The sequence below is a fragment of the Sabethes cyaneus genome, chromosome 1, assembly GCF_943734655.1.
Source record: "Sabethes cyaneus chromosome 1, idSabCyanKW18_F2, whole genome shotgun sequence".
NCBI lineage: Eukaryota > Metazoa > Arthropoda > Insecta > Diptera > Culicidae > Sabethes > Sabethes cyaneus.
The window spans coordinates 138791194-138852311 of NC_071353.1; the positions used below are offsets into that span (position 1 = coordinate 138791194).

General features: G+C 41.5%; 2 protein-coding genes across 3 annotated transcripts; one reads left to right on the forward strand and one right to left on the reverse strand.

The window, feature by feature from the left end:
• The first annotated feature begins 1088 nt into the window (after nt 1-1088).
• LOC128745300 (zinc finger protein 39-like) lies at nt 1089-3287 on the forward strand. Its single transcript, XM_053842335.1, has 4 exons — nt 1089-1276; nt 1329-1504; nt 1575-2450; nt 2506-3287. Exons 1-4 carry the CDS (start codon nt 1157-1159, stop codon nt 3035-3037), a joined length of 1704 nt encoding a protein of 567 aa, XP_053698310.1. The 5' UTR covers nt 1089-1156; the 3' UTR covers nt 3038-3287.
• Nucleotides 3288-5815: 2528 nt separating this feature from the next.
• LOC128741227 (septin-4) lies at nt 5816-42529 on the reverse strand. Of its 2 annotated transcripts, none has more exons than XM_053836884.1 (7): nt 42269-42529; nt 18379-18727; nt 10008-10446; nt 9634-9950; nt 9318-9565; nt 7815-9099; nt 5816-7713 (listed from the first exon to the last, which is right to left on the reverse strand). In XM_053836884.1, the coding sequence occupies exons 2-6, from the start codon at nt 18383-18385 to the stop codon at nt 9016-9018; spliced, it is 1095 nt and encodes a 364-aa protein (XP_053692859.1). In that variant the 5' UTR covers nt 18386-18727; nt 42269-42529; the 3' UTR covers nt 5816-7713; nt 7815-9015. The 2 variants fall into 2 exon arrangements, with proteins under 2 accessions (XP_053692859.1, XP_053692851.1); XM_053836876.1 differs by having other exon boundaries at nt 7808-9099.
• Nucleotides 42530-61118: the final 18589 nt, after the last annotated feature.

Genomic DNA, 61118 nt, shown 5'->3' on the forward strand with positions numbered 1-61118 from the left:
AAGAAAAATTTATGCGCTGCTGTCCGAATACTTTTTTGGTTGACTGTATATAAATACTATAGACTTGCAGATTTTTTTGTCTGCAAATTCCAGATTTTTGGAATCGTCTTGCAGATCATTATAAATTTGCAGATATTTGCAGTTTTATGACTTTTATTGCATTGGTGCAGCTTTTTGTTCGAAGCTCTTTAAACTTTCACAGGCTTAAAAAAGTGTGCAGATTTCTAGGGCTGTGAACCATTTCGCGAAATTTTTAACTTTTTGGTTAAAATTTGACAGTTCGATGGTTTTTCGAAAATAACCCTGCTCGGGAGCATGGTTAGTTTTGACCAAGGTTTTGACAGTTCGATGGTTCGCTTCAGAGCCAATGAGATATGCACAGGTGAGGAAGAAAGCTTCGACGTGTTTCACTGATTTTTCGTTGGAATTTTTTTGCATTGGTATGAATGCTTATCGCATAATAAATTTTTTCAAACAACCCGGGTTGAAATGAGATGAATTTTATCTATAAAATAAAAGCAAATCAACATCAAAAATTCATCCAATTTTAACTCGGTCAGAATAAACAATATTTTCATCCTCACCTTATAGGCTCTCATTGAACAAAAAAAAACTATCCATCCGTCAAATATGAAATGGTTCGCATTCTGAACTGATTTTAACCACTCGAGGAGAAATAACCATCAAACTGTCAAATTTTAACTAAAAAGTTAAAAATTTCGTGAAATGGTTCACAGCCTAGATAGAATTAACAAAAGGGCGAATGTCGCAAATGTAAACAAAACGGGTGAGAGTTATTTTTTGCTGGACCAGCATAGGAAAATCAACCCTCACTCGGTTTGTTTACTCCTGCGACATTCGCCCTTTTGTTAATTCTATCTTCAATTTTTAAACCAGAAAATTCGAGTAGCCGGAAAACTGCTCGATTTTTTTGGTTTTCGAGCAGCTGAAGACATTTTTTTAGAAAATATGGCATCTCTGGTCAGATGTCAGATCTCAGATTTGATTTTGTCTTTTGTCAAAATAAAGCAATTCTGATGATTTGATACAGTCTTCGTTTTATGATTTCTGAGAGTTAATTATATTAGAATTAAATAGAAATAATTCGTGTTACATAGAGTCAATCATTGGTTTCTTCGGAAATCATCTAACAGTGATGGACTTCCAAAAAATATGCCGCTTGTGCTGTGAGGAAAGGTCAGAAATGCAGTCGCTTTTTGCTGAGCCTGATCGGCATCTTTGGATAGACGTTTTTTCCCGGATTCTTTGCATACAGGTATTAATTTTTTAGTCGACTGCACTTCTCCAAATTAACGGTATTTTTTCAGCTTGAACAAAATGATGGTTTACCGCAAAACATTTGCGCAAACTGTATGATGGTAATGGAAAACATTCAGGACACCATCGAACAGTTTCGGTCGAATGACAAACTTCTGCGGGAAAAATTACGTTTGGCCTTTGTACCCGCTGTAAAAGTTGAAGCAATTGATACAGTTGATGATGCGTAAGTTTGTCACCCAGACATCTTGTCATGAAAAACAAATTTACGTACTTATTTTTTGCATTACCGACAGGTCCGGTGATATTTTCCAAATAGAATTAGATACTGAGACAATTAAAGATGAGCCCGATTCATCGCAGAACGAAGACAAATCTGATGCAGAAGCATCGAGCAGCGCCACCGCCAGTGCCTCGGAGGCAGAATGTAAGCTAACAGATTCCTGTGAGTCACAGGAGAGTCAACCCGTAAAGAAGAAGGGAAAACACCGGTTGAAGAAAGAGAAGAGACAAGAGAATCAACCTGTAAAACAGCCAAGAATGTACTGGGCGGAAGAACCCATCTGGGTGTACGGCAGTGACGGCCGCAGGCGGCCCAGACGTGATCCAAATCTTCCCCGAGTTAACGACTACAAGTGCTACATTTGTAAGAGCGAATCGCTTGGCTCCAATGCGGCACTACACAATCATTTATTTATCCACACTGATCAACTGCCGTACACATGCCAGATTTGCGAGAAGGAGGTCGTCGTTATCGAAAATATTTCTACCCTTAACATTCATAAGCGCATGCACGAGTTACCGGTCAAATGTGACCAGTGTGACCGGCGCTATTCCACGAAATACACCTACGCCCAGCATGTGCAGCGGGATCATTCGGGTGGAAACGTTCCTTCCCAGTGCGGGATCTGTAACAAAGTGTGCCCTTCAAAGGGGTCGCTGCAATATCACATGTTGACGCACACCAAAGCCGTCAGCTGCGAGTACTGCGGCAAGATGATGAGCCAGAAGCACAAACTTGAACTGCACATAAGGCGAAAGCACCAAACCGAGTCGACGAAAGTTGAATGTGACATTTGTCACAAGTTCCTCAAGAGCGTGGATTCTCTGAGGACGCACACCAAAATCTATCACTTGAATCAAGAGTTCAAATGTAAAATATGCGATAAAAGGTTTGAAAGTTGGTTTTTAATGTACTTTTTATGAAACTAATTTTTTATCCCACAGTTACGCTGCGGAGACCTCGCTCCGGTATCACGAAAAGAAGCATAAGGAAAATCCGAACTACAAGTCGAGTAAAGACTGGAAAAAGTACTACACTTTTGTCGAAGCTGATTCTGGTCAGAATAGCAGTGGGCGACTGAAACAATGCAACATATGCCACGAGGTGGTTAAATCCATTGGCGTGCATCTGAAAAACATGCACTTCAGCGATCCGTTTTGCTGCAAACTTTGCGATGCCGCCTTCAAGCGGAAGGAATTCTACGACATGCACATGCTAGAGCATAAACACGGCAAAATGTTCCAGTGTCCGATCTGTAATAGGGAATTTTACATGAAGCGACTGCTGCTCGCTCATCTCAAAACTCAGAAACACCGAAACCATCCACTGGCGCAAAACTTGGACTGGTTGTACGAGAAGGAATTGGACGTTAGGCAGCTGTTGATATCCGATCCCATCACCAGCAACAGCAGTGCGGCAGCTGAGGCGACGGAAATCGCAACCGCAACGTCTAGTGTTGCAGATGCGGGCGTTTGAAACGCTATTCTCCTTTTTATTGAACACATGTTTGACTCAGTAATCCAGTTGAGGAGCGCGGAATTTTAGGTAAGCATATAATCTCTACCATTATTATTTTAGGAATACACAGTTATAGAGACTTTAGGGAAAATAATTCCTCTCAAGGAAGCGGATCCTTTTTAATGGACACAAACAGAAATGTTATTTTGCGTTAGCAATGGTTACCGCATATAGAAATAAACTTCATAAAAAGCAATTTAGCGAATAATTTGGCTCGAGACGTTCTAGTTAAGATTTACTAAATCCGAATGTTGAAAATTCCGATACTTCACAAACGACGCACTTGAAGCATATCGTCGTCGTCAGCAGCATAAGAGTCAGGGTGGCTCGTGCTGTTTCAAGCTGTCGTCTCCATTCAACTCTATTTTAGACCACTCGTCAATTTTCCAGGCCTTCCACAAGTCGCAAATCATTTTTGACTTGGTCGAGCCATCTTGCACGTTGGGCCCTTCTGTTCCTGGCGCCAATGGGGTTGTTGGCGTGTTCGTCCAACAGTCGACTTGTCCGGCCGACCGTACATTATCAGCTTCGTACGGCGGCATATGTTTCTTCATCGTAGCGTTTTGCGAAGAGCAAAGTAGACCCAAATTCCAGCTTGAATGCCCCGCTAGATCTACTTACTAGTGCTATTGTTCGTGGTCACCAGCGATCCCAAATAGACGAGCTCATCTACCACTTCTAACCGCCGTCGCCGTCAACGGTTACCACCCGTGGGAAGCGTACGTTTGTCTCCTTTGATCCTCTTCTTTTCATGTATTTGGTTTTCGACGCATCCAATCCTCCTAGACTCCGCTTTCAATCAGGCGTAGATTATTACCGTTGTCGCAAAGTTCTTGGTTATGGTCTTAAAGTCACCTCTGAAGCCTTGCAATCTCAAGAGCGATTTTGAATAGCAAGCAGGAGAAGCCGTCACCTTTTCTCAACTCTCGCTGCTTCTCCAAAGGACTCCAGAGTGTTCCGGAGATGGGCACGAAACACATCACTTGATCCAATGTAGTTTTGACCGTGTTCATGCATTATCTGCCATAACTGGTCTCGATCGGCTGTATCGTATGCTGCTTTGAAGTCAATAAAGATGTGATGCGTGGGAACGTTGTACAATCAACATTTCTGCAAGATCTGTCGATTGGTAAAAATTTGGTCCCTAGTTACGTCGTAGAACCTGCCTTATAAATTCCTGCAAAACCTTAAGGTACTATCAATGACAGCCGGCGCAACAGGATCTGGGAAAGTACCTTGTAGGCTGCGTTTATCGGCGTTAGACCGCGATAGTTGCAGCAGTTGAGCCGATCACCCTTTTTGTAGATGGGACAAACCACTCCTACCATCCATTCCTCCGGTAGCTTTTTTTACTCCCAAGTCTTTGAAATAACCCGTTTTAGAGCTGTTACCAGTGTTTGGGCCTTGTTCATAAAGCTTTGCTGGTAGGCAGTTCTTACCAGCGAGCGGCTTTTGTTGGTCTTCAGCAACCCGATTTCTCGTTTGACTTCTTAAAGATCAGATGCTGGAACGTTACTATCTTCCATAGACGGGAGGGATGAACTCGTGTGTAGCCCTTACGAGTTTGGTTCCCATTCTCGTAAAGCTTTCGCGTGTCATTAGCTCGGAATAATTGTGCTAATTCTTCACGATCTCTGTCCGCCTTTTGGCGCTTGTTATTTTTTAAAATTTCCAGCTGTTCCCGCGTACAGATAAGTACGGTCTTTGAAACGCCGCCGTATCGATGGCCAACCACACTGAACTGTTGTAGCCCCGGCTAACTGTGGCACAAAAGTTACCGATATAAACGATCTTTCTGTTGCCACTGGCACATTTGCCATTACCGAAAAATTTTGGCTTTATTTGTTGTAGTTAAACCCACTGATGTACAGTCGATCGTTTCCCGTTGCCTGAACATCGCCGAACCAACTGATGTTGTTCGCTTAGTGGCCAGAGAAAAAGATGTGTCTTTCAAAATTGGTCTCGATCTTGAAATGCGGACATTGCTTTAGACCCTTCATCGTGCCTTGCCGGTTTGCTGTTCCGCAAGTTTATCGATCAGACAAAAAACTCGAGCTCGTGCATGTTTGCTTCCAATGCTTTTCCTTTGGAGGATGTTGCTGCCATGAATTAAATACAATGCGATCTTCTGTGGTCGGTGGAAACTCTAGGGTTTCGTTACAGCACTGCGTGACACATTACGATTCTGCATCTACTACCATAATGCTTCCAGGGAATTGAGGACAAAACTGGATGAAATTTATTTGGCGTGCCGCGACTGTAGTCATGATGCAATCATTCTAACGAAAACTGGACTCAACGGTACTAGAAATTCAGTACAGCTGTTCAACGTTTTTCGCTGCGATTGTTCCTCTCGCAACAGTGACAAATGCAGCTTTGGAGGCGTACTGCTTGCTGTCGCCCGACAACATCTCTGCGTTGTTCTTACTTCAGTGTATGCTAGTAGCTTAGAGCAGGTTTGTGTTACTGCGAACATCCGAGGTTTGAAAACTTTACTAGGTGGTGTACATCCCTCCCAACAAAAGCCCAGATCCCGCTCTGATTGAGACGCATGTTTCGTCTATTCGCGAACTGTGCGAAAAAACCCATTTGCGGCGACTATAATCAACAGCACGACTTGAAACCGGAAAGGCGACTTGGTGCGGTGAGTGCAACTTTAGTAGACGGAATGGATTTTCTCAACCTCCTTCTCAACAAGCCAATTTGGAGCGTAAACAACTTGGTAGAGTGCTTGATTAGGATTTTTATTCTGCTGAGCACGCGGTCTCTGTTGACACGTGTGTTGCCCCACTGCTTCCCGTTGTTCCCCCACTAGGGGTCCTGCACAGTAATCGGATTCGAATAGCCGAAAACCTTACCCATCGTAACTCTACTGCATCTGCGTTGTTTCGGATCATTCCAGTAATGCTGTACGGAAAGCGCGAATCGACCAATACCTTCGCATTCCTGGATGAGGGATCGGTTTTGACGTTGGCGTTGGTAGAGAACAATGTGGCTGCGTCGCTTGGTGTAGGCAGAACTCCACGTCCCTTGTGGCTGCGATAGACTGGTGATACGTCACGAATAAGAAAAAGTTCGCAGCAGATTACCATGGAAATTGCTGAACCTGGACAGAACCAGTGACATAAATTAGTCAACACAAAGACTGTTGATAATCTTGAGCTCCCTTGCTATCTAACGGGCATCCTTACCAGCAGGTTAGGGGGACCACGCATGGGCGGGACTTGGGAATGCTTGGTATACTCAGTCAAAACGGCTATGGGTGACACATATGCCGAAGAGAAACTAAATGATGAGGGACTGCAAACACTGGTCATGGAGGTTGAATATATGCTAATTTAAGGGCTCTGACGAGTCTGACGAGTCGAGTCGGAAGAGGCAGAAGGGATCACACCAAACCACGTCTTGATGCTGAGCACAAACGGGATGAATCAACTTGACATGGAAAGATGTTAGCTCTAGAACAATCCAGTGAACTGATCCGTCGGAAGATACTCGGAACAACTTGGGATCTCATTCAACGCCAATTAGGGGTATTTTGGCAACGCAGGTTAACCGAATATCTCACTGTAATTTGTTGACAGAGGTCTCCAATCCTACATCCAGAAGGTCGTAGCCGGCGAGCCATTGTGAAGATCCGAACAAAAACCCTGGTTCGACCGGTGTCACGGCTGGCCTTGCTCGACATAAGAGAGGAAAGTGAAGTTTCGGAGGACTCCGGTCTACACCCAGGAAAGACTGTCGCAACAGAAATCTACGAACTGGCCACCCGGCGTTGACACCGTTACTGAAGAGCCGTCTACCGGCATCTTAGTATTCATCATGGGTGGTAATACTTAGAAAGTGAGAAATATCGAATAATAAACGGAACAATGAACGGATATCATCATTGACGGCAGCAGTTTTTCCTTCTTTAACTAGGGAGGTATTCAATACACTCTTGTCCTGTCTACAAGTTTGTTCAACAGCCCTCTCCAGTTCAGCTTATCGTTGACGGGTAGCTGTCTTAGCTGGTCTGGTTCGCACTCGCTCAACGCCGGCTTTCGTCTCTCTCCGCTCATCGATCATCCTCCTCCTAGTTTCATCCGAAATCAACTCGCTCCACCCGCTGCGCGATGTGCCGAGGGTTTCGTCACTTGTGACGAAGGTGCTTTTGATGCTAGTCCATTGTTTTTCGACAGTTCCACAGGTTCCGAGAGAACTCTGCAGTATTAAGTAGTTAAGCACTTCCTTAAAAGAGCACGTCGCTCACTGGAAAGTGCCACACCACTGTATTCAATTTGAAAAGATTGACGTTTTTATGCCTGTCGGAGAAGAGCCTTAAAAGGAGTTTCACTCCAACGGGGTTTCCTTCCGCTGGCGCTGATAACCGCCGAATGTTCAGTCAAATCTTATTCGTTGGTCTCGATTTTAACTCGTTCGACAAGTGGACGCGGATCTTGCTTGCTATGAGATAGTGGTCCTGTTCGACGTTTGGTCCCTGGAAGGAATGACTGTCCCCGATATCCGAAAAGTGCCGGCCTGGCTGATGAAGGTGGTCGAACTGAGAGCCGGCCTCTCCATTAAGAAGCTCATAGAACTTCTCCTTTACGTCATCGGGTTTGTCGTTCGTTGATGCGTACACATTGATCAGGCTGCAGTGAAAGAATTGGCATTAGTATCCAGGAGGAAGGGGTAGGAGTGGCTGGATAAGAGGCTGAGGACCACTATGGAGTATATTTTACGCACTATTTACCAGCTACCGTCCCCAATCTATCGTCCTCAACATCCGACCGTGAAGTTTAATCTAAATGGTTTTCCTGAGGACGAGACGAAAAAACCGCTGTGATATTGCACATCGGACGTCTCTAACAATCATTTTGTTTTCTATCTTTTATTGAAATATCTAATTTCTATCAATACTTGCTTTAATGGTTGCCCTACGATTGGTTGGTTGTGTTCTGCAGTTACCTTCTTGACGACGCCACTCGACTTTTAACTTATATGTACGCAAAGTACGGTAAACGTGGAAACGAAACCCCACCTGAATGTACAATGATCAATTAGTTTATATTATTAAGTTGGTAGTTACTACAGCGTACATGTATGTATAAATAAATAGTTCAATCAGACGACGATCGCAGATGCATCGTTTGAATAAATAAATCCTTGTACAAATCCCACTGCTTGCATGCACGCATGCATACATGCAGATGGGATGCAGAAATAAACACTTTCAAAGCAAACAATTATAAATATATTAGCTTCTGATCTCTCTCTCGTTTTTTCACTCATATTTTTCTTTTTCATGTAACAAATATAGTGTGATGTTCAAAAAATAACAATTAAAGTGATTTTTTAAAACAACTTCTTACGGTAGAATTGTTTCGGTAAAATAGTAGTTTCAACGAAAGCCTCTCTAACTCATATTTTTTTTCATTCATTGGTGGCGGTTAGCGGTTCGGTTCACTGTATTGCACAATTGTCTGATTAATTTGGTGGTTCTTTTCTATTGTGTTTAATTGGTTTATGTGTGCTCTTTGGTCTTTTCGGCAATGTGTTGCGTTACTTTTACCTACCGTGTGTGTGTATAAATAGCAGTTTTGTTGGCTATTCCGATTTACTCGCTTTATAACCTCCTAGACATCAAATTACACAAGTTACGTTATTTATAGGGATTAGCTGAAATGGGTTTAAACCATTGTTTTTTTTGCGGAGATTGCCTTAACAATGAGATTTTGTTCGGTACTTGTACTAAAATGTTGATTGTTCCTAGGAAAATTTTAATGCTGAACGCGTTTTAGCAAGAAAAAAAAAAGATTCTTTAAGGTGTTTATACTAGTTATGGGTGATTATGAGGTGTCTTAATGTATAACGTAAATTCCCATCTAAACATTGCGCGTGATTTACTAATGTATTTTATGGGGACTGCCTGCTGCATTCCTGGTTCCTTTCGTTCAAACATCAATAACGGTATCGTTCATCTGGGTCGACTTAAGCTTCTCCTGCATCTGTACCAGCATGTCCTGCATTCTTCGAATCTGCAAAAACATATTTGGTTAATTTTGAGTCATAATTTATCAATCTGTAGAGTGTAGATTGATTCTAGAGAATCATGGGAAGCCCGCAAGCCCAGTCCTTGTGGTTAAAAACTTTGCCTTCCGGCAACCTCATTTCAAACGACAACGTTAGATGATACTTTAATCAGGTAAAACAACTTTCGCAAGGAAAGCAGATATCGCCCGGAGTGGGGACTCACCTCTTCTTCCTTCTGCTGCAGTAACCGATCCGTTTCGTTAAAAGTGGTAGGAGCCTCATTGCTGGAAGCGATCGATTCCCGCTTCAGCTTGTTGCGTTCGCGCAGTGCGTGTTGCGAGATTTGCGATATGCACTGCGCTCGGAAGTTCTCATAATGCACGTCGCGGGTCGTGTCCTTCAAGTCCTGCATGTGCGTCGAAATCAACATCGTGCGAAGCTTAATGAGATCACTGTGCTGTGGATTTTCGGCTGTAAAACATAAAATGCAAATTAAACTACAAAGCCTTAATCAGTCGCGATCACAGGCTAACACGTACCATCCACCACACCCCAGGGGTACTGACGACCACGGATCTTCTTGCCGGCTACCTCCAGCACCACGTTACTTCCGACCACCGCAAACGGTATACTAGCTTTCAGCTCCCGATCCTGCTGCTTGAACTCCTCATCCTCGTCGGAATCACAGTCGGGGAATTGGTAGATTTGGATGCCGTTGGTTTCGATGTCCTCGAGAATGCGGGTTTTCAATCGCTGCACTTCGGTCGTTGTGAGCGTGTCCGCTTTGCCGATCACCACAACAATGTTCACTTTCTTGTGCAATCGTCGCATCAAATCGATGTCCATCTGCCGGAGGCTGCAAATTCCATTCACGTTTAGTAACCAATAAATCAATTCCAATCAAATGACTCACCCATGACCCCACGGTGGTAGAAAGTACAGCATACAATGAACACGATTGTCCTGAATGTTCCGCCGGTTGAGGCCACTTTCGTCAGTGAAGTACTGCCGGAACTGTTCGTCGATGTACTGCGTGCAGACGCGCCAGCTGTCCTCGCAGTTGATCGAATCGCCGAAGCCGGGCGTATCGACGATCGTCAGTCTTAGCTTGACGCCTTTCTCCTCGATGTCGAGCGTTTTCTTGTCGATCTTGGTGGTCTTCTCTATCCGCTCCTCGGCCGGAGGCACCGTCCGGTGCTGGTACAGATCGGTCAGGAAGAGACTGTTGATGAGCGTTGACTTTCCAAGGCCACTTTCGCCGCACACCATTAGGGTGAATTCGAAGCCCCGCTTGACCGACTTCCGGTGCACTTGCTCGGCAAGGGTAGCAAAACCGATGTAGTCACGTTCGGCTGGAAGCAGAGGTGGGACAAAGTTTGGTAAATGAACGAGTGTATTAATGGGGAATTATGTGTTATAAAATACCGTGGTATCATTTAGCACATAAATGCCGATAATTTATTAATTAAGATTACGTCTAAATCAAGTTTCAAAGAACATTTGAACAAGTTACGTTGCGAGAACTGTGAAACTATTAGGGAAACCGCAAAGATTAGGCAAACACCGCGATACACTGAAACGTCTGATATGATGTAGACGGAATGCAAATAATCCATAATTGACCAGAAAAAATACCACATATTGAATTGTTCATTTTACGCAGGGGAGGATATGGCATCCTGGTAATTATACTATATTAGAGGATTTGTATGGAAAGAGTAATACATATTATTTGCACGTTGTTTGGGTAGTTGCCGGTAGCGTGTTACTGGAACAGAGAAAGCGACAGGAGTTTTGCTGACAGGTTCTCGCGAAAATGGGTTGGAGCCAGTCGCGCTGGATGGATGGAACATAACACGGAACATCACACCTTGGACCGTTTACAGCGAGATTTACAGTAAAGTACAGAAGGACGCAGAATGGCGAAAGCGCATGAATCTTGAACTGCATACAGTGCACAATGGGGATTTTCATGCAAAATTATCTCAATATCTCCAAATGCTGGATTTACCCTACTTTTCTAGGAGTACAGAGATGTATTGATCTGTCACTCTGGAACCCGCTGGGATAAAAAGCTCTTTTTTCGCCACAAGAAAGCTAACTTTATTTGGATTCCGATGACAGGGCATTTGATTGCGACAAAATAAGCCATTTTACCTCATATTTCTCATTTAACATCATAAAATTACGATGGTATGGTAAAATTTCGAAAGCCCTAGATACTCTTTTATATTTGCTACGCGTTGCACTAAGTCGTACAATTTGAGGCAGAAAAGGAGCTCTTCTTAGGCTTCAACGTGCTAAATGTTTTCAGGATGGAGATCTCAATGGACACCTACGAATGCTCCGAGATTCTCAGCTGAACACTCTGGTCATCATGAATGAAGACTGGATACAAACTTTAAACTTCGATATGTATACCCTTCAAATTAATCGAAAGCGCTGGAAAAAAGACAGTCGCAAATCTCGTCCGAGATTCAAGAGTCAAGGAGAATCGAGCTACAATTGCAGAAACTCGAGAAGGAGACAAAATGCAGTATTTGGAGCAGAAGTATATTTTGCTACAGATATTAGAGAGCGAGACTTCATCCCACACTCTTAAATGAATTTACCCGTAAATCGGTTGGATTTAGCTAAAACTTGGTTGAAACTACTCAAAATGCCCAAAATGAGAATAATTCAATTATCGGTAGCAAGTAACTGAAATTGGTTGAATTTTTAACCAAAATTTTAGTTTGTACACTGTAAGGGTATTTTGAGTAGTTTCAACCAAGTTTTAGCTATATCCGACCTATTTACAGGTAGAATCATTTAAGAGTGCAGGTCAGCCATTATAACAAGGAGAAGTGTAGTGACGATTCCGGCCTCGCCGATGCAAACCCGGAAGACGAACGAGTACCGAACATCTCACAGGAACTCTAGACAACCAGATTTCCACCCCAAGCGCCACATGTAAGAGCTGCAACGATGTTGAGATGGTCCAACAAATCAGCGGTCGGTCGATTGTCGATCGGCGACATCCGCCCGTGGTCGACAATCGTCTGTAGGTAACCTTCGCTGAGGGAGACTTCATCCCTGGAAAAGGATCTAATCCAGTCCCTCAACTACGGCATAGGAAAACACCCCACCGGCGGCGGTTGGGATCGAAGCAGAAAACACTGTCTTCCTATTGAACCGAAGCCGGTTGACCGTCACACCGGCCGTTTCAAAGCATATACTGGACTTTGGAGGAAGCCCAGAAGACTGGCCGCTCGTTTTTTTTTGATTTTAAGCTCGTCCACACAGCTGTGTGCATTCTCGAACGAAGAGAACATGCTCAGTTTGTGGAAATGCCTCGAAGGCAAGGCGCTTGCTCCATCCATCGAACGTGCACGGAGAGTAATGGCCACTCCCTGATGATTATACAAGCAATTGCTAGGAAGATCCGTTCTCTGCCCTCTGATAGCAGCGAAACGCTGGACACTGTGAATTTGCCCTCAACGTGGAAAGTCTAGTTGCGGCAGTCGAAGCCTGTGAGGGCGCAAATTTCATGTACGACGCATCCCTGAGGTACGCGTTGGTGGAAAGGTAGCAGGCGGCGTTGAAGCTGGACTGGGCTAAAAGCTCCCGCAGCAATTGTAATCCAAACCACCTGGACCTCGAGTTCGTGGCTACGCTTCGTTGCTGTGGACAGTGTTGCGAAGCCCGCACTCATGTGGTCTAATGGCCTTATTGATTTATTCTCACATACGCGTACTCACTCTAACGACTACTCCGAAACATCCTTTTAAAACTCGCGCTCTCATTTCTTCATGCAGTGCAACGAATTGTTGCGAGTGTGTGTTTAGCTAACAGTTACAGTCGTCGCTTGTCGTTGCAGCCCGATCTGCTGATACCGATTACTCACGACGGCTTGGACTCCCACCCGTAAGTAGAATCGAGGGCGAAGATCAAGAAGAAGAAAAAGTAATGCAGAATTTGTATCCCAGTGCGCCACCAGCCTCACGGACAACTGATTCAGCACGAGTTTTTTGACTCGGGAATAAGCTAAGCAAGAAAACGATTTGACGATATGCGTTCGCGAGCGTGTGGGTAGCAGAATGTCTGCACACAGCACCGACGGCTGTTTCTTTTACGTCTGCGTGCGCGGCGTAAGCGTTGAGTGCTATGTTTTGCATACTCTTTCGCGTGTGAGTAGGCGTGGTTGACTTCTCGCTTGATTCGCAAGATTGACTGAGGATGCCAGAGCCGGCAGTGATCACCACCCCAAGGTTTTGAACAAAGATGGTTACTTGAATCTTTACTCCGTAGCGGACTACCAGTCGCCGAGAAAACCGTCGGTAGCTGCAGAGTGTAGTAAGCCTACTTTTAAGAAGCCTGCCAGGAGATGCGTGGGCTGCAAAGGAAATTGTTCCACCTTAGCGCAGCATAAGCGGTTTAAAGAGCTCAGATATGACTCGTTTAAGATGTGTCGAAAGTTTTTAGTACTGGTCCGGGAGCAGCGCCTCCACCAAATCGCGGGGATCAAGCTACCAATAGCAGCTGTAAGGTACACCAATGGTAATCTGAAATCCTGTTCGGGATCGTGCCAGTTGTTCTGCATAGGCGGTGCAAATATACGCCTTTGCTGACGACGGATCAGAACTCACATTGATGGAACAGAGTAGGTGGATGAAGCAGGGGTAGGACCTATGAAGTCCGCCAATCCAAAAAGGTAAATTTCTACATCTCCAGCGTCATGAACGCCATCAAGAAGTTTGCTGTTTTTTTTACGTACTGAGCGGTGCTTGGAGAGCAGCTCGCTCCGAACGACATCACTTGCGTGCTGAGAGCTGAGTCACCTTCTTTCTACCTCCATATGAAGCGTTGGTAGCTCCGTTCTCATCCTCACTTGATGGAACATTTTCCGGATGTCCCCTAAAACAGCCCCATGAAATTCCCGAAATCGTACTAAGGTCGACAGGGGAGAGATCAACTAATCTGGTTCTTTAAGAAGCACAAAAAAAGACACCCCGTACGAAGTCGCTGCCGCATCCCAAACAAGCCTTATTTTACCGGGTTTGTTGGGATTTACTACAACGAAACATCGGAAGGTACCAAACTCGGTCACGTCTCATCCCTAGTTCCTTTACCGAGAGGTTTCCTGATATTATCCTTGGTCAAATAATAGTTTACTTGCGTGTCCGGCGCCGTCGTAGCGCCATTGATCTGCTGTCCGGAGGCCGGACGTTGTCGTACCGCCGGAAAAGGTCAGACTCGTAGCGTCCATTCGTGCGTCATGTTAGCATTTGCAGCAGCTCAGTCGCTCTTTGGTCATCGTTGGATAGCAGCAGTTTGTTCGGCTTGCTGACGCCAAGGCTTTCCAGTGAAAAGTACTGTTCCATAGGCTCGTCCAGCTTCGCGTCCGATTTGGATTCGCACTGACAAATTTCCGCTTTTCGTTGTCCTGGAGGAACACCCGTATATCTCCAGTCCGGGCGCGGTTTTGACGGCTATTGGTTCGTTTGGCTTCCAATTCAATGGTGGTAGGCGGAGAGGAAACCAAGAAGAAGAACTTGCGCATTGGAGAAGCAGACACCACTGAAAAAGTGCTCCGAATGTGGAAGGATGCCACAGCGGAATACTTTACAAGCTATCTTCAAGTCATGAAGCTGACCTGCTGTCTGGGCGTAAACAGCCTACAAAGCGTGAAGTGGTCCTCAGCATGGTCGTCTACCCGCTCATGCCTATCAGTTACTTCCTGATGTTTCGCCTACTGCAGGAGATCTAGAGAGCATCTTTCGATTGAGATGAACAGATTCATGTCTCCTACTTCGAAAAGTGGATCACATGATTGCGGGTCCTTCCATGAGTCTCAGATATCAGGATTTCCCACTACTTCCGGACCACCACATCTGCAGAAGGCACCGTGCAAATGCACACCCTCGTGGACGCGAGCGAGAATGCTTTTGCCGCCGTCATTTACTTACGCTTTCAGGAAGGAAATGCAGTGGAAGTTGTGCTAGTTGAGCAAAAACCAAAGTTGCTCCGCTGAAATTTCTTTCCATACCGCGCTCTGTACTACAGGCGACCGTTCTAGGAGTCAGACTAGCGGACTCTATCCTTGGATCCCTGTTCATCAAGGCGCTTTTGAATTTTTGGAAAGATTTCAGGGATGTCTGTTGGCGCTACAGCCAGTATGCGGACGCAGGGATCAGCGAGCAACTTGAAACGACGGATCTACGGGAATAGCGACGGGTTTCTACCAAGTTGAACGTGGTGGAAGACGGGACCAAATGGAAGAGTGCTTCCGACTTGAGCAACCCTAGGGACTTCCTTCCAAAGATAGAAAAGGAATGGCCAACACTATCGCAGTCCATCAGAATCTCTGATACGAAACTTCAACCGCACCTTCACATTTACTTCAATGTTTTCGAATCGACCATTAATATTAATATTAATCGATTGTCTTACTGAAGACTACAGCGTCCGTGTTCTCAGCTATCAGCAATATGCAGCAAATAATGCGAAAGACTTCCAAAGCCTGCGGACCATTCACGCATAACGAGCTGGTTAAGGCCGAGCGTTTGACAAAGGACCGCGTACGGAGAAGAGCTGGCAATCCTATCTACTCTTTGAGGATAAGGATCCGTGGACGAAGCAACTAACGCTTGCCAGTTCATCCCGTTATCCTTCCTCGGGAACACAGCTAATTGGCTAATTGGCACAGGCTAATTGTGCTGGACTTCCATCAACGATTTCTGCACCAGAATCCAGAACCACGAGACCGTTCTAAATGAGCTGAAACGACGCTACTACATTTTCAGAATGAATGCCGTCAACAAGTCAATCCGGAATAGCTGCCAGACCTAACCAGCGAACTCGTCCACAAGCGCCGCTGATTCAATCACATGGTGGAGGATTACTTCGGCCCAATGACAGTATCTGTTGGGCATCGAGTGGAAAACGCTCGGGTGTCTTAGCCACTTGTTCGACTGTAGCCACCATCCATTTGGAAGCTGCGCACTCGCTCACAACTGACTCGAGTATCATGGCATTACGTAACGAGAACGGCAAGAGTAGGGTGCCAGCTGCTATGTACAGCGACCTTGGTTCGAATTTCATGGACGCCAACAAGGAACTGTAGGAACAAACCGCACTCAAAGATTTAAACCGTGATGAAATTGTGGCAGAATTCACCTCGCCGCAGAAAACTTGCAGCTTAATCCCTTCCACATCTCCTCATATGGGCGGATGGTGGGAGAGGTTGATTCGCACCGCTAAACAGAACCTGCAGAAACTGCGACCGAACCGACTGCCTTCCGATGAAACGCTGCGGAGTATACGCATTGAAGTGGAATACATCGTGAACTGGACGCCTTTGACTAATTTTCCTCTCGATGATGATCAGACACCCGTGCTGACGTCTAACCATTTCCTCATCGGATCATCGAGTGGAGTACTTCCATTGAAAGAGCACTGGTGCCTTTGCAGAGCATCGCGAACCGGTTTTGGAAGCAATGGTTACACGCTTACCTTCCTTCGCTGACACGCAAAACGAAATGGTACCAGAAAGTGAGGCCATCATGGTTATCATCGATAACAGCTTTCCTCGAAACTGCTGACCCAAAGGACGAGTGATCGCTACCGAGGTAGTAACGGCAGACAAGTGAAGTGAGCCACAGCACAAACCGTTTATGGCATATACGAGCGACCGGTCGTAAAACTCGCGGTGCTCGACGTTGGCCGAGGAGGTAATGCAACTCAGAAGGATCTTCGGTGCATTGAAGCGGGGAAGGGTTAGTTGCGCAACGGCGCCCAGCGTCCGACCTGGTTCGCCGCTGACTGATTCGGCTGCGAACTGCGGCCGCACCTAGCGATTGGCGGAAGGATCGTGAAACGAAATGTCACTTTTACTGTCATTAAAACCATGATAACGGACAAGAAAAAAAGAAATCACTAGCACGTGAAAGCTCGTTAAAATTTGTTAAGGTGGCTGCTACTGTAAGTGACATTATTTATGAAAGGAATCTGTAACCTAATGCTTATATATCTACCTTGTAGGAATTAGTAATTCTTCTCAAATACTTTTATTCTTCACTTCACAAACGTAGAAGCCTCACTATCTATTGCTAACAGTGATCTTTTTGCCCTATCTCTTGTTATGCCATGCTGATTTCAAGCGATCATGATACTGTTTACCAACAATAGCTAGGACTAAATTTGGACAGACATTCCGTACTCGTTTGTACGATTGTACCATGATAAGCCAGATTTTCCAAGCAAGCAGCAAACTCCGACAATTATTGATTATTTTGAGCAAGCAGACTGAAAGAAAAGCTTATCTATTGCTGTGATCAATTTGGTGGTGGAAGATACTAGTGAAAGAGTGAACGATGAACAAATATTATCATAACTGAAGTTATTTGTATTAAATTTTTTCAATTGTCTTTCAACTGTCGATCATCAACCTTTCAATTTTCGAGCCTAGCTCGTTCATTCGATAAGCAATAGCAATAGCAACCAATAACCATCGAAGTGGCAAGTATCATTTCCCTAAACCTGGGCAAACCTTTCATCGACGGATGACATTTCCTGACAGGGGTAAACACTGTTCACTAGTTCTACACCAGCCAGCTGGACGCTCTGCTCAATCAAGCAGTAAGCAATTTTGGTGCTTGCTGACCATATTGTATGACACATCATAACCCTATCGGCCTGCCGGGTGCCTGCCTATCCGTGTGGATCGGATCGGTATTAGACACAGGAGGAACAACGAAATTATGACTTAACTCCTAGCCTAGCCATCATCATCATCATCGTCGGTTTCCGTGTGCACGTCGATATTCGAGCCGCTCTTTTATAATAGCAACAAATACGGCATCCATATCGCGTCGGTTCAGTGCCTGCCTATCAGGTGAAATAACCACCGCGCGCTCCGTCCCGTCCCGGCCGCTGGCTCTTGGTTGGGACTGACTGGTGGCGAACGAGACCGACGGTTTCGCCTACGACTAACTGGAATGCAAATATCACACAACACAACACTTTGTGTACCTTACTTATGAACCTATACGAACGTCGCGACGCGACGGTGGGCAAAGCGGAACGGATTGGTTTTCCTTGCTAGATATAGCATTTCTTTCTGCTTTCTTTGCCATTCTTTAAAGAAAACGTACACTTCCGTCTTATATAATTGTGTCACAGCCGCGTTCAATTCGATTATGGTCGGAAGGTATGTGGGCCAACCAGCCAACCAACCAATTGGCAGGAAATCAAATTAAAATGAAGAAAAACACACAATAGAGAAACTTCAGTGTCATACTCACCAGCCATATTTTGTTTTCGCTAGAGCGTTTTCCTGCTGTTCCAACCAGCGATGTTGTGTGTGCCTATCCCAATGCAGGCGGCCAGTTGGCAGTGGAAAAGTATAGTCCTCCCCTCGACGCTGTCGATTTACTGGATGGATAGACAGGACGTCGCCCTGGTTTTCCCCGCGCGCGCACCGTCCTCTGCGCACCTTCGTCGTCGTCAGCCGTCCGTCAGTAAAACACTTTTTGTTTCACCTCTTTTTATTTGCATCTGGATGCAGCTCGGTCACTTTCAAGACATTTTCACCACTTGCTGCTGCCGCCAGCGAGCACCTGGTTAATGTTCACAACAACTTTTGCGCCGCACCTACAAGATGATTTTGAGTTGTAAAACTTGAGAGGAGAAACTTTTCTTTTGTTTTATCACTGAACCGTAACCATCACCACTTGGCTACACTCTGACGGGGTTGGATTGGATATGGTGTCTGTTTTGATATCAGTCACAGTCACACTACCCTGCCACACTGGCCTGAGCTTTTGATGGATTTTCTTCACTTCCTCAGCACGCGGCTGCGCGCGCTTGAATGGGATATTCGCGACCGTCGCGTCGTCGTTCCCTCCTGCCTCACTGTACGAGCGGTTATCCGCGGGGTGCGATGCGTCTCTGTGTTGCGTAGGCACCGGGCATTCGGTCGTGTTGTATTCACAACCGTGGCACGCGTGGTCGAGGGTTGCGCCTGCCGGTGGGATTGTGTGTGTGCACGCCCGTGAGAGCAAGAGGGGGAAACGAAATTTTCGGCAAAAATGCCTAGTGCCACGGTTGGTAGGAAGAAACGACAGACGAGGGTGAATAAATTCATTCATCGAACAATGTAAGGATTTATCCCCGGGGGCAGAGACATCTGGTTTATTCTGTTTGTCCTAGGCCGAGCTCCATCTGGTGAGATCACCAAAGTTGGCAGACTCACCAAACAAACGAACGCGCTTGAATCGCAAATGATTCAACAAAGTGCGGTCACAACATGAGGTGAATTAAGATTCAGGCACTCGTACGAAATAAGCGGTACCTGTCCAGCAGCTGGTTGTTTATTTTAAATGTAAATAAATGGAATTTTAATAGCTGATTAGGTGAATCAACTACTGTCATGTTGCACAATAAGTATTTCTAATTATTTGAACTTATTTTCAATGCGCTGTACATGATGAAAAAATAGAAAAACTTGTGAATCAGTTTATTCTCTGCACCACCAAAGCTCAAAGTGAACTGGGAACTAGTTAACTGATAAACAAATGAATGTGATGATATTAGCGAGCACTTGTGTGCCCAGTGTGTGACACATTGGGCCGTCTGCATCACACTCTATGTTTAATAAAGGTCCGGAAGAAAGCTTGAATTTTATCGCCTGACAACACATAAGCGCTTGTTAGCTTTTTGGCCTATAACTCTGAAATAATACAAAAAGTACAGAGGTCTGTGCCTAGGCGAACAACACTGATTTGCAACACTGATTTGCATTCGTCAATTTCCACGAAATTGTTGATAGCACGATTCATTGTGATAGATTGATTTGCAGTGTAATTGTCTTACATTTAACATACGGGCAACCAGTTAAAATATCAATTAGCTAACGTCTTCTACATATTACCAGTTCCTTTCGAAACTCTACTTTACAGCTATTTGCATACTTGACAGAAATACAATTAAAACTATGTAAAGAATTGCAAGCAAGTAACTGACGCAAAGCAGCAAATGCAACGCTCTAAAACTATTCTCGGTTAAGACAGTCGTGGATTTTCCTCGCTTTGAGAATTGCTGCGTCTCGTCTCATGCACAAATATCCCCTCAGCCCTGTTTCCGTGCAAGACAACTGTTCCGAACAACCTCTTGCAGGATATGGAATACAGTTCTATGGCGTTTCACTTTCACATCTAATTGGACTGTATTCAATGTTTAACCCATTTTCTTCCAACGTTGCGAAAACGTAACGCATTTTCACTTGATTCTAGAGAAGGTACGGTTTAAGATATCAAGTTGGACCCTGATAAACAAAAAAAAATTGGAAAAAAATCTAATCGACCTGTTTTTGCTCAAAGGTCAGATGTTACATGTAACATAATTACAGCTGTGACAAAACAGGTTTTGCTATTTTTCAATTTTTCAGACAGTTAAGGAAAAATACTCATAAAACTCGATTTTACCTCTATTAACGCCTGACCTATTAATCAGTGTTAGTAAGAATTGGTTGCTTGCCAAAAACACTTTGTTTCATCATTTTGATTATTTTTGTAATTTTAACATAGGTTTTAAGCTTTGCGTTGCGAAAACGCAACGCTAGGAAGAAACGGTATTCAAAATTTGCAACGGGAACGTTTGTTTTCGTTCGTTCGCTGCGGTGTTTCATTTGATGTCGTTGCTTTTTAGTAAACCAATGAATGTAAATCTTATCTTTCGCTTGTGCAAAATATCCCGGAAACATTCTAAAAGTTTACATAACATAGAATTCGCAGATGGCAGATGGAGCAGCCTTTGAAATAAGAGCGTAATAAAATTGTTAAAGTACCTTTGCTTCCGGAATATCTGGAGGAATTGAGTGACAGCAACGACAGTTTCATGGACCAAAATATAATGTTACAACCCTTCCAGAACGTGTTGGTAGGCATTTAATCATCTGCAATGACATGCATTTAGCATTCAAACTGCATACTATGCGTCTAGTGCAAAGATGGTCTCCAACCCAAATGTTCCGATATCTATCATAAAACATAACATGTAATACTCTTACTCGTTCGTTTAATCTTTATTAATACTCAAAATCCCAAGTTTGATTTAACGGTAAAAAAGTATAAAGTACACTGAAGTCGCTTTTTACACGGTTTTTTACACGACTATTTTTACGCGAATTTCGGAATTTACGCGGTTTTTTACGCGAATTTCGGAATTTACGCGGTTTTTCTAACGCGATTTTCGGAATTTACGCGGATGTGCTCAAAACGTCTCTTTTTTCGCGTAGTGTTGAAATCCACAGTTTTTATACGCGAATTTTGGAATTTACGCGGTTTTTTTTTACGCGGCTTTGATTTACGCGGGACGTATCCTTCGTGTAAAAAGTGACTTGTGTGTATTTATATGCGCAGTAAGGCCATTGCCAAATCATTTTAAAAGTTTTTTTCAACCCCCCCCCCCCAGGAGATTGGCTTGAAAAATCGATGAGAAAAAAATAATTTGTAGGATATGAGTTAATTTGTTTTTAAATTTATAAAGTATTTAAATTTATATATATTTAAAATTTATATTTATAAAATTAATTGTCTGTGGGCCCTACAGCCTGAAAAACTTGAAAAATGAGTTAACGCTTGTAGCATGAAATAGAAATGGAAATTCAAACAGCGGAATTTCCGAAAATCAGCCAAAAAAATTTTACTCCGTTTTTGTCTTTTTTTCGTAGATTTTTGCATGGAAATTAACAACGTATATATTAAAAGCAAGAATAGATTTGGTTTTCACGTTTAAACCTAAAATAAAAATGCCTAAAATCCATATGTTTTTTGCTCGATTAAAAAATTCTCTTTGTTTTTCTTTCGCCCCCCCCTCCCCCCGTGGCACAACACCGGAGGGACAAAATTTTTTTTTAAATGTTTGTAATGGCCTAATGAAGGTATGCAAAAACGATATACCATTAATGCCCAACGTTGCGTGTTCGCAACGTAGCGTTGTGGGACACAGGGTCAAAATTAAAAATACATGTCAGCGGCTTTTTCTTAGTTGACCTAAAAGTGAATTTTCCTGAAAGTTTCAACTTTCTATCCCTGCTGGGAAAAGTGTGGGGCTTAATGGGTTAAAAAAGTATAAATTTTGGAAGGAATTTTCAAGCACATGTTGTAACTATATTAGACAGAGACTTAAAGATTCAGTTTGCATGAAAATTGCGATCAATACAGTTATATTTGAGTGGATTGTTTGGTGATTGAAAATGAAAATTATATATAAAACCGCATAATTGCTACATCTGCTATGAATCATTGAAATTTAGACCATCAAGATCAGGGATGGAAAATCAGTGATTTTGATCAAATCTGTGAGTTATCGCCACATGTACAGATAACGATCCGTACAGTACATGACAAACAGTGAATCTTTAGCATTGATGACAAGATTTTGTTCTCTAAGCAGTCTCAGCAGTCAATCGCAGTATTACATCTTACCTAGCTACGAAAAAAAGGTTACTCATGCTTGTATTGAGATTCATACGCTGCACACAGCCAATCGTCTGTATCCTTTATATTTCCCAACGCAATCATGCAATGAACATGATCTGACATGAGGTTTATTATAATCTGTACAGATCGCGATAAAGTATTTGTCGCTTAAAATAGTGATGTCAATGAATCTGAATATGATCGCCCCTATAATCTTGATCGCCAGAAGCGACTTTTTTCCATCCCTAATCAAGATACATTCATGATTGGTAGAGATATTTGCGTTCAAAATCTTTTATTTTTTCGTTACGCTCGCATTTTTTGATTTTTTTGGAATTACTCCCTGTGCGAGTTACCTTCCCGACAGACGTACTCCTACGCCATAAACCAGATAGAAAAGGAGCGCAAAATGACGAAAACTGGGACATAAAATGACAAAAAGGAAAAGAGGCCTGAAAACAAGCAAAAAGTGGAACACAAAAGGCGAAAAACAGAACAAAAAAAATTCAGGATTCGGGAAAGAGCGATAAACGAGAAAACAAAAATATAGCAAGAGGTAGGAGAGGTGGAGAAAAAAAGAAATAACAAGAAACAAAGAGAGGAAAAAAAGACGAAAAGGAATTTGTAATAGAAACAAGAGAAACCAGAAGGGAAACCCAAGTAGCACATTTTAGGTCCATTTAGTTGAAGCAACTGGATTACGACTGAAATTAGTCATGTATAGGTTAACATAACAATTTTATAACAACAGTGCTAGTAGGGAAACAATAGCGAGAGAGAAAAAAGAAAACCCATAGAGGAACCATGGCAAACGGGGAAATTGACCGGGCGCGACATAAAAAGAGACGAGTAATGGGAAAATGGGGTAGAAAAAGAGGAAAATAACAAGAACCACGGGCTAAAAGAAAAGGAAACACAAAGAGAAAATTAAGAAAAACGGGGATAAAAAAGTAAAATCGGAGAGTGATAGGAAAAAGGAGCCAAAAATAGAATAAACATGATAGAGAAAACGGAAAATGGGACTTCAAAAAGAGGAGAAACGTAACAGATGAAAAAAAAAGGAGAAGGCAAAGACACAAACAGAATTAAAAAACAAGACGCAAACTGGAAACGAAAAAAGAGAAACAGAGAAAAGTAAAGACGAAAAACGGGAAAGAAAATAACAAAAAGGAAGAAAATTGAGAGCAAAAACCAAAAAAAAACTGAACAGAAAAGAAGAAATATCGAAACAAGAAGTGGAAAAACGGGACTAGAAAAGAGAAAAATCCTGAACGAAACAGAGGTAGAACATGTTAGTTAACAAGACGAAAAATGTATATTTTATTTTGAAGTAAAACTTCGTGACGGTTTTAAGTAGAACTTCAAGTTCAAATATTCTAAATTCAAGTTCAATTGCATGTCGTATTTTAAGCTCAATTTCAAGTCTAATTTGATTCCAATTTTAGGTTCAATTAAATTAAATTAAAATTCTGATTTCAAACCCAATTTCAAACACAATTTGAGTCCCAATTTCAAGTCTAATTGAAATCCAATTCAATATCAAATCCAATTTCAATTCAAATTTCAAGTTCAATTTCGAGCTTAGGTTCAAATCCAATTTCAACTCAGAAAAATTGAAAGAAAAAATGAAAATGGAAGACAAGCCGGATTAAATGAAGAACAATTCGACAGAAAGGGGGGAACAGCAGGTATGAGGGGGAGAACAGAGTAGACAAAAACAAAACAAAATAGCAAAGGAGTTAACGGGATGGAAAACACAAACAGAGATTGGAAAAGAGAAAAAAGGGTCTAAAAATGAAAGAAAAAAGACAAAAACGGACCAAAAAAGTGAAAAAAAGAGGAAAGGACTCAGGACTGAAAAGCATGAAAAACGGAAAAGAAGAGAATGAGGAAACAGTGGGCAGAAAAACAAAAAACAACGTGACAGAAAAGGTTGGAAAACGGAAAAGTAAAAGCAAAACCGAGACAAGAAAGGAAAAACGGAAGAGAAAACTAGTGAAATCAAAAGAGAAAAGAAGAATAGCGAGTTAAAAGAGGAAACCAATAGAGGGAACAAGGAGACTGGGAAAAAATTGTCAAACGGAACATAAAAGTGGAAATGGGAAAAGAATGGGAATGGGATGAAAAAATGGAACAGAAAAAGAAGAAACGAAAAACAGACCAAAGAAAAAGATAAGACTGCTGGAGAGAAAGACGAGAGATAAACCGGAGAGCAAAGGGAAACAAGAGAAACAGAATAACCAGGGAGTCTAAAGAGGAAAAACGGAATAGACAAAGATGAAAAATGAGAAAGAGTGTTAGAAAAAAATGAAAACTGGAAACGAAAAATGGGAAAAAAGAAAAGACGAAAAACGGGAAAGATATTTACAAAAAATAAGAGCAAAGCAAAAGGAAAACACGACTACAAATAAGCAAAAATGGAACAAAAAATGAAACAACGGAACTATTAAATTATATCCAACTTCTATTTCGATTTTAAGTGCAATTTCGAGCATAATTTCAAATTCAATCTCATGTCCAATTTCGAGTCCAATACCAAGTCTGATTGAATTCTATTTTCAAGTGAAATTTCAAGTCCAAGTCTTTATGCTTTATTGGGGATATTTTTCAACTGTTGATGAATAATTTTTCTGAAGCAATGCATGATAAAACAATCCAACATTTTTACAATAGTTCACACCTTTTTCAGAGTCAAAGGCAAAGCCAAAAACACAACAATCCCACGGTGAAACTAGATATGATAGAAAGAAAGTGCCGAAACGCCATCTGCCGTTGCTTGATTGGCAATATTGGTGCGCCGGGAGAGAGAGAGAGATATAGAGGCAGTGCTGGCTGACTCTGATGGAGGAGAGAGTAAATTTTTAATGATGTTTCAAAACTTTGATTTCCTCGCTAATAATGATGATGATGATGATGTATTGTAATGGCACTTATTGCCGAACTCAGCATGGAAGCAGCCAGCACGGCTGTATTACGTGGTGAAGCACTCGGTATCATCACGGTACACGGTCGGTACACACCAAGAGGTCGATGAGTGCAAGAGAAAGAGACTCCTACATATTCGGGTCGAGTAACATTTAATCCGTACCGCCCCCCGCTCCCGCCCACGCCACACGCACGGGTGAGACAGGTGCGTTGTTTTCCTTCGGTTGATTATGGTCTTACATTTCTCCTCGTGATGGATGGTGAAGGCCGTATTTTGGCGAATTAAAATCAATAGCAGGTATCGGGTTGCACATGTTTCCGCGTACCGAACGGAGCTCTGTTTTTGCTATCATTTTGTTTTGGATTGGATTGGATTGGATTTGGGTGCGGTTATAAATTACAGATTCATTCCAAGTATACAATTTTCTAAATTCTAAAACCGTAACGGGTTGAACTTGTTAGAAGTGTAATAGCAGCGAAATTAGAACCGATGGATGGTGCGGTGCGTGTAAATTGAATCAAAGGCCAGTGCGTGTTTTTTCTCGAATATATAACTCAGTTCGTATGCACTTAAATTTTTCATACGATTTGAAGGCGCATGAATAAGAGCCACCAATACATTGCAAAAAATAATAAAACTCAAATTTGGATAGTATTTTTAACATGCAAATTCTGGCTAAGCATTAGCAAGTCATAAGAGTAATGCTATATTCTGTTATAAAAATGACCATCTGCCGGTTTAGACGAATTAATCCAAATTAATTTATTATTCACTAATAATGGTGAATTTGCTCATCACAAAACAGCCGCTATTTCGAAATGGAACTAGTATTATTTCGCTCCAAATCCGTGTTATTATTTGAAAATAATTAGATAGACCGAGTGCGGTGCGTTGCACCCGATCATCGCATCGGAACAGGAAAGCATCTGAACGACGATATGCTCAATGTGCATAATTGCTCCGACTAGCTCCAACAAGTGGTCTATGCGTGCCGCTGCGCTGGCTGTAGAGACGAAATTTCGTTGGTCTTTTTTCCGGTACTCTCGAGGAGAAATGCAGTAGCGAAATCCCATTCGATTCGAACAGCCAAAAAAAAGCGAGGAGTTGGTGAAATGAATTGAATGTATTCATCCTATATTTTGATAGTTTCATCTCTTCTCCATCCCGTTTTTTCGCTGTTGATCTCGCTCGGGTCCACACAGATTCCGCGCAAAGACCGACCGAAACTATTTCGATTTGTTGGGAAAAAGCGCAGTTAATCGACCTCATGCGTTTTTTTGGTTTGGTTTGGTTTGGTGTGGCTTAATGAAATAGTAGGTTTTCACCAGCAAGCACTCAATGGTGGTTAGTCAATAAAAACTGCTCGGTAAAACCGTTTCGGAAGCAGCGAACTCATAACTCCGCTAGATGAAAGCAAAAGTTTATTGAGTCGATAATGGTGATCAAGTTTAGGAGATGTTGTTTTTCACCCGCCGGTGATAGTTGTGTGGAGAGCGCACAAATTTTGGAAAGTTTATAGTACGTTCGACTTTGTGGCAAGTGGTTACGGTGATGAGGTGATGATCGAACCGTAGTTAGACTACGATTTAAATGGACGGTAATTTTATAGAAATCGAAAAGCATCTTCGGTTATGTCGGAAGTTTTTTTTTCGAATCACGATAAACAAGTCGTTAACTATGCACTCAGTTCGTTCACTAGACACGAGCTCGTTGAAAACAATACTTCTGATTATATTGACGTACACGAAGCGACATATAAATAGTACCGCCATGAACCGTTAAAGCCAAGTCAGCAAGATAACCCGCAATATGTCCAGAACTACGCGCGAATACTGGATGAGCCACCGCCTTCTTCCGACGAGTTAGGTGCTTTGAGGTTTGACAAAGACGGTTAGGGCAGAATACGCTCGGTTATCGGAGAGGCAACTAGCGAGGCACTAGGTGTTAAGCCTCAGAGAACACAATACATTATTGGTTTGATGGGAAACGCCAACAAGCAGTGGAGAGAAAGAAAATTGCTTGGAAAAATTATCTGAGCATTGCCACTAGGGAGAACCTTGCCAAATATCGACGAACTAGGAACCATTTGACCATGGGCCTGAGGAGTAAAAATGCCAAAGAGATCGCAAAGAATTACCTAACGACACGCGCAAGTTTTACGAAAAGTTGAACCAATCTCGTAGAGGCTACACACCGAAACTTGACATGTGTAGGGAATCTAATCACAAACGAACGCGAGGTGGTCGATATGTGGAGACAGTTCTTCGATGATCGTCTCAATGGTGAAGTTGTGCAAGGAGGCGAAACGGTAGTTAACCTAGGATTTCCTATGGAAGATAGTAATGTCTCAGCACCTGATCTCCAAAAAGTCAAACGAGAAATTAGGTTACTGAAGACCAACAAAGCCGCTAGTAAGGGCCGCCTACCAGCAGAGCTTTCTAAATATGGCCGTGAAACGCTCGCAACAGCTCTATAGGGTAATGTCCAAGATTTGGTAGGAAAAGGAGCTAGCGGAGGAATGGATGGAAGAAGTGATCGGCTCAATTGCTGCAACTACCGCAGTATAACGCTGGTAAACGAAGCCTACTCTCCCAGATCCTGTTACGCCGGCTGTCAACGATAACACAAGGTTTCGTAGTGAGTCACCAGGCGATTCAACATCCGATAGATCTTGCAGAAATGTCGGGAGTACAACTGGCCCACGCATCATATCCGAATTGACTTCAAAGCAGCATACGATATAGTCGTTCGATACCAGCTATGACAGATAATGCAGGAACACGGGTTTCCAGGTAAACTGATGCGACTGATTAGAGCTACATTGGATCGAGTGATGTGTTTCGTGCGCATCTCGGGGACACTCTCGAGTCCCTTTGACACGCGGGTTGAACCAAGATGACGACATCGCTCCTGATGGGATGATCCGACGAGCGGCCATCGAAACGAGAGGCACGGTTTTCACCAAAAGAGTAGCCAACTTCCAGGCTTTGCAGTTGACTTGCCAGTTATCATTGCCAGAAGAAACCTTGCGACGGCGGAGGCAATCTACGCCAGACCGAAAGTGGAGTCTAGGAGAATTGGACTAAAAATAATTGCGACGAAGAACAAATACATGAAAGGAAGAGGGTCAAAAGAAACAAACGCGCGCCTTCCACGAACGGCAACCGCTGACGGTAACGAACTAGAAGTGGTAGATGAATTCGTGTATTTGGGATTGCTGGTGACCGCGGGCAACAACATTAGTAAGAAGATTCAGCGGCGCATTCAAGCGGGAAATAGGGCCTACTTTGCCCTTCGCTACGATCAAGAAGCATACGCCGCAGTACGAAGCTGACATTGTACAAAATCCTTTACAGACTGGTAGTTCTTTATGGACCTGAAGCTGTGCCGCTACTCACGAAGGACGTGCGCGCCCTTGCCGTGTTCGAGCGAAAGGTGCTGCGGACGATATTTGGCGGAGTACAAACTGAAAGCGGAGAGTGACTGGAGGCATATGAATAACGAACTGTAGGCACTGCTTAGAGAGATTACCATCGTTCATCTGGCGAAAGGCGGCGAACGCGAAGCTGCTAAAAAATGTGAGAAAATCCTCTAGTTGAATACGTGGGAATCGATGTACGATCGGCACCGCAGATCGGCTTTTGATGAATGAGAATGAAGCACTCATCTCATCGCCTCTCTTCCAACAGACGAAATTGAATTTGTAGCAGACAACAAATCACAAAACGTATACAGTCGATAGATGATCCGTAGATGGGCTGGATCAAGCTCAAAACCGGTTAGCGTAAAAGGTGCTATTAATGTTTTGTAAGAACCGTAAGCGTCGTGTCTTGTTTGTCCGTGTTAAGTTGTTCTTACGTTAAGCAACTAGGTCAATTTATAAGTTGATATTAATCATTACCTTACCTCTCATTTTGTTATAATACTTGCTGACCCGGCAAACTTCGTACTGCCATAAATTATACTAAATGGAAGAAGCATAGCCTTGGTGCTACAGTTCGCATTTGGAACTTGACCTACTGCTTTCTGTTTGAACGATTTCGTGGCCGGTTGTTTTAGCGCAGGTAGCTTGCGGGGTTGCTGCTGCGATTATATTGCCTTTTTCAGCCTCTTTTAGTCCAGATTCGAACACGCAACGACTGGTTTGTGAAGCTAGTGTCGTACGCACCTCGATGTCAACTGTGAGGCTTTTTTTAACTAAATGTCATTAATTGCAAATTGTAAATTGTAAATGTAAATTGTAAATAAATTATAAACATTATGTATAAATCAGATTTTCTGCTCATCGGCGGGAAAGACGGACATGGGTATGAAATGGGGAAGGCAAATGAGGAGCGTCCAATATAGCTCTAGCTATCCCAAGCCCCTACCTAGCGCCTCCACGTGACCATACCCGGTAATGCTCTATTGAGTAGCCAAGTTAGGAGGTGCGATACTGGGTGGTTCCCGGCTGCCTGATCTGAAAATCGAGGTTTTGGGCAGACGGCGAAGCCACACGACCTTGTTAATAGGTAAGCATAAAATAAGTTATTTTAATTATTTTTATCGTTTTAGCTTATGAAGCAGCTCCTGCTATATAGTGAAAACTTTGGCCAATAAGAATGTTAACACTACACATGGATATTGGATACCAGAAGAAAAAATTAAATTAATTATTAGATGCACTTTATGGAAACCAAAAAGAAGCAACTCTATTCCATTCGAAGGACTGCTGGTGAGATTGTTCTATTTTTACTCATATATACCACATTTCATAAACAAACTAGAATCGGGAAGAGAGAGGGACCATCAGAGCACTTGTTTGAAGCGGTGGGCCTAGGGAGAGTGAAACAGTCAACTTTCTAGTGTTAATCTTGGCCCGATTAACAACACATCGTGGATAATGAGCGGGCTCTTCTCCCCACCTGCTGGAGTCATTCTGCATTAAGACGGTTTTTTCAACGATTGACTCAGGCGACTTAGCCCTTGGAAGGAGATTCTCTAAATCCCTGGTACGTGTAAGTGATGTTGCTTATCGACCAATTCCCTTTTGGCCCTTCATACAAGAGTTGGGAAGCATGACCAATCGTTGAATATGTTCAACTCTTTTGACATGATAGGCTCATTGCTGTGAACGGATATTCTGCTAAGGCAGGTGGTAGTACCATATAGTCGGTAGTCGCAAAAAGGTATCACGCGTCGTCGAATTATTAGTATTAAGAAAGATTAACATATTTCATATGTATTTAGGAAAGAATTGGTTTGGGAAAACCCCCTTCCCGATCCTCCTTTTGAGCGAGGAAAAAAATGGTTCCCTTCAACATTTTAATTGGTGACGCATTAATCGTTTCTAAAAGTTAGCCTATTCTAACTGTTATATGACTTCTGGTTTATAACATTTATAATATGTAAGTATTTGCAAGGTTTAATCATTGTTGGGCAAAATGAGTTCTAAATTTTTGTGTCCGTCTTTCCCGACTTGGATACCATTTTTTCAAACTTCAATAACTTTTTACTGAATATTCAAAAATTCACCAGGCTTTCAATGGATATTCATTGAAGATTCAAACTAACGAAATGCCGTCGATATAGCATGAAAATATTGTTTTTCAACGATTTACCAGCTATTTTCTACACACACAAAATTACACTGAAGTCGCTTTTTACGCGGTTTTTTTTACGCGACGCTTTCAACGCGGTTTTTGGAATTTACGCGGTTTTTTACGCGGTTTTTACGCGGTTTTTTTTACGCGGTTTTCGGAATTTACGCGGATGTGCTCAAAACGTCTATTTTTTCGCGTAGTGTTGAAATCCACAAAGTTTTTTTTTACGCGAAATTTTGGTTTTTTTTTTACGCGGTTTTCAGAATTTACGCGGTTTTCGGAATTTACGCGGTTTTTTTACGCGGTTTTCGGAATTTACGCGGTTTTGATTTACGCGGGACGTATCCTGCGCGTAAAAAGCGACTTGAGTGTACATCGGTTAGCGCATCTACGTATTTTTTCTTTGTGTTGCTTATAAACAATACGTTAATTTGTTTTTATAAAACCAATTGCCTGTGGGCTCTACATCCTACAAAACTCGAAAAATGAGTGTACGAGTGGTGTTAACGCTTCAAATACGAAACAGAAATGGAAATTCAAACAATGTAATTTCTGAAAATCGGCAAAAAATCCCATTCATTTTTGTATTTTTTTTCGTAGGTTTTTGCAAGGAAAATAATAACGTCTATATGAAAAGCAAGAATAGCTATGGTTTTCACATTTAAACTTTAAGTAAAAATGCATTTTTTTTTGGTCGAATAAAAAAATCACTGCTATTAGTAGGAAATGAAAGCTTCCAAATGACTCTTTATAGTGACAAATCTACTGATCATCACACTAGCGACAAATGAACAAAATTGAGGATATGAACGATACATTTCAATTGCACACGGATAGAAATTTAATCTCCAAAATGCGCAAAATGACTCATGATATCACGAACTTCTTGCAGTACACCACAACGCAAGATCATGAACTATTACTCATGATTTTGTGCTGCCTGATATGGCAGTTTAGTCATGATTTGACAGCAATTCAAACTTCATGATTTCATGACTTTATTCATGGTATCGGAATCAAATTTCTCTCCGTGCAGGTTTTATGCGAAACAGATTATGGGCCTCAATTACAGTTTGACTCAATCAGCTGTTCATGTGATGATACGCTCCTAAATGGATGTTTTTGATGCATTGCATTAAATTTGCAAAACAATCCATCAGAGCGCCAAGTCCCGTTCGACTGGGAAACGGAGCACCAACAGGTGTAAAAAACAAGCTGTATACCTAACACTAATCACGAGCGTCAGCGTGGCTGCCCGGCTTCGGAGTACACCACCCAATTATGTCAGCAGAGCCGATTTGAGTGCAAACTGAAATGTGTTACGCAATGTCCACTTAGCACCCTTCCACACACATCTCTTCAGTCTTCAACATCTTTCTTGGCTTGGCTGTGCAATGTCGCCATCATACCCCAGAAATAGAGCGTTGCAGCGCCCAGCTTAGGCTGCGTTCTCTGATTACATCTCGAGATTTGCCGTTTTGCGGTCTAATTTTATCCAAAGACGGCAGCAGCCGCAGCAACGCCGGGGTACACGGAACTCGTTCACATCATCATCATCATCACCGTCATAGTGAACGGTTGCCACTGAAAGGCGAATTTATTCTTGTGGCTTAGACAGCCGGTCGTCACGTAGAGCCCGCAATGAAACGGGGGGAAGGGACTCGAAAATGAGCAAACATTTACACTAGCTGGGTGTCCCACGATGACGACGGATGGGCCACGCAGCGACAATTCCGTCACCAAAACAATCGGATGACCTTTATGTCCGTCGGTACGTTATGTCCGGCGTACGCGTGTTTCTATCTATTTATCTATCCGACTAATTTTTACAACCGCAGCGAGCCGATGCCCATAAAGCGGACAAACAAGCGTTCGTTTATGTTTAATGTTTGAAAGCGGTAGTAATAATCACCAGAAAACCTTTATTTCTAAGCATCTTCCGCGCGAGACGTGCTCACGGGACGAAAGTGATTTGCATAGCTTGGTGTAGTTAACCAATTCGTCGGTGGCGATTAGGTTTTATGATCGGCTCACGGGAGACAACTGAACAGATGTTTTAAAAAGGAAAGTTTTACTACCCCAAATGAAGATGTTTCCCAGCTGGGCATGCATTTGACGGGGGGCCTATAGAATTCGAATCATCAAATGGTGGTCGGTGAGAAATCCAAAAGTGAGCAAACCCGGCAGGCATTTACGTTCCACGCTTGGAACCTGGAACTTCGTCTTAAGAAGCTACCTAGGGTTGCGAACATATTGGTATCGATATGAAAATAATATTCATCTGTACCGAGCCCCGAGCCAAGTGTAGGTTCGTGGTGTTCATAACAATGCAATGTATACAGAGCAGGGCAATTCCAAGGCTATTAATGCGTTTTTTCGTTCATTCTTTTCACGGTGTAAAGATGTCTATAGACAATCCGGCGTTACCGCGTTGTGCTGATTTAAAAAATGGTCATGGCCCTTAATTAATCTATTGTGCGTCTTAATATGGTATGAATCGGCAGGCCGAGACTTCCGCCTATAAGCTCCGATTGTTGTAATGAATCTTCGACCTGTTGGGACGAAAGGGCTTTGTCACTTTTTTTCTAGAAATAAATAACCTGTGGAGCAAGGCGATCACAAATAAAATAGTTTGAGAAAAACACCTCGCCAAAGTCTTTATCGTCATCGATTGGCCTTATTTTACTAAAACTCGAGCCCACGACCACTCGTGTGTCAAAGCAGACTCAGTAAGAAAGTTTACCCTGATACTCCTCATACGCCCGCCACTTGCTTCTGTTTACACTCATATCCAGCACTCGAACCAGTGTTTGCTGTTTCTGGAATAATGCGAGCGCTCATTGTTCGACAAGTGATCTTATTGCTAATTTTGATTACTTGAAACTGTATTTTTCACTATCTCTGATACAAGATGCACAGCTGGTGTTGTACGAACCAACAAATATCTGCACTAATTTCAATGGCCTGCCATTGAATTTGTTTGTTGTTTTTAGCTTTAAAATGCTGATATCCGTATAATGCAATCAGTCAGTTTGATTGCATCGTTTTTTCAATCTCTATTTTGTAACAGCATCCAAATGATGAAAAATAATACAGCTGAGTATTTCAGTGCATTGCGGAACAAACTTGAGGCAGTAAAACGCCGCTTCTGTAAAAAATCTACCGGTGGCTTCAAGCTATAGACTAATAAATTTCCTTCCTTCTAAGTAAATCATTTGAGAGAATAATTGTTAACAGAATGACGTCACACATAAATGAAATTCAAATTTTGCAGATGAACCATTTGGTTTTAGAGATGGGCACTACTCATAAAATGCTCAGAGTTACTAATTTGGTATGCGCCAATAAAGCCGACGGCCATTCTACAATGTTTGGAAGGTTTAAGCACTGACGAACTGACATGACACATCGAAGAAAACCCTTTAAAAACCATCGTCCTACACATTTTGCTTGCACACTAGCACCCTCTGTTATGCATGTTGCGGAGTAGCTTGCATTTGCAGGGTTTTATGCTGTAGGGGTTTTACATTTGTATGGTTTTATACTGAAAACTCGTGAAACCGTGGTGTGGCCATGTTGCGAAACATGCTTTTTTGAAAAATGAGTGATTTTTGATTGGACGATGGAATTAACGCGAGTGTCTCGTCTGTTTGTCTGTGGTTTAACCATGAAATTGCTAAATTTTATTTTACAATCTACATAGTAAAAATTTCACTAAATCGTTCAACTTTTCGATCTTTACAGGTATCACAATTTTAAATCTGATAATCTTCCTGCAGGTGTGCCTCAAGGCTCGGTCCTGCGTCCAATCCTGTGCAACATACACACATCTGATCTTGCTGAATTACCGGCTGGCTGCACTAAGTCGATACAAGCATTTCCGTAAAAGGAAAAAGTCTTCGTGTCATATGTAGTCGACTGCAGAAAAGCTTGGATATTTTTTCCAAATACTTGAAAAAGTGGAAAATTGCTCTCAATACTTCTAAAACGCAATTAATTTTTTTTCCTCATAAGCCAAGAGCTTCGTCCCTCATGCCAAACAATAATCACATTATCAAGTTATCATCACATTAACAAGTCATTGTGCCAAATGAACATTATCCAAATGAAGCAATAAATCTATTAGTTTTATAATGCTTTGGAAATGGCTATATTTAGGCCGAGCAGATTTTTTGCTACTGTTATCAGTGCTCGAAAAAATTGACAGCGCACTTTAGTTTTTCCCCTGGTTTTATCTGTCAGCCTACAGACATGGCTACTGAACTGCGGACAGTGTTTGTCTTTCTCAGTTTTCTACTCTTCAAAACGAATTCATTCGTGAATTGCAGTGCTGAATGATTGCTCGACTAACTTGTTAGCCAACTTTCTTGCTCTTGGGGCTAATATTTTAGTTCTCAAAGTTTAGTTTTTTAAGCTGTCAGCTTTTTGAAATCAACTAAAACCTAGCTGAAGGAAGTTATTTAAAACTTCGGAGCAATGTTTACGTTTGTTGTAAATTCGTTTGCCATTGTCGGCAGTTTAAAATGAATGAATGAATGATTCACATTTGATTTCATTCACTATTGTCGAGAATGACTGAATGTATAGAGAACAACACGAAAATGAACGCAAAAGATTCGCTCGAATCGTTGATTTCAGATTGGCAAATGGTGAGTTCATTTCATCTGTACTAGAAATAGCAAAGAATCTGCAGTATATTGGATCAATTCAGGTGTATTGCATAAATTGAATATGAGATTTCTAAGCACTGGCTGTTATAAGCAAATAGAATTCTTCGCCGAAAACATATTTATTTTGCTGGGCTATACTGTTATTCTAGCATTTTTTCTTGACTCTTAAACAAACATTTTAGCTATTTCATCAAAGTAAAGCGTAAGCGAGAAAATAAAAATTAAAAAATATAATTTTGCTTGTTTCGATGGTGCGTTCAGTAGCGACTCTTGGACGTTTAGCTTCAACTGTTCAACCAGCAAAAAATACAAATCAATATGCAGCTTTTATTATCGCATTTCTAAATATTTAAAGCTTAAGCTAACAAGCATATTTAAACCATTATTTAAATAACAACGGAATACGAACCGAAAACTTTTTGTTCAATGAACCTATTGAATCACATTCAAGAATAACAACTTTACTGCGATGTACGCACATGATAACAAATAGTCTTACAACTTTGCAGAACACCCCAAGCAATATGTGGTAGCAAGTTGTTCAATGATATCGCTGAACCAGCAAATGAGAAAATTTTGCGTATGATACATGCAGATATGGCAACCTCGCTCTGTTTTTATATCGAGCAGAAATTGTTTCACATTCTTTTTTCGCCTCCTTCATTGATACTGAAAAAGCACCAGGAACAATAGACCGTAAAACAGTTTTTTTTTGGTTTTTCTGTGTAGGGTAAGTTAACCTATAGTGGATCCGTTACCTATAATGAACCTCGGGTACAATTTCGGCGTTTAATAATTTTAACTTATTATTTCTGAGGATATTTAACATGAAGCAGAAAATATTAAACAGAACTCACATTTTATTTTATAAAATTTTTGCTACATTTAATTATAAATGCCTTAAAATCGGCATTTTCAACAAGTGAGGATCCATCATATGGTCAACAATGCAAAATATGTCACCATTAGTGGACGCTCTCCATGCAACCCAGCCAGCACCAACTCGTATATCAATGTACGAAAACTATCGTAAATATCTCTTAACAAATTCGGATTCGTAAATAAAGCCTAATAAAGCGCGCACAAGTTGATATTCTATCATTTACATATAATGCTGGTAACTGACAAACATACGATTTTCAGCACAAAGTCGTATAGCTGCATGTAGCTGGTCGCGCTTAATCGGATCTTATCGTATTGAAATACTCATATAAGTGTATCGCTCAAAATTATTCCTCAGTGCGTATATCGCCTCCAAAATAGTACGGATAAGCGGCTTTTACGCGTCAAATACGATTTTGTTGAATACGTATCAGTACGTAAATCTTATTTGTAATCTAATTATACATATGAAAATGCTGACTGGGAATATACACTAAAATTCCTATAACGGACCCGGTCGTTATCCTATTGTAATAGGATAAAATTAGTTCCAGCACTTCAATTTTTAATGTAAAAATCATAGGGGTTGTGTACAAGACACGACCGCATATATAGGTGACGCAGGACTACGTAAGCCTCTTTGTAGTGATAGTAGCATGTATTCATGCTTGTAATCATTCGATTCTTCATGTATACATGCTATATGCAACATATACACATGGTACATGCGATGTATGCAGCATTTATCAAAGTAGTAACATTGCATACGTTCAATTCTCAAAAGATTGTGCATTTGAAAACAATTTAACAAAATTAAGAACACAAACTATTGCTTTCCTGCTACCTTACTGAAATTATAGATTGTTTTTATTACCCATGGTTCCCTACGTTGAAGGGATTTTACCAATTAAATCCTATTTTATCAACAGCACAACAGCACTTCTAATGAAACCACAGTGAACAGACTACCAGGTAATTGACAAAAAGTGTGTAAAAGGCTTTTATGTAATCTACGAGTAATCCTTCAATAGAGCACCCCTCGAGCAGTAAGTGGCAAACTAAATCTTGATGTCGCTGCCATCGCTGCTATGTAACTCCAGCACAAAGAAATATTGATAAAGGTACATGGATATTTTTTGATGCGTTTGGCAAACTATTTCTGGAGGGCGCTACCGACAGATTTTACACACAAAAAATCGATTACTTCCTTCGAACCTGCTAATCTGTTCTCTGTGATGAAATGGCAAGCATGCGTATTCATACAGAGTCGTATTATAACCGAACACTACCGCTGTAGCACATTTTTCCAACACAGATATCAAATTCGCCGAGGCTTAATCGTCTCGCAGTAAAGAATTTGCGATCTGTTGGGACAACGAACTTGTGTCATTTTTTCTGGCACACTTCCCTAACACAGATCTCAAATTGGACTAGGTTTAATCGCGTTCGTAAGAAATCTGTAGGCACGAAGGGGCTTTGTCACTCTTTCTGGCATGCTTCCCAAGCAAGTACATCAATATGGTCTAGGTTTAACCGCGGTATTAAGAAATCTTGTTGAAATGAGGAAACTTTGTCACTTGTTTTGGCTTACTTCCCAAGCACAGATATCAAATTGGTATAGGTTTAGATCATCGCAAAGAATCTTCCAACCAATCACGAAGCGAGAATTCTGGTAAAACATAGGTTCATTATTTTCAATTTTTCAATAGTTCTACATCAAGAATCCATACTTTTCTTCATTTGGATCAATTCTTAGAAGATTTTCCGATCGATTGGTGTAAGAATATTGAAAATCGATCGGAAAACCGGTGAGCTATTAGCACTCAAAACCTTTCATTTTTCGTGATGCTCGCATTTTTCAATTTTTTGGAATGACACCCTATCTAAAAACTTGCCGTAAGACGTAGTCCTACGTCAAAAATCGGAATTTTAGATTAACAATCGTGACTTTCAGTGGTAACAGCTCGGTAAATTAAAGTTAATAAGAAGATTGATATGCTGATATCCCCCACTTACTCAACCCATCGCTTGTAATAAGGTAAAACGAACAGCGATACGACTAGACTGCTTAAAATAGGTTGCTTACCTCACGTGGTGACAAAATTAAGTGTATACAAATAAAAAGAAAACGTGTTTGTCCATAAAAGGAAAACGGACATTCCTATTTGTTTTAAAAAAGATGTAATATACAGAGATTTGCAACATAAATTGGTATATTTTTAGGTTTAATCGAAAGCTTCTCATATTGTAAGTGCCTTCGGTTAGGTGTTTAGCATTATTAGTTTGAAATAATTTATAGAAAGAAACAGCTCTACTGATTGAGGGTCCACTAATGGTTAATTTACCCTATATCTTATAGGAGAAGTAAAGCAAGCTCTTCTATTCGTACAGCCTAATGTGTTGGTTTGCTTGTTTAATGAGATCGCTGAACCGCTCTCGTGTTAAACGTATAATATCAGCTCCGCAGCTAAATAAAATTAAATCGAAACTCAGGCCATATTAATATTTACCTAGCAGTAAGTTGTTCACTAAACCCTCTGTACCAGCTAATGAGAAATTTAATGAAACAATAACAAGCATTTTAATAAGAAAGTATACTGTTTAAATAAAATTCGCATTGCGTGTGCGTCGGTGCAAGCGAAATCGTGAACGAATAATGAAAATGTTTTTATTCGGCTGAATTTTGTTACCTCTCCTATGAACAGGTTGAACATGCAGACGAGTCGTCACAGGGTGCATTCATTCTAGCAGCCTATCTCACCAACATGCACGATAAAATTTGATTCGCATATGTTGTTCAATTACGGAGACTGCTGAAAATGAAAATGATTTGATTTATGCTTTAGGACATATTGTTATCTGCCAGTAAATGCAGAACTTGGTAAGAACAGCCATGTTCTTTCAAATTGAGAAAGCAAGCTACTGTGTTACCTGACTCATAACGAATATACGTTATATACGGGGGAGGGTCTCGTAACTCACTAACTTTGTGGTTTTTCGTTTAATTGATCATAAATTCGAATAGATCATATAAATATCAACTACGGTAACCAACGTATTTTGGACCCCCTCAGCAGCTGTACATAATTTGGACACTTACAGCAAAATCAAATGCAAGTGTCCAAATTATGTACAGCTGCTGATGGGGTCCAAAATAGGTTGGTTACCCTATATAACATAACAAATTTCATCCCAGCTAGCACCAACTCGTATATCAATGTACGAAAACTATCGTAAATATCTCCTAACTCCTTACGACACTAAACTATTATTCTTACTTGGGAAGTTAGTCCCAGCAGAATTATCTCCTAACTTTCTCGTTGATTTTGTGAAAAACCTGTACCAGATAGTACTTTTCATCGACTGCCAAGCAAATTTGCTCACATTTTCATAAAAATATTTTGTTACATGGGGCTTAGTTCAAGAGTTATGAATTTTCAAAATAAGCGAAATTCGAAAAATCGGAAAATCTTCCTTGAAGGTTATTGTTTTCGTTGGTAAATTTGTAAACTAAGCCTTAACTTACTCACTAACTTTCATAAATTCCGGCATTGTCTGCCTCAAACCCGTAAGATAAGATTAAACTTTAACATTCATGTGATCCACTGTTTGCAATTATTAGTCCGCAAGTCAAATAAACAGTATACATATTTAGAAACCTCTTGCAAAAACTTGAAGTATAATCATGGGTTTCAAAGTGACCATCATTCTATCATTTGCACGAATACATGAGCTCATCATCATGACGGAATTATGCGCTATGGGCTACTGTTTAACTTTCGATGCGATGCTTGCAATCGCAAGAGCGCCTTGTATAAAGCCGGTCTTTAAAATCGACCACATATATTTTAATCACAAAGGTTAAGATCATGTGCGGTGAGATGACCTTTAACGGGATGTAATCTGATTGGGAAAATCAATTTAGCTAGCACCATTGTTGAGTGGTTTTTGTGCTGTGAGCTGGAACCCTGTTGTGAAGCACCAATTACTCATAGTTACAGGGACAAACCAACAATCAAGATTTTCTCAAATAGCGCACAGAAGTTTGTGTACACTTAATTTTGTCACCACGTAGGGTAAGAAACCTATTTTAAGCAGTCTAGTCGTACTCTAATTCGTTTTACCTTATTACAAGCGATGGGCTGAGTAAGTGGGCGATATCAGCATACCAATCTTCTTGATGCGTTACCACTTAAAGTCACTATTATTAATTTAAACTTCTTATTTTTACATTAAAAATTGAGGCGCTGGAACTAATTTTCTACTGCTTCTGGTAATTTCTTAAGCAGTCTTGAATTTTTCTGACTTGTCCCAAATTATCACCATTATCATTAGTTGTAAGTGTGTGACCATTAAATGACACAAGTGCTCACTTATCTGCTACAACATGGTATGTTAAAATTGAGTGCTTGACTTTTATGAATACCGTAATAAGTGCTCAAAGTTTCGAGGTGGAGATCCGTTTCAGCAGAAGCGAGGTGGTAATTCGCTTCAGCACCGCAAAAAAATGCAAGTTTTTGAAAACAATTTTTATTTCGTCATATTTCTTGTCGAAAACACATTAAATTGTGTTTGTATGAATTATATCTATCGCTAAGTGATTCAAGATGATTTTCTTATTAAAAGATTCTGAAAATATGAACAAAATACTGCACGTTAAGCTCATTTATGTTTAATTGATTAAAATAGGTCACCTCTAATTAATCCGTTTTTTACCCTATTCCGAACAAATCATTAACTTAACATTTTACATCGATTGGTAACTGTTTTATGTTATCAAACCAGTTCTTGTTTAAAGGGCGATTATCGCACTGAGATAATTACATGAAAAATACAGCTTCAGGCCCCCCGATCCCAAAAATTTCAAGCATTTCCTGTTCTGTTATGGACACGAATAGTGGTCGATTCCAATTTCTATCCTGTTACTGATGCCGTTCTATCGGCACTGGATGCGAAACCTCCGAAATGCGAAACGTTCCTCGCCTTCGATCCCGATTGCCTTCTCTCCATTAACCTAATTTTTATTATGCTTTTTAAAAGTGAAATCTTTTCCATGAGGTAAAGAAATGGAAGAAATTTATCTATCAGTTATGATTGCAATTGTACAATGATCAATATTCAACTTTTTCTTAAAGAGAAATGTGCTGTTTTAACCTAACAAATTATTTAATTTCCTCATTCTTTAACAGGTTCAGTTTTTATGCAGCAAATCATTGTATAGGTATATTGCTTATTATTCGAAATTTTTAGCACCCTTCAACAGAATATCTGAGGAAATAATATCATTCACAACACACCTGCACACCAAAACGGATACGAAAATCTGGACGGATAACGCTTATGTCACTCTGCTCATCATTCCGCCGCTAGCAGTGTCAATTTATGGAGCAAATTAATTCAATACGACACTCTTCTATCTGACCCGGCTAGGTATAGCCACTATAGATAGCACTACTGTTGTTGTTTAGTATATACAACAATGTACACGATACAGGAGAAGATATGATAGTATAGTCCCCATCGGTGGTATGGTAAGTTCCTCCCCTCCGTGAGGCAATCCATCGCGTGCTTGTTCCCGTCAGAGTGCGGCACGTCATTCCATTTTTTTTTGTCACCATAAAGATAAAACCACTAAACCATACACTAATTACCGTCAATAACAGCTCGGCCTGTCGGACAAGTCGGCGCTTACGACGAAATCGGGTTCAGTCTGATTAACCTGTTAAAGACTGCTTAACTTCAATTCGACAACAACAACGGTGCGGTGTCACGACAGCTGGCAATGATTGTAAACTAACACTCGCGTGACTTTCTCGTCAACGGAATGAACGGAAAGATCACAACACACTCGGTCTGTCAAAGTGCAGAGCACGCGCTGCCTGCTGCGCGCGTTAGACAAAAGCGTGTGTGCGCGAGCCGATGAGAGAAACGCAACTAACCCAAACCCAAGACCTAGCGCACTACCGGGCCGGGCGGCTTCCTCTGACTGGGCGCACGGCACGGTATCCAACCAGGCCTGTAATTCGATAGCAAAGTGTGTGATGCGGTTTCCACATAGCGGTGAGTTCATTCCGGCCACCGCACCGCAGCAGCAGCAGCAGCAACGGAGTGAACCCACCACGAGATCTCGAGTAGTAGCCAGAGCTAGTGCGAGCGCGCGAGAACGTCATCATACTGCACCTCCGTGGGGCTTCAGTTGGATCGCAGCTCGCTAACGACCGCTTCAAAGGTTTCGATCGGGTTGATAATGCGCGGAAAACGTTCAAATGCAAATGAAACCGCAGTCTGTAGATGAAGAATTACGACCGTATTGTTCAACTTTAATATTTGTCTGACAAAAGTTGAACAATTTTCTCGATTATTTGATTAAAATCTTTAATTAATCTGGATTTTCCATGTGATGGCCAAATACCGAAGCAATCTGTAACGTGAATTAAAACCGTCGAAACAATAGTAAGTAGTTTAAAATTGAATGATTAGATCTATATTTCGTGTGCATCTCTATTAAAAGAAGCAGTCCGGATCTTCATTCGCTCCTATCTACTGACCGTGCCAGTCTTATGTTTTCGCGCCTATTTTGACGGTGCGCTTTCCCGTTCAATTTACGGTTAAATTTCCCAAAACCGATTTGCGGTGCGCACCAAAATAATCTCGCGATCGCTTGCATACGCCCATTGCTGTTTCTGGTGGTATTTACTGTTAAAATCGAATCTATTCGGTTGGTTTTACCCAAAACTGCTCCATTGTTGGTTGGAATGTAGGGTAACGAATGAGGCTCCTTCGGCAGGCTAATTGAATAATTGTTTGTTTATTGTGTTGCTTTTCTCTCTGTACCATTAATGGGACAGTAATTACTAAATTAGTGTCTAATGTGCACTGCAGCCTTCTTTCGGTGGGGGGCTACCAAGAAATGCAAACCCCGTGTGCGTGCTCCAATTTGCTCCGTCTGAATATTACTGTCTGGCAGCACTATTAGCTCGTAATGAGGGTGCAATTAGGTGGCCGATTTGAAAAATACTTTCATTTTTAAATTCTGCAAAGCGTACTACCACCGTGTGTACAAACAAAAACAATACAGTAAATGGAAATGTATCAATTATTTCTAATTACTTTCTTCGATACGAACTGGTTGCAGCAAAAAAATAATTGACAGTTTTTAAATAACTTGCAGGCAGTCATCCTCTTTCATAATCCCATCACGTTGTGCATGTACTCAAATATAATAACACGTAATTTTGTAACACAGAGATTGCCACAATCATTACGTTGATGATGTTACTTGGTCTGATTAGTGATAAAATAAATCATTATAAGAGGGAAAGAAAAAGTTCCTAATACCGTTGCGTTGACGTTAACGCTGTCGCCGCCGCCATCATGGTCAGCATAAAGTCGTACTGTTTCCAGCAGCCTTCTCCATTAAACTCGATCTTGAGCCACTTGTCACCAATTTCCCAGGCGTCTCAGAAGTCGCAAGTCGCTTTCGACCTGGTTCAGCCATCTTGCACGTTAAACCTCTCGGTTCCTGGTGCCGGTATTGTTGTTGAAGATAATCGTTTGCCGCATATCGGCAAATGTCCTCCGTGAGCAGCGTCTCAAGTAGGCTCGATTTCCTGTTTGGAAGCGCCCCTAGAATTGGATACTAATATTATTGTCAGCGGTCACTAGCGCCCCAAATACACAATCTTATCTGCCACTTCTAGTATGTCACCGTCGGAGTGCTTTTGTCTGCTTTGAGATTACTTACTTACTTTTTGGTCCGGTCCGGCAGAACTCAGAGATCTCCATTGCCGATGATTAACCGCCATGGGCTTTCACCCATCGCCAGGAAAGGTTCTCGTCAAAGCCAGGATGTCGTCGGCTAAACCGACAAGTCGCCATAAACCGTTGGGTTTGCCTTTTCTTCGTTGTCCTGGCGGATTCCAGTCGAGTGCTTCTCTGCAAATCTCGTTCGCTCCTCTCATCAAGGAGCGTGCGATTCACTTCCAGCTACGTTCTCGGATTAACGTTGCTATTGACCGTTGATAACATCGACGATGGAGTTGCAGCTACCAATGATATATCGCAGGCAGTGATTATTGGATAGGGGAATGTCGTCGTGGTCGGGCCATCTTTTGGGCCTCAAATCTCATTTCAAAAGAAATTTGGAAATTTAACAAAGGTCTAAATACAAAGGTCTAACTACGAACTATTAATACGACCTTTGTTAAATTTCCAAAGTTTCTTTTGAAATGAGATTTGTCGACCAAAAGATGGCCCGACCACGACGACATTCCCCTACCTGCAGTATTTGTGTTATCTCCGCAATCACATCCCCTACTGGGAACTTTAGCTTCAACACCTCGTCATACATGACGTTCCACAACACCGGGCCCAGTATGGAATCTTGCGAAACCCCAGCAGTGATTGAAACGCATTTCTGGCCCTTCCCCATGTTGTGGCATAGCACACGATTCTGGAAATAGTTTTCCAGAATCCTGTACAGCGACACTACCACTTGGACGTTCCTTAGCGAGTTGGGTATGGAGTCCCAAATAGCGCTATTAAACGCATTTATCACAGTCACTTCCATCTGTCCGGGGAGGGACCATCTTCCAGGCATCTACTTATTACTGCCCCGAATAATCGGGAGCCTCTAAAATAGCCGCTTTAATGGCCGAATTCGGGATTCCATCCTTTAGGGATTTAACGATCTCACTGAGTTCCTCGTTCGTAAGCGTCTCTTCCTCACCGACCTCGAAATCGCCATCGCCCATGTTACTTTGGGTGTTCGGCAAAGAGGCCAACCATCTTACGGTATGGTCTGAGATATTGGAACGAAAGAGGCCCTCGATGATTCGCTCCAGTATCTCTGGCGATCGCTCTGCGGGCGCCATCACGCCCTTGGGTTTTGCTATTACGACCCTGTAGGCATCACCCCACGGGTTCGTATTGGCACTAGCACATAACCTTCGGAGCAGGCTCGTTTGCTAGCTTTTATTCCACTCCTAAGCGCTGCGCGTGTAACGCCAAGTGCTACTCGACATACAGCCCTACCTTCGTCCGAACGAGCTCTTTGCATAATTCTCCTCGCACAAAAGCATGCGGAGTTCTGCAATTACATCTGTCTACCAGGTGACCTCTCATACCTAGGTCGGGCTTTTCTAGGCATTGTGGCGTCCCACGCTCGCGACAGTACCTCAATCAAATGATCAGCTCTCGGATTGGGCATACCGTGATCACCGCACTCTCTTCGGATGGCTTTGGAAAATACTTCGGGACCGAAGTATGATGTCTTCCATCCACGGGTGGTGGGAGTGTCGGCTTTACCCGCCGCCTGCCGGCTCGTTATCTGACCGACACCATAGCGGACCGTCTGATGGTCACTGTGAGTGTAGCCATTGTCTACCGTCCAGTCTACTATCAGACCAGGACTACCGAATATTACGTCAATGATAGACTCCGCAGCATTCCTATAGGTACTTATGGTGCCGACGTTGACCAGATCTACGTTGAGCTTTGCCAGAGCCTTAAGCAGCATCCGACCCCTATGGTTCGTGCGACGACTTCCCCACTCTACCACCCAAGCGTTAAAGTTGCCTGCCACAACCACCGGTCTTAAATCAGTCAGCGCAACTGAACTGATACTCGGTCTACCATCCGCATAAACTACTCGATAGACCAACTCGGAGGAGCATAACAGCTGCATTAGAACACTCCACCCACTTTGGTAAATCTCTCGTCTGCGGTTGACACAACCTCTTGAACCGGGAACCTGCTTGTCGTCCATATAGGCGCCATTCCGGACCTACTCTAGACCCAGTTGCCGTTTCCGGGCACCTTGGACCTCCCGTCAAGTGCGTTGCGTCCCGTTTACCGGTACAGATCAAGCACTTGGGAGGCTACGTGCATTCCCTTGCTTTATGGCCGGCACTGCCTTGCAGTTCCAGGCCTTATGCCCGTGCTCGAAGCACCGAAGCAAGCCTCCGACTGCTTGAGCACGCTCAGTGGGCATACCGACCACCCCATTTTTAGCCTTGCAGCTTTCAGGGCTTCGTTTCCGTCCCTCAGCGGAAGTCTTATGGTGGTTACCTGGGTCCCGGCCGGACCCTTGCGCAGGCAAACCGCCTCAATTGCGACCACCACTCCACCTTGCTTATTGAGAGCTTGTACGACCTCGAACACTTCGGTAATTTCATCCCGGTTTTTAAGCTGGAGGGTCATTTCTGGTGTGAGAGCACGTATCTGCACTCCTTCCGCTACCGACATGTGTGCGGAACTCTTCTTGGTAGCACCCTTCTTTAGCTCAAGGCTCATATCGCCCGTGCGTGAACGGCGGATGCTCCGCACGTCCGCGCCCAGATCCCTGAGTATTTGAATTGAATATTTTAGTGAGCCCTCATCTCCGAGTATTTCGACCCGTCGGTTTTCAGGATAAGAGTGTCGTCCTTCTTCGCTCACTTCCTTGTCGGTTTAGGTGGAGCTTTCTTTTTGACGAAACTTTCTCTTTTTGTCTTCTGGATCTTAACCTTGATCCACGGACCATCCGTCTTGGTGCTTCCCGCTGGTTGAACCCGCTAGCCAAAGGGCTTTTACCGATCAGGCGTTTTTTGGTCTACCAGGGGTGCCATCCACCGGGGACTGTCTCAGATGTTTGGCGAATGCCTTACTGCTGTTGGTAGCGCTCTCCGTGGCCTCCTGGGATGCGTTGCGACACCCCGTCAACGGACAGCCATCCATCTGTACTGACTTCGACGTTTTCACGCTTCCCTTCTTCATCTCTCCTGCACGCACCACAAGGTCGTTGTGCGTTTTGGTCGCTGCACACGAGGTTCTCCGAAGCATGAGCAAACTCTGTTTCAGGTCCTTAGAGAAATTGCCGCGACCTAATGTGAACTCGATGATTATATCGAGCTGCTGTAACGCTGCTACCACTTTGGGTAGTGCGTCCCTATTCTTTTCCATTGCCCTGATTAGCGCTGGACCATTCATCGCTGTGTTCGGTGCAGTGGGACTATTCTGGAAAATGACGGTCAAAAGTTTTTTCTCGCTTTTGCCCGATCAGACCCGGCCGTGATGTTTGGCACGAATTCTGAGGAAGTCAGTAGAGCGAAGAACTCTCGAGGGCGTGCTCATATTGATCCTTGCCAGAATCCAAGGGGCATCAATTCTTCCACATAATATCTTTCCAACAAATACAGCACGTATACCATCCCTTCTCTTTTTCAATATGTCCATGTCCAGCAGCTTACACCTGTTTTCGTATGGAGGAAGTTCGACTGGATCCGTCCAGGGCAGATCCCGAAGCGCGTATCTGATAAACCTTTTTTGTACAAATTCGATCCGTGCACCGTGAACTTCAGAGCTTCCTGGACGTCAAGGGCTGAAGTACTGCTACTGGCGAATACACTAGAGAATTGCTGAGTAAAAAGATTACAGATGTCTACAGATCACCTGGTGACATTTGGGCAGGAAGTCCAGTTTCCTTGCGCTTCTCTTCAACGAATGACCAAAAACGTTTGGGATTTAGTTTAAGATATTGCTGCTTTTGCAAAACATATCTCGAGTAAAGATCGCGGTTATTGGTTCTGTATCGACGATTGGCTCTAACAAACTCTTGTTTGGTGATCGCGTTCCGTAAACGGGAGCACTTCTTCAGCGCTGCAGATCTCTTACGTTTTAAACGACGAAGCCATGAATTTGACCAGGGTGGTTTCCGCTTAGGCCTGGGTCGAGGGACGAAGTCGCAAAATAATGAAAAGAGCAGTTGGTTAAAAAGGGATACAACCATACCATATTCACATTAACCTCATCCAGGAACGACCAATACGTTGAATGCAAAGCTTCGTTCAGGCCAGAAAAATCGGAGCGATAGAAATGAAACGCTCGGTCGTCAAGTACCTCTTCGTATCGAATGAGATGTGGACAGCTAAGAGTGACAAGTATTGGAGGATGTAACGGATCAACTTTATTAATGGCTTCAGGTGGTTGAATTACATCGAGCTGATTAACAGCATTGACATTAGCAAACACCAAGTCTTGGGCCCGGTTACGGTTATTCGTGAATGGTTTTATCTGTTACATATCGAGTAATGCCATACCATCCACGAGCGCACTGTTTGCAGCAGTGAATACTGAGTTAGTCTGATCGATTCTAACTTCTCCAGAAGCTTTACAAAAAAAATATATGCTTCAAATCAATTTTAATTTTTTTTAGCAGCATACGATATTTACACCTTCTAGAAAGTTACGTATTTTGATAGTATAAAAAAGTTTATAGAACATGTCAAACCTGTTAGATGATGTTTTGTGTACAAAAAGTTTAATAAACTTATTTTGAGCCATATGATTCAGATTCTTAGTATCTTCGGCAGAGTTTAATGAAATTCAAAGTTCTACAACTTTGCCGAACGCATGAACATGCTATCTAGTTCCTATAAAAAGTTAATTTTTTTAAATGTGTTATCCCCTTAACATTTAATTGTACACTCAAAAAAATCAGCACGTCAAGTTTACGTGAAAACATAGGTAATTCTCATCCATCACACTTTTCATGTAACATTCTCGTGAATTATTGGTAACTCGCACTCATACTAACCAGTTTACGTGCGATCCCTGTAAATTTTATCAACTTTCCCCTTAACCAGTACATGAAGTTCATGTCAGTTACTGTACAGAAGTTTACATGATTTTTCACGTGGATGCGACGTGTCTATTTTTTAGAGTGTATGGAAATGTCAACAGATGCAAAATACATTTTTAAGAAACTTCTCCGAAGACACCTAAGCTAAAAAATGTCAGGAAAAGCGAGAAAATACTTTTGTCCGTCTTTTTCTGAATGGTCCCTCTGCACGGTGGTCCGGATTCGAAAAAATGCGGACATTAGCAATTGGGTAAAAAATGCGTAATTTTTCAAGGGTGGGGTCTTCGGAAAAGTTTAATAATAAAATTTAGCGCATCTTTGTGCACCATTACGGTGACCGTCAATTCACCTATTAGGGTGATACGAACTTTTGTTTTTTTTTTAAATTGTATTGCCAGTATTCCGGCAACAGTATTGTCGGAACCAAACTCAGCAGAGTCGAGAGATTTGGATGTGATACTGGATGAGAAATTATCTTTTAAGCAGCACATCACAACAACAATCGAAAAATCAAGTCGCCAGGTTGGATTTATTTTTAAAATAGCACGTGAATTCGATGACCCCCTTTGCTTTAAAGCTTTGTACTGTTCGCTAGTCCGTTCAAAACTCGAGTATGGTAGTGTAGTTTGGAGTTCGTATCAGGAAATCTGGATCGACAGAATAGAAAGTATTCAGCGCAAATTCGTTCGCTATGCCCTGCGAAATCTTCCTTGGAATGATCCGCATAACTTGCCCACCTACGAATATCGGTGTCGCTTATTGGGAATCAAAACCTTAGACCAACGTCGCCGAGCTTCTTAAGCCGTATTCGTTGTCAAGCTCATTAATGCTGAGTAAAATGCTCCAGAACTGTAAATGCAAATTGGATTCTATGCACCATCTAGAGCCCTGCGACCAAGAATCATGCGGCAGGTAGAATTCCAGTCAACTCAGTAAGCAGCCTTCTCACCAATTGCATCAATGGTCCGTCAGTTCAACCAATATACTGATCTATTCGGCTTCCGCGAGAGTTCATCTGTTTATCGCCGCAAGTTACTAGAGAGTAGTTTATTGTAGTTTGTTTTTATGTTATGACAATCTTATGCTATAGAATGTAAATAATTGTGCAATGTTAGTAATGTATTGTAATGTGTAGTGTACTGTATTGTAGTGTGATGTGACTTGATGTACTGGCATATAACGCATAACAAAAGATGGTGGGGTTTTTATGCACACTTGAGGAAGATCTTGTGATCACCTCAAGTAAGCTTTTCCCCACCCACACCACTTCAAGTAGATCAAAAAGGTCATACAAAGAACATACTAAAATAAGAAACTTTGCTGAATATAGTAACTATCTATCTCTAACCGGTTGCGAAATATAATGATGTGTTTAAAAGGAGCACTTAAAAATTAATTATGCTCAATATTGTGCCATGCAGCAATTATACGAGTTCAACGCAAATTCATATTTGAGTGATAATAATCCCGTACCTACTAATAAATTGAAAATAAGCTTGTGAAACAAGAAGGGATACAGAGATGAGGCAATGACGAAAAACTGGTGGTTCAAATTGCTAAATTACAACCGTGTGTGGGAAACGCAGAAAAAAACCACGCCAATAATTTTCGCGTGATAGTCTAAATAGGTGTAATCGCCGCAATAATTTTGCTTACGATTTTTTTATTGCTTTCGAGTGTTTATTCAGTGTGCTAAAATACATATTTGCTCTGAAGACTTTAAACGCGCCAGGTATCCCCTGTGTAAAGACTTGAGTATACGTATAGATATGTGTAGTTTATGCCGTTTTTGTGATGTATCATCGAGTATGATAGTGTATCATTTGCATATTGACTAGTGATAAAAGCTTAAGAGAAAACCACTATTTCTTACAAATGGAGTTAGATCACAGATTCAATTTTATTGAATGCTACTGTGTTTGATGCTTTTACATGCTTCAAAATTATGAATTAGTTTGTTTTATACCAACATGAAATGAGTATTCAAAGTTTTATAAAATGGTTTCCGCGTTCCCACGCACCGATGCGTTTTGGACCGTCTTCCCCTAGAGCTTATTATGGTTGGGAGAAAGCTTTATAACAACTCACGGTGCGATGCGACGCTAGCGCGCTCACAATGCAGTAAAAGAAATAATGCTGAATATGTAGCTTTCAACAGCAGCAGCAACTCATCTAGAGCAATTGTGCTATGACCGATGAAAAGTATGTAGTTGTTGGTCGAACCGACGAAGTTTGGTTTGTATGTAGTAGACATGTTAAACCTACAATATATGTAACTTCAATTTTGAATTAATTAAATTTAAGGCACTTCTTGAGTTTAATCTCAAGAGTTTTTTGATTTTTCTTGTTTTCTAAACTATTTTAGAATCGTTTTAGTTTTTTAAAATTTTTACCTATCTCAATTTTATTTTAATCTAAAACCAATATTTTGTCGAAGTGGTGTTTAATTTTAATTGACGTTAATCTTTATTTAGTATGAGATTTATATGTCTGTTTTCTACTTTGACTTTTCACTTTTTGCTCAATATTTGTAATAGCTTTTATTGCAATCGCATTTGTATTATATTGGTTTTGTTTATTGATATTTTTAGGGCATTTTACGTGAAGCATCAAAAGTTTTGCTATAATCTTGTGTGATTCTAATTTCACTTTTATATTAATTTTTCAATGTTTTATTTTTGCTTAGTTTTTATGTTATTTTGTATTATTCATGTCATGTTTCTACAATTTCTTTTATTGTTTTTGTATCAGCTTTGAGTTATTTTTGTACCATTTTGGCATTATTTTTGATATTTACTTAAATTACTACATTACAGATGAAATATCGGGCGCTTAATTATACCTAACTTTCCCTCTACCAAAAATATTCTGCCAATTTTCAACAATCGATAGCAATAATGCCACCCATAAATGTGCAATATCAATTATGCCTATCCAAGCATGCGCTAACCGCAAAACCACGGTCTAGGGAACAGGCCTAAAGTGCACTTCCCTCGGCGGCGCGGACCTAAACGTCACTTCAGTCAGTGGTCGAGTTCCCAGTGACTTAATAGATCACGTCGGTCGACTTGGTTTCTGTTTTTGTTTTTGCACTCTTCGATGCATATCAACCAAAGCGTCCATTTCGTATTTCCGTATCAATTAAGGAGTTTCTTTCACCTACGAAGTCGACTTGGACCGACGGCGCGCGTTTCGGTTCACAAGAAAAAGCTCGACATTAACCGGTAACCACATGGGCATAAGGCAAAACAGAAACTCGCCGTTTCATGATGCCTAGTGAGTAGATACCAACCGAATTGGGCCTCTCTAGTGGCACCAAAACTGGAGGCAACAAAGTAAAAAGCTACTCCTTTTAGTTGCTCCGCAACTTCACGATAGATGCACTCAGGGGGTGTTACAAACTCAACGATGGTAGATCGTATCCAGTGCATTACTGCCGTGTGTGGTTTTTATTTCTCAGAAACAAATTCAATAACTCTTGAATACCTCAAGTTAATTCAACTACATTGAGCAAATTCCCAAATTCAAGCAAAATTCAACAACTTTAACTTCCGTCCGTACAATAAAAAAGAAAGTCAACAATTTATGTAAAGTTTTGCCGGAAAATCAATCCTTATTCAAAGAATTAATATCGGTTTACAATGCAACGATCAGGGAACTATCACGTATATTTTAACCAGCTTCTGATACGAACAACTCACCTGGGAGGGACAGATGAAGCGCTCGTACTTAGCCGCTGGGTAACTTCAACGTATAAATTTCACCATTTCTATACACCGCTTCGCACATGTAGAGGGCCACTTCCGTCCGACCGTTCGTTCGTCCATCCATCCGCCGGTCTGCCCCTTTGAGGAAAGCCGGTTGAACTTATTCATTAAATACTTTCCTTCCGCATATGTTGCGATTGCAGCATCATCTATCTATTGACTAGTCGGACTTGCAAGCTAATCTGTATTTGCGCAATGCGTTCAAGTTCACTGGTTTCCGTCGATGACAGACGACCGACGAGATGCCATGGTTGTTGGTTTTGTCTACTGCTGCCTTCACTGGCCACTGCACTACTGCTGGTGGTATGTTTGATGAACGAAGAAAACAAGACAGGTTTGTTTTCGCATGAATGAGTTGAGGTAATTTGAATACAGAAGAAAAAGTAACCATTTTTATATCAATAAATGGTGACATGCCACTAAATGTCCATCGAGGCTACGCCTACTGCCGTGAATTATTTAGTAAAATACTAATGAGGATTGATGCATCTCTGACGGAATTAAAATGGTTTTGAATCTTAAACTAAAATTATAGCCCTTTTCCAAGATAGAGGAGCGGAAAAAAAATTTTTCGATTGGAAAAGAAAATTCAAGCTACCCCGCGAGCATCTCCCGAAGGAAGCGCGCTTGACACAAAAACCCTGAACTCTAGACACAATTCCAGCGCAAGGAAATGGCTATGTCATTTCATATCCCATTTCCCGCAGTTATAGCTCAATCCCGCAGGATTACGGTGTGTGGCTGTGTATGTATGCACTGCAGTTATTTTACAGTGAGTATTGTTTTGCATTGTGAAATTGTTGAAATTCGACCGCTTGGCGTACTTAAGGACGTGCTACTTAAAAAAACTGATGTCAATTAACGTTAGAAAACTTCTTCAACTTAGTTATGAGCTCTAAAATAAGTGGTCGAAAAACCCCTTCCTAGTGTAGTACACTAACGACCGTATCATAAATCTATACCCATTGAGAAAATCCTTATCCCTTTTTCCAATGTCAGCCATGCGCCGCGTTTTATTTTTAGTACCAGTACACGGAAGCGGGGATCGGGTGGCTCTCGACAAGGCTCTGCATTCATGCCTGCATGGCATGAATGAAATAGCGCTGAAGAAGCTGTGCCCCTGAAATTGACACTCACAGTTAGCTGGCTGGCTGGTTGGCTGGCTGCCAACCGGAAGAGGAACAATTGTCTGGGGAGTCCTTCGCCTTCGCCTTCGCGTTCGCGTCCGAGTGGCGGGGTCCGGGAGCCTTTCGAGCGTCATCTGATTCCCGTTCTGGTCCAGTGATTAATTGTGCAGTTTTTCGACGTAATTGTATGCCACGTAGGCAATATAATATGAAATAAAACTCCCATAATTCGGGAAAGTGAACTGATTGTTAAGAGGAAGCTGGATCGTGGTTAGGCGTAATGTTACAACAATTGATTAAATACTGTTGTATTCCACTAAAATACTAAATTAATTTACTATCTAGTCTAGTAATTGAATGGTACTGATTGAAAGATATGTACATTGTTAATCAACTTGATAAATTCGTTGAAAATAGAAACAGAACAGAACGGAAAGTAAATTTGAAGTCCTGCATTGGTTTCAGACGAAAATAAAATAATAGGTAAATAAAAACTAAGTATAAAAAAAACAACACAAAACATTTTATTTATTTTTTTACTTTTTTTTAATTCATCTGACTACCCATTAACCCCAGCACTACCTTCACGGAACTGACGAGTCTCTCCCATGCTCCAGCCATGTGGGCTGAATAACCAGTGGATTGAAGTTCCACTTCATCCGAGCTAATATAAGGTCTTCTGCGCAGTCCTCGTCGATGCTGCTTACTTGGTCCATTCTTTCTTTGCTTGCTACCTTATAGCTTGTACCCGTTATCCGAGAGTACTTCTTACCCGGACTTTGATATGGAATGGAGCGTGCGATGGTCATCAAGAGCGATTGCGAGATAAGAGAGTGTGCTAAAACTTTGAGATGAACCAACCTGACTACCAGACAGGTGAACAAAACGATCTACTTCTTTTCACTATGGCGTATGGCGACCGCACGACACTGTTATCGGTCCGAAATAATCGATTCCTATAGAGCAGAACGGTCACATGTGACGGGTGGCTCTCCAGGTCACGACGATTCTTCAGGTGACGATAAAGTCCTTTGGGACAATTATTGGGAAATGCAAGTTCAAAGATAGGAATTCATGTTTTCTAGATCTCCAACCACCTCTCGATCGGAAGTTTCGAGTTCTTCATCAGAATGTTGAATTCGTCGCGCAACGCCTCCACCTTACTTACTTCTACTTACTTAGGTGGCTTGCCATCCTAAGACAAAGCCTGTTGAACAAAGTTTTTCCATGTAACTCGGTTGAGGGCTACCGCTCTCCAATTCCTCGGACACCGAGTACTCTCCGCCAGATCTCGCTCCACCTGGTCTAACCATTTTGCTCGCTGCGCTCCTGGTCGTCTTGTTCCTACCGGATTTGAGGCGAACACCATCTTTGCAGGGTAGTTGTTCGGCATTCTTACAACATGCCCTGCCCATCGTATCCGTCCAGCTTTAGCACCTTCTGGATACTGGGTTCGCCATAGAGCTGTACGAGTTCATGGTTCATCCTCCGCCTCCATACTCCGTTCTCTTGTACGGCGCCGAAGATCGTTCTTAGCACTCGTTGTTCGAAAACTCCGAGCACTCACAGGTCCTCCTCGAGCATTGTCCATGTTTCATGCCCGTAGAGAATAACCGGTCTAATAAGCGTCTTGTATAAGGTGCACGTTGTACGGGGACTTAGTCTGCTCGACCGCAATTGCTTGTGGAGCCCATAGTAAGCACGACTTCCGCTGATAATACGCCTCCGAATCTCACGGCTGGTATCATTGTCCGCCGTTACCAATGAGCCAAGGTAGACAAATTCATCGACTACCTCAAACTCATCGCCGTCGATCAATATACTACTGCCCAAGCGGTGTCGTTCGGCCTCGGTTCCGCTGGCCAGCATGTACTTTGTTTTAGACGTATTTACCTTTAACCCAATCTTTTCTGCTTCGCGCTTTAGTCTGGTGTACTGTTCAGCCACCGCCACAGATGTTCTGCCGATAATATTCACGTCATCGCAGATGAATTGATTAGATTTGTTGAATATCGTGTCCCGCGCGTTGATATCCGCTCGGTTCATAACACCTAGCGCTATGTTGAACAGCAGGCATGAAAGACCATCACCTTGACGAAGCCCTCTGTGTGATTCGAATGAACTTGACAATCCACCCGAAATCCGAACACAGCACTGTGTACCATCCATCGTAGATTTAATCAGTTTGATGAGCTTCCTGGGGAAGCTGTTCTCGTCCATGATTTTCCATAGCTCTTTCCGGTCGATGGTATCATATGCGGCTTCGAAGTCAACGAATAAATGATGCGTGGGAACTCTGTATTCACGGCCCTTTTGAAGGATCTGCCGCAGTGTAAATATTTGATCCGTTGTAGACCGACGTTCGACGAAGACGGCTTGATAATTTCCTACAAATCTATTCGCAATTGGTGATAGACGGCGGAAAATGATTTGGGACAGCACTTTATCGGCGGCATTGAGAACGGTGATCGCTTGATAGTTCTCACAGTCCAACTTGTCGCCCTTTTTATAGATCAGGCAGATAACCCCATTATTCCACTCCTCCGGTAGCTGTTCCGTATCCCAAATTCTAACAATTAGCCGGTGTAGACAAACGGCCAGCTTTTCTGGTCCCATTTTAATAAGCTCCGCTCCGATGCCATCTTTTCCAGCTGACTTGTTGTTCTTTAGCTGCATGATGGCCTTCTTAACTACGCCTATCGTTGGGGCTGGCACCTCTTCCCCGTTTGTTGCACCGTCCAAATCGCTTTCCCCGCCGCCATGGTTCTCCGCCTGAGCGCCATTCAGGTGTTCGTCGAAGTGCTGCTTCGACATTTATACTTTTGCATTTATACAGTATAGCTACGTTGCTTTGAAACACTGTTCGATACCCTGTTTTGACGTTTATTTAAATAAAATTTCGAAAATTTCAAAATTTTGCCAAATTCAATAAATTTTTGTAACCAAATATGACTCCAGATATGTCACCATAACTTTTTTATGAATGTATCAGATCTCAATGATTGTGAAAAAATAGTTAGGTACCTTATTTCATCTATTTTAACATTTCTAAAAATATTTTTTTGAATTTACTCCTGAAAAATGCCATTTTTTCATAAAACTCAAATGTGTGACTCCTAAATCGCGTCAACCAATATTGACTCCATATAAAAGTTTTGTTGTGACACCCTAAGTTATCATTTGAGGGGTGAGCTCCCGGATTTTCTGACATAGTGCTATTTTGGGACACTCTAACCCACATGCTAAATTTGGTTCCATTTGCTTGATTAGTTCTGGAGTTATGAGGAAACTTGTATTTCATTTGTATGGGAGCCCCCCCTCCTAAAAAGGTAAGGGGTCCTAATTCATCATAGAAAAAATGAATGCGTCCAAAAACATCCGCGTGCCAAATTTGGTTCCATTTGATTAATTAGTTCTCGAGTTATGAGAAAATTTGTATTTCATTTGTATGGAAGCCCTCCCTCTTAAAGGGGAGAGGGGTCATAATTGCCCTTCTAAAGAGGGGAGGCTTCTCAATTCACCATAGAAAAAATTCTTTTCTCCAGAAACACCCGCCTGTTAAATTTTGTTCCATTTGCTTGATTAGTTCCCGAGTTATGCAGAAATTTGTGTTTCATTTGTATGGGAGCCCCCCCATCTTAGTGGGGGAGAGGTCTGTAACCATCATAAAAACCTTCCCTGGCTGCAAAAACCCATATAGGGGTTCACGCCCTGGCTGCAAAAACCCAAATTTTCATGCCGATCTGATCAGTAGTTTTCAATTCTATAAGGAACATACGGGCAGACAGACAGAAATCCATTTGTATAGGTATAGATTTGTATGGGAGCCCCCCCTTTTAGTGGGGGGAGGGGTCTCTTCCCTGGCCCCAAAAACTCCTACATGCAAATTTTCACGCCGATCGGTTCAGTAGTTTTCGATCTTTAACGGGAAATTAGCAGTCAATAACTTTTCGTCGGAGAGCCCAATTTCGGAAGCAGTTTTTGAACCCAATAGCTGGGGTCTGGTTGTAAAAATATAAATACTGCCTTCTTCTTGCCAATCTGAACACAGCGAATATATTTTCATGAACAGAATTTTTTTTTCAGACAAAAAAACTGCTTTTGAAATTGGCAGAATCGATGACGACTAATTTCACCTTAAGGAACGTACGGACAAACAGACAGACAGACAGCAATCCATTTTTATAGGTATAGATTACAATGCGGATCTTTATAAAAAGTTATACACTGTAAAAAATTATTTTTGGTTAAAATAAAAAAAAAATTATATTCTTCATAACTTAATTTTCAAAATATTGTAACTTGATCGCTTTTAATATGCCCATCATGAAACTTTTAGAATCAGTAGTAGATATCACTACCTTTAATACAACAAAAAATAAAATTTTTAAAAAATAAAGTTTTTTAGATATTTAACTTTTTAATTTTATTTTCTGTTTTTTGTCAACAACAAAAAATTTTTTTATAGTGTACATATTTTTTTAGAAGGGCAATTTTATTATCTACAACTTTCCTGAAGACACCATTTCGATTAAACCAACCATTTAATTCATTAGTACCATTTTTGACCCTTTTGATAAAGCAGTCGAGATCTTAAAAAAATCATTGATACGGTAAAATGACAACTTTTTTTACGGAGATAGATATTCTCCAAAGTTTCAGCTAAATCAAAAATGACAAATTAAAATCGTTTTGCGAAACTCCGTGGAATCGCTCAATATCAAAACGTCGTGGACTACGAAAAATCAAAAGTAAACTAGTACAACCGACTATTTTAAATTTACTGAAAGGAACTAAGTAATGTTTCATAAAGATCTTGCTACATATATCTTTACGTTACAACTTCCAGATACTTGTGTATCCTGTAGCGGAGAATATATTTTGCGCTTTTGTGTTTATCATTTTCAATGACTCGTGGGGCTTCTCAGAAAAAGTGATATTTCGGAAAAATAATCGACCCATTCCCCAATCCATTCAATCGATTGACTTTTCCGAGAGTCCACTGTATTTCAAAATTTCCTAAGAACGTGAGCTTTCCAACAATTCTTTAGAATATTGTTCCAACTAATATTTTTCCTGGATTGCTGAGAAAATTTTATAGCATTTTCATAAAAAAATTATTCTACAATGTTTGGTTTTGAAGCTATAAACTTTCGACATAAGCGATGTTCGAAAAAATCGGAAAATTTTTAGTGGAGTTTTCTGGGAAAATAGGATAACCCTATTGTTTTCATTACAAAGTTCATATCCTATGCTCAAAAGCATAATTTCATGAAAATCTAAGACTCTTGACCCAAATCTATACGATAATTTTGAGAAATTCAATAAAATTATTGAGTTATCTTTCATATGGGACCATAAGCGTGAAAATCGGTTACCTATGGCATTGCCGAAAAGATGAAGTGCCATAACCCAAGCAATAATGTGAGTTTTATTGTACTCTTATGACGGTTTTCATGACCAATTGTGATCTTAAATGCCATTATAAGAGTATAATAAAACCCAAATTGTTACTTGGGAATTACATAACTTTTAAAATGAGTTCTTTAAAATTAAATTTTGAGGTATCAAAAAGCACGAGCTGATGCTGAGAAGCGTTCGGTTTCAAGACCCACAGATATTTGCTAATTATTCAAAACTAAATTGATTGATTGGACTTGATTGGACTTGTTTTGGAGCCTTAAACAGAAAGTGGATTATTGCTAGCGAAATTATTGCCTTTCCTCAATACTGAAAAGTACACAAAAAAGAAATTAGTTTTAAACATTTAAAGCAAGTCCTAGTCATCGTTTCCACTGCGGTCAGTTTTACGATTAAAAGTGCTCCGGACTTTTCCGGACTTTCAACGGAATATCCGGTCCGGTCCGGTTCCGGAACGCTTCGTTCCGGTTCCGGACCGATAAAAAATCGGACTCAAAAATTTCGGACTTTCTGGACTTTACCCGGTCCGATGTCGATAACTAGTTTTGACACGTTTTGTATTTGTATATGTATGTGTGTACGTACATGTGTGAGTGTATGTGTCTGTGTATGTGGTTGTTTTACTGAAAGTTGTATGAACCTGCCGTCATGCTGTCTCGCACAATATAATGAACGAAGTTCTTTTGTGCTTAGGGGAACAAAGAACGATCAATCATCTATACTCTATAGTAAATAGTTGGGTGGCTTTTTTTGTTTGATTAAAGTTATTTGTTAACTACTTGCCAATTCATGTTTTTTATTGAATAAAAAATGAAAAAATTCGGCCTTTCGTTATTCGGCCACTTGTGATTCGGCTATTCGTGATTCGGCCTTTCGTGATTCGGCCTTTCGTGATTCGGCCTTTCGTGATTGGGCCTTCTGTGACTGCTGTTGAAATTCGGCCATTGAATTTCAGCAATTCATGATTCGGCCATTTGTGTTTCGGCCATTCGGTACCAGCCCCTTTTGCTGTGTTTTTGTTTTCTTTGTCATTTTTAACCATGTTTCGTCGCTGTTTTGGCTTCTCTTCATTATATTATTGTTGTATTTTTGACGACTTTTCGCTGTCTTTTGGCATCTTTCTGTAGTATTTGTCATTTTTTGCTGGATGTTTTGTTACTTTTGTTGCTGTTTTGACGTCTTTTCATCGTATTTTCCAGCTACAAAAAAATTGTATAAAAAAAATTTACTCAGTTCAATAAATTTTTGTACAAAAAAAAAATTGTAAATTGTCCCCCGATTTTTAAAGCCAATTTTGATGGGGGATATCAAAAACTTTACAAATATTATTTGCAATGGCCTTACTAAATATAGCTAAATTGGGGGAATATTATACAAGAACTTTCCAAGGCTACAGGTTTCAAAAGCTAACTTTTCGCGTTTTGGGAGCATTCGAAGCCACACTATCATGGCATTTCCTGTTTTATAGAGCTCTTCCAACTTGATCAACAATTTTTGCGTCGTACCTCAAGAAATAAGATATCGCATTTTCCCAGCCTAACTTTCCGATTGATGACGTTCCGCGGGA

Coding starts and splice junctions, on each gene's coding strand:
- LOC128745300 (XM_053842335.1), top strand. CDS start 1,157: ATGGACTTCCAAAAAATATGCCGCTTGTGCTGTGAGGAAAGGTCAGAA. Junction 1,277..1,328: donor CCCGGATTCTTTGCATACAG/GTATTAATTTTT, acceptor GTATTTTTTCAG/CTTGAACAAAATGATGGTTT. Junction 2,451..2,505: donor TGTAAAATATGCGATAAAAG/GTTTGAAAGTTG, acceptor TTTATCCCACAG/TTACGCTGCGGAGACCTCGC.
- LOC128741227 (XM_053836884.1), bottom strand. Junction 9,951..10,007: donor CTACCACCGTGGGGTCATGG/GTGAGTCATTTG, acceptor TGGAATTTGCAG/CCTCCGGCAGATGGACATCG. Junction 9,100..9,317: donor TGCAGCAGAAGGAAGAAGAG/GTGAGTCCCCAC, acceptor ATGTTTTTGCAG/ATTCGAAGAATGCAGGACAT.